Source organism: Phymastichus coffea, unplaced genomic scaffold (genome assembly GCF_024137745.1).
Source record: "Phymastichus coffea isolate CEN01 unplaced genomic scaffold, Cenicafe_Pcof_1.1 PCOF00006, whole genome shotgun sequence".
NCBI classification, from domain to species: Eukaryota; Metazoa; Arthropoda; class Insecta; order Hymenoptera; family Eulophidae; genus Phymastichus; species Phymastichus coffea.
The window spans coordinates 9,940,985-10,013,073 of NW_026706817.1; positions in this window are offsets into that span (position 1 = coordinate 9,940,985).

Consider the following 72,089-nt stretch of genomic DNA (forward strand, 5'->3'; position numbering starts at 1 on the left):
ATACCGGGTAAATTGCCCGGCACGTGGGCGCCTGGACAATTCACCGGTCGCAACTTACGTCACTGCAAATTAGTCTTAGCGCGAACCTTCAGATAGCCGGCACGTGAGTGCCAGGCTATCTCTTTCAACGCGCACCGGCCGTCGCGTCAACAGAGAGAGAGAGAGAGTGTAGAGAGAAAGAAGAAAAGGAAGGCTTGACCTTTTATCTCCTGTTCCTCGCAACGTCGAGAATCCTGAGCGAAGCGCTGCGGCAGGAAGTACCGGGCGTCGTCGCTGGTCAGATCGTCGCTGACCGCTGTCGCTGACCAGGTCTCCGTCGGCGACGTTGACTCTCCTAGCAGGTGGGCTGGCTGCAGTTGCTGGCAAAGCCGTTGCCGGTAGGGTTGATCTTCCTTCCTTCCGGCTATCCCAAACTGCTCTCTCTGCTGGGCTCGGACTTCCGCACTGTAGTAGGACTAGGCTTCTACTCCCTCACTCTAGAAAGGCTCGGCTGCGAGTGTCTCACGCACTAATTCTTGCACGCATCTTGCAGTCGCTCAGCGGCGCTTACCTTGACTACTTGGCTCTCCCTACCTTGACCTATTAGTTAGGCGGCACGCGACGCGTCGCTTATCGGTCACGCGTTGCGCGCCTGCCAATCCCTGCATAGACCTAATACTCTCTTTCTCTCTCTCTCTTTCTCTCACTCTCTCTCCGCGCTCTTCAACTTTTCTTGCGCTCAACTGCGCTGGCTCGTCCTTGCCGCTGAAACAAAAGACCAAGTGTTAGGCGCATACTTAAATGCGCCCAACGTTGGCCACCACGCTTAGCCGAGTGGGGGAGGGAGAAACGCGGACGAGAGACGGGCAAACGGCCTGCTGTCGTCACATAGTATTAAATGTATGCTCTCTCTCTCTAGCTCTGACTCAGCGTGGTCCACAGTGCGAGGAGGAGGGGAGCGCATGCTGTCTATAGTTCTGGCCTGACGGGGATGCGCTACTATAGTAGTAGTAAACGTGCGCTCTCTCTCTTTCTCTCTCTCTCTCTCTCCTACGCTCTAGCTAAGCGTGGACCATGGTGCGCGGAGGGAAGCGTATGCTGTCTATAGTCAACACGTGCTCTCTCCACGAAGGGAACTGTTTTCGTGAGAATGCTAGAGACTACGAATGCAGTCACTCGACTGACACCTCCTTGAGATGTTCCTCCTAAACATTTCTGCTAGGAGAGAACCTTATTCGCATCCATTCACCCTTTCTTACAATCGTTATGATTATTTTACTATTTAAATAAGCACACATTTATTATTTATTTAATATTTATTATTTTTAATTATACATTGAATAGAGTACACTTTGTCTATAATCTTGATGTTCAGTGTCTGACATAGCTATTTTTAAATATTCAGTTGAATTTTTATATGAATTATAGTCATCTGTAAATCTTTCGACAGTGTCAATCCCTTTTGATTTTGCTTGTTTTTGTCTTTCCACCATCCAATCGTGTATCTTTTGTGTATTTACTGCAGCACATACTATATTCTCGCGATTTTGACTATGATATATGCATGATGGTTTAAATTTAAGACTTAAATCTTCCAATCGCGGCCATCTTATTTCAGTTTCGATATCTAAAATATTTTGCAACGATTACCGAAAATCGTTAGACTCGCGCGAGGTGAACGAGCGGCTAAGCGAGAGGAGCCGCGTTCGGTTCGCGAGAGAGAGAGAGCGCGTAGGGGCAATGACCGGGAGGGCAGGCTCCGACCGGCAGTATGACTGTGCCACTCAGTCTGTCAGCGTCGCGCTAACCTCCATTTTCCCGAGTTTTTCGTTTTTGCCAGTGACATTGCGAACTTGAGTGTGTGGGTGGGTGAGCAGCAGCACTAGCAGCAGCAGCAGCGGTAGCAGCAGCTATATCAGCGGCAGCCCTAGCAGCAACAGCAATTTAGCGACAGCAGCAACAACAACAGCAGAAACAGCAATCGAGGCGGTGCAGCAAGTGGCGGAGCGGATTATTAACAGCGTGTTAATCGGATACGGTTGGCCACCGTATCCTCATCGTTCTTGCGGTAGGTGCACCTTTTCCCCCTTTTGTCATTATAATTTGTGTGCGATCCCGCGCAACGAGCGCGAAGAATTTGTTTGTTGCGCGCGAGCGGTTAGTTCGCGGCATCCGTGGTTTTTTCTCTCTCTCATTTTCAGCGTGTATTGTCATTCACGCGAGCGTGCGCAAGACTCTCGGCAGATTCCCCGTGTCATTGATTTAATTGAATAAATCAATCATTATTTTTATTTAAACGAGTTTCGGTTATTGTGTCTTTCCTTTGTCCGGAGGTCGCGTCAGTGTTTATTTACAGTGGATTCGAATTCGCCGGTTGCGTAGCACGAATCGTGCGAATACCGATAGACGCGAGTCGACAACTTAGGTTCCAGCGGCGGCCGCACGAGCGCTACTAGCAAGGGGCGACAGCGCCGCCAAGCGGTGAGTTGGGGGAACCCAACTCGGAATAGTAAGGAGACTCTGCACAGGCGCACTCCGAGACAAGGTAGGTTACTGCGCTTTGAGCACAGAGATAACAAGGCTTCGTCTAGTCGTAATAAAGGCACTTTCAAGAGATTATCGACTAAGCGACAGCCTGTTACAATTTCTGTAATTAAAAAAAAAACTAATTAAATTCGAATTTGGAATTTTGTACTATTGTATATTATTTGAACCTACTTTTCAGGAATAATTTTTTTAAGCCATTGCTTCTTTTGTAATCCTTTCACATAATTATTTCTACAATTATGTAAATGACTACGTATAGTACAATTTAAAAAATTATATGGTAAAATACCATTTCTCCGTAATATACCTATAAAATTGATTATATTAAATATTTCAAATAAAATCAATGTTAATTAACGATAATAAAAATAAATACCATGATGATGTAATTCCAACCACTTATTAACACTTTGATATTCAATAGACAGTTTGAGCCAATGATATGGAGGTTTAAAAAGTAGTACTGTAGGTGAAGTATTAGAATATACTGGTAAATAGGCAAACTCCTTACAAATAAAAGTATTATTAAGACTCTGAAAGCCTTGAATATCTAAAATATAGTCCATCTTAGAGTATAAATCCCATCATTCTCTATGATATGTGAGCTGAATCGTATCTCAAAGCAATAATGACTATATTTTTATTCTGAAGATCTATATATAAACCCTTTAATACTAAATTAATAAGTTAGATGGTGCTACAGTCGGTTCACCCCCACTCTTTCGTTTGAGCTAACCCTTCCATATACTGCCTACAGCGCCCACACTTTGTAGGCAGCGCCCTCAGTTTGCTGACAGCGCCCTCAATTAACCTTTAAAAGCAGCTTTGGCCTAGCAAAAGAGCGCAGTCTCTCGAGACAGCCTGCGAGCTAAGCTTGCCTTACCTTACGCCATTTGCAAGTAGTTCCTCAGTAGTTAGTTGAATCCTTATTGATTTGTTAAACAAATCAATATTCATTACCAACTGAGAACAAGTTCATTTTAGAGCTGTTCACTACCTTTTCCATCCTTTCATCATAATAATCCTTTATACAACTATAGACAAGTGACTGTACAAGACAATAAAACTAGATAACTAACAACATGACTTCTATCGCCTATTTTGAAGAAACAATTAAAAATTTATGGAAAGTTTATAACCATTCGAAAGATTTAGATATAGACGATTGTATTAGATGGAGAAATCTAACAGTTAATGCTATAATTTCAATTAATGAATTTATGAAACGATCTGATTTAAGTAGAGCAATTCGACAAAGGTGTCAAACTTGTGCTTGTAATTTGAATTCTATTGAAGCCAATTTAAGTAAAACTATAAAAGTTGGTGTAAGTATACAACCATTAACAGCTATTCAGGATGAAATTCTAGGAGATGGAGTTGTTTGGAGACCAATTCATTCAGCCTTTGAAAGTCGAATTAGTACAGCCTGTATAGTTAATCAACATCATTTAGATATAAAAACACTTCTAGTTGCCGCAAATCAACTATTACAAATTAAAATACCTCAATTTCTTGCTATCCATAATAACTTAAAAATAAATACAGAAATGGCATCACAATTTATCAGAAAGAAAAATCAAGAAGAAGATATTCAAATCAAGTATTTCAATACAGAAAATGTTTGCATTTATAAGACTACTGATCTTGATAGATGGTTTCAAAATAACGTTAAAGATATTATACTTAAACAAATCGAAGAATTTCAAGAAAGAGACTCAGGCTGGTCGTTAAAAACTATTGTCGGTCTCACTATTAATATAAATAAGTATAATCCATTTAAATCATGCTCGTATATACCATTACCGTCAAGCATAGATAATAAAAGAGCCTGTGTTCATGTAAAAAATGAAGACAATGAATGTTTTAAATGGGCTATACTTTCATGCCTTCATCCAGTTGCAAGAAATCCAAACAGAGTAATTAAATACAAGCCCTATGAGAATGAACTGAATTTTGATGGTATAAGCTTCCCTGTAAAAATAAAAAGTATTCCTAAATTTGAAAAGTTGAATAATATAAGTGTAAATTTATATATACTAAAAAAATATGGATCGAAATATGAAGTCTCACCGTGCTATATAACGAAATTAAAACAAACTAAACATGTGAACTTACTCTTAATACAAAACGAATATATTGATGAAAATGAGACTAATAGACCACGAATATCAATAGATGATGAAAAATTCAAATTAGAAACTCACTACGTATGCATTAAAACTTTATCTGCTCTCCTTCGTAGACAAGTTACTCAACATACTGAAAAAATTTATCTTTGCGAACGTTGCCTTCATTATTTTACTAACTAGGAAAATTTGAAATCTCATGAAGTTGACTGTTCCAAAATAAATAAGTGTCGGATTAATTTACCTGACGATGCTACTTTAGAATTTAAAAATTTTAAACATAAAGAGGAAGTTCCATTTATTATATACGCGGATTTTGAATGTCTGTTAAAACCTATAGAAGATCCGAATAGAAATCTCAATGTTAAGAGACATAGTTTCCAAGAACATGAAGCCTATAGCATTAGATTATATGTAAAATTCCGTTATGATGATAGTAAGTCGATATATAAGTCATATAGAAAAAAATTAAATGAAGACGAATCACCAGCATCATGGTTTATAAAGCAATTGAAGTCCCTAGTGATTGAGTTAGAAAAGATATATAATAATGCAATAAAAATGGATTTATCATTTATTAATGAACAGATATTCAAAACGGCAAGAAGATGTCATATTTGCAACCAATATTTTCAAGATAACCAAAAACGAGTTCGTGATCATTGTCATTTAACAGGAAAATTTAGAGGTGCAGCTCACAATCATTGCAATTTGAATTATAAAAATGCTGCTTTCATACCAGTCGTATTTCATAACTTTACAGGCTATGACTCACATTTTATTATAACAGAAATTGCTACTAACTCAGAATTTGTAGGAAAGATCTCTTTTCTCGCTGAAAACAAGGAGCGATACATATCCTTCACAAAAGAAGTTGCAAACAGTCGAATTAGCTTTCGTTTCATTGATTCCTTTCGATTTATGCCTACATCTCTAGATAAATTAGCATATTATTTACCTCAGCTAGATATTGTACAGAGAGAATTTCAGAAAGATAATTACACTTTAGAACAGATTAATTTACTCAAAAGAAAAGGAGTTTTCCCATATGAATACATACTAAATTTAAATAGACTAACTGAGACAGAGTTACCATCTATTGAAAAATTTCATAGTAAATTGACAGATAGTGATATTCCTACTGAAGAATATAAGCATGCTCAAAACGTATGGAATATTTTCGGTAGTATTTGGAAGAAAATAGATTTAGGAATGTATTCTGATCTCTATCTGAAAACTGATGTACTTTTACTAGCTGATATTTTTGAGAATTTTCGATCAACCTGTAAGAATGCATATGATCTCGATCCTGCTCATTATTACACTACTCCTGGATTAACATGGGACGCGATGTTAAAATATACAAATATGAAGCTTGAACTATTAACAGATATAGATAGCGCTACTGCTCAAAGATAAATTTGGTCCAATATACTTTTTGAATTTATTTACATGCTTATTACGATATTCTCCATTTGTTTCGTATCTCTTTCGATGAGCGTTAGTGATTTCGAGAATTTTTATATAATTTTCAATATCCAATGAACTGATTAATTTAAAATCAGGTTCTTTACGAAAGAGAAGTTCCATTAAACCAAGCGTCTTGCTGTATGCTTTATCATTCACAGTCACGTTATCGTTTTGGAAGGAAATTGAAGAATTGCCTATGACATATGTATTTTCATGTAAGTGAACACCAAATGTCTTGTCTAAATTACTTTTCTGCTGAGGTTCATGCAATAGTCGAACATAGTTTCCTATAATCGAATAGCTGTTGTCTCTGTTCTGTAGTTACATTTGAACTACTTTTGTTCAAATTTATAGCAGTTATATCAAGTGATGATTCATCATGATCATCATCATTATCATCAATAGAAATAGCAGACTCAAATGTAGTATCAAGCGGTTGTAATGTAGAATTTAATTCATTAGCAATACTATTGAAATATCTAGATTTGTAGGGAGTGTCAGTTGCTACTTCTGACTTGAAAACATTATCGAACTCGATTTTCTTTTTCTTTTTCGTTGGCTGTTCAGCAGTAGTAGCGTTACTTTTATCAGTAGTTGACTCTACGAGTTTCTTCAATGGATCAACCATAGGTTTAAAAGTTTCATGCAATGTCTTTTCTAAATAAGCTTTACCACGTTTTATTAGTTGATACTTGCGTCTTATGGCATCACGAGCCATGGATAATTGCTCGAGCACCTTCTTTTCTCTTTCAAAGTCAGCCATGTTTACGCTTCTAATTTCTGAAGTTAAATAATCTTCATCCACTCACTCATCTATATTTATAGCAAAAGAATCAAATCCCTTTCTATATCGTCCATGATTTATTGGTCTGTCTCTGTCGATAACCAACAATCCATGATTATCGTCTCTCCAACATTTTAAACAAATTGCTTTAAACTTCTCAAAAGACATATCTGAGTTAACATGATCATTGTAAATGTGCTTAATATTCACGCCATCTTGTCGAAACAAAACAAGTAAATTCACATTATCTCGAATGAGATGCTTCGGAATGCGAGCGTACGATTGACAGAGATAGAAACTATCTACTTTTTTATGTCTACCCATACAGAAGAATGCTCTTACGTTATCTTGCTTCTCAGTGGCTATATCGTCAAAAATCATGATAGAATTTGGTCGTGTTTTATCTTGTGAAACAACTGTCTCATGCTCGCTGAAAGCATGATACTCTATATCATTAATAGGCTCTAATAAATCTTTCAAAAATGTATATTTAGGCTGATTAAGGGATTTTGAGTAGACATATACGTTTTCAAATCTAAGACCATTAGGATGAGTGATTAATGTTAATAAACAATTAGTTTTTCCACAATTACTAGGTCCGCAGAAAACGGCACGGATACTATTAGGCAATAGTTCACCATGTCTTTTTTCTTGTTTTTCCGTCTCCACCACTCTATCGAAATTAATGACTTGAAGCTTAAGAGGTTGTTCTTGGAAATCCATGTTGTTTACTCATCATTGACACCTCAATAAATGAGTTGTTAGGTATAAAAAGGCTGCTTATATATCTTTTATTTCATTAACATGCTGTCTTTCGAAGAAGTATGATCACGTACTATAAAAGAAAGACTGGTGGTGATCTAGTGAATGAGATTATAAATAACTTGCCTATTGAAGCTCACTTACCTGGATATCAGTATTGTGGTCCTGGTACAAAATTGAACAAACGAGTGGCACGTGGAGATCCTGGTAAAAATCCACTAGACGTTGCTTGTAAAGAACACGATATTGCTTATGCGCAAAATCTGGAGGATATTGCGACAAGAAATAAAGCTGACGAAATTCTAGCTAACAAAGCTTGGGAAAGAGTACAAGCTAAAGATAGCAGTTTTGGTGAGAAAGCAGCTGCCTTCACTGTAGCCAACATTATGAAAGTTAAAAGTAAGCTTGGTATTGGTGTTGCTATGAAGAAAGGTAGTAAGAAACAAGGTAGAGGATTTAAAAAACGTCAAGCACGAAAGAAATGTAGAAAAATCAAAAAGCCGTCAGTTACATTGAATAAAATTATTAAGACGGTCTCGAAAAGTAGTTTGCCTAACAATAGAGCTCTTGTAGTTATTCATTCGGCTATAAAAGGAGCCAATGAAGCTGTGAAAAAGGCTGGCGGTAGAAGTAAAATAAATATACCCCGTATTTTACCTATTCCCAGTAAAGTTGGTGGAGCGATTCCTTTTTTAATTCCATTATTTGCTGCTTTCAGCGCCACTGGAGCTCTAGCTGGAGGAGCTGCTTCAATAGCAAAAGCCGTTAACAGTGCTAAGGCCGCTCAAAATCAATTGAACGAAGCTCATAGACATAATAAAACTATGGAAGCTATTGCTATTGGTAAAGGACTTTACTTGAAACCATATCGTAAAGGTTATGGTCTTCATTTGAAACCATATTCAAGTGGAAAAGGTTTAAAAAAAAAAAGCTCGAAATAACTTTACCTAATCGAGCACTGACAGATCATGATATAAGAAAATATGCTAAATTACTAAAAATTGCAAATTTTCGAGGTGTTTTCATGCGTAATGCTCTGCCAGCTGATGGACCACGATATAAAGAGGCAGCTATTGTAAATTTAGATGATAAACGTGGACCAGGTACTTATTGGGTAGCATACAAAAAGAAAGGTGATGAGGTTATGTATTTTGATAGTTTTGGTAATCTACAACCACCTATAGATCTATTGCTTTATCTCGAAGTTAATAGAATCATGTATAATTATATTAGATATCAAGATTTTAATACATGTAATTGCGGTCATCTTTGTCTCAAATTTCTTTTAAACAAACTATAGAAAAGACGACTAGTATATAAAATACTCATTCAAAGAATGACTATCATTTGACATGCATCTGTCATGGAGAATACACTGACATTGAGTCTCTCAGGAACATCATCCGTACTCGAAACATATTATTTTTCACCGATCGAATTGATACGAAACAAAAAATACGTTCTTGGTCTAGTTGAGCTATTAACATTTAATTCAATACCAAACATTGAAGTTGGTTATAATAAGTTTTACATTGAAGGTCAAGAATCTATCACTTTACCAACTGGTAGCTACGAAATAGAAGATATTGAAAGCTTTCTCCAAGAAGCATTAGCATCTAAAGGTATATCGTTTAGCCTGAAACCAAATAATAATACTTTACGTTGTGTCATTCAGTGCAGTTAACAAATACATTTTGAACCAGAAGATTCTATTGGAACAATTTTAGGCTTCACTAGATGTACGCTCATTGAAAACAAAACACATAGTTCTGACTTACCCGTCACTATTCTCAAAGTCAACGCTTTACGTGTAGAGTGTAATATTACTACAGGCTCTTACATAAACGATCGCAAAGTACATACTATACATGAATTTTTCCCTGCAGTTCCACCTGGATATAAGATTATAGAAGTTCCCTCTCAAGTCATTTACCTTCCAGTCGCTGTGAGGAGCATTGATCATTTTCAAATTCGTATAGTTGATCAAGACGGAAACCTAGTTAACTTTCGAGGAGAAGTCATCACAGTGCGAGTATATATAAAGACCATATCTTAGTAATGGGTATCATTTACAATATAAAGTCCGGTCGAGGCTATATTAAGAGACAAAAATGTCAATCAACAATCAGTCAACAGTGAGCTATCAGACCGCTCACACCTCAGAACTGTCAATTCCTGAAAAGCTTGACACTGATTTATCTCTGCTTCCATCACGCAGTATGATTCATATTTGTGGTCGGTTGACCAAGCCGGACGGTACTACGCCAGTGGAGAACACTTTATTAGTCAACAACGCCCTCTGTTATTTGTTCGAGGAAATACGATATGAAATAAATGCTATTGAAATTGATAAAGTGAAAAATGTAGGCTTAACGAGCCTCATGAAAAATTGGCTTTCACTCAATCCATGTCAAAACTCTATCGCTGGAAATGCCGGATGGAATGGTGATAACAATGAAGTTTTAATATGTAACGCTCAAGGTTTTTTTGATGTGACTATCCCTCTCAGTATGTTACTGGGCTTTGCTGAAGATTATCGGAAAATTGTAGGCAATGTCAAGCATGAACTTATTCTCACAAGATCAAAAGATGATTTGAATGCTATTTTAAGTATTCCAGTAAGGAATCCTGATGCTTCAGAAAAATCAAAAATTACTTTAACTAAGGTTGAATGGTTGATGCCATATGTGATGGTCGCAGACAAAGAAAAAATCAAATTACTCAATCAGATTGGACGAGATCGTGCAATTACTATGAGTTATCGTACTTGGGAAATGTATGAGTATCCAAAATTACCTCGTACATCAAAGCATGTCTGGAGTGTTAAGACTTCCAATCAATTGGAAAAGCCTCGCTTTGTTATTTTAGCTTTTTAAATTAAACGTAAAAGTTCAGCAAGTGTTAATTCTAGTAATTTTGATCATTGTAATATTAGTAATGTGAAGCTATTCCTCAATTCACAATGCTATCCGTATGGAAATCTCAATTTAAATATCAATCAAAATCAGTTTGCTGTTCTCTACGATATGTATACTAATTTTCAAAACGCTTACTATGGTAAAGAAAACGAGCCGTTACTCAATAAAGAGGATTTCATTAATAAAGTGCCGTTAATAGTTATAGACTGCTCCAAACAAAATGAAACATTAAAAAGCGCTCCAGTCGATGTTCGCCTAGAATTTGAAACTCGGACCGATTTTCCTGAAGATACTGCAGCCTACTGCTTAATATTACATGATCGTATTGTACAATATAATCCAATTAGTGGTGATGTTAAAAAATTAGTTTAAAATTAACAAGACATTATATGATCAATGTACACAATGCTTTTCAATAAAAAAAAATAAAATTATATATATATATCTATATACACTATATATTGTTAGAATTTAATACAAACTACCTATAATCATAGAGAGAGAGAGTGAGAGAGAGAACAGCATCCACACTAAACGGCGTACGCACCTAGCAAGCTAGAGACGCTACCCCCTCTCCGAGGGCCCAAACTTAGCCAGCATAAGCTTACTATGCTCCCTACTATAGAAGGAGAGAGACCATCATACAGCTTACTAAATACCCTACCAACTTCTACAGCATCCTACCTTACCAACCTATGTAGATGAATATTGGTGGGTGAGTGGGTCAGAGTAGGTAGGTGGGTGGAATAGGTGGAATGGGAGTGGGGGCACTGGTAGATCCTAATTAAATTAAAACATTATTAATTTTTTATTTTAGTTTAATTTATTACTTTTTTTATAAAATTAAAAATACAATTTTTTTTTTCTTTTTAATATTATTGTTTAATTTTTTTGGATCCGACGACCTTAGAGTGGCGAGTCGGCTTCCTGATGGTTGGTTGAGCCGGAATCAAAATTACTTTCCGTCGAACACACTCAACGTTTTTTACCAACGGAATTTTCATCTGTAAAAAAAATTTTTAATTATTATTTTTAATTTAAATTTATTAATTCTTTCTATAATGTAATTACTTACATTAGCGGTTAAATCGAGTGGTTTATCGATTTGGGTATCATCTCCTCTTTGACAGCCTGCGGATGTTGCTGTCGATGAGGTTGCTGTTGACGTCGCTGGTGATGTTGTCCTCGACGTTGCTGATGACGATGATAATGTCATCGACGCAGATGACGTTGACATCCTCGAAGATGACCCATTACCTTCATTCACCATGGCTGTTATTGATGGTGCAGCAATGTTGTTTATGCTGGAAAGCCTTCGCTTAACTTTCGCAGCAAGTTCGTCTTGCTGCGCTTTCCTTTTCCGCTCCAATCGAGCGGATTCTTGCTGCCTCCTCATAGCGTCCGCACGCTTATGTTGCTTTAACTTTGCATTGACGCGATCATTGACAATTTTGTCAATTTGATACGCGACTTGATGCGCCATCATTCTGGCCGCCATAGATTCCTTGATCCACTGAAAAGAGATAAGACAATTAAATATTAATAAAAAATATAAATTGTTATAATTTTATAATAATACTTACTTGTTGAACCGTAGCTTTCATTTCTATGATTTGCAGTCCTTGAGGAATGCTCTCCTCCACAAATCGTTGCAACTGAAAATAAATGATAATAAATAAATAAATAAATAAATAAATAAATAAATAAATAAATGAATATATGAGAAAAAAATACTTACAGTAATTAATATTAAAATTAAGAGCCGATATAACGGCTCTTTTGCCACATTCTGCATGGTCGGAAGCTGGTAAGTGGTAAGCTGAAATTGAATAATAATATTATTAAAAAATTATAAAAGTTATTTTAATTATTTTTAAATTATTTAAAATTATACTTACAGTTTCTAAAAACTCACACGCTTTAACAATATTTTCCATTGTTGTTTTATTTTTTATTTATAAACTTTATAAGAAATATAAAACTTACTAACGTTTAAATAATAATAATAAACAATTAGCACTGCACTGTGAACACCTCGAAGTTTCCTTTAAGACTGACCAACGAAAATCCTACTGAACACTCACACTATTATCAGGTACGAATTTTCTATAATATATGTAACGTTACACACAAACGTAGACATTCTTTGAGTGAGATAGGACGTTTAGTGTACCCTTTCCCACCCCATGTAGGCTAGAAAGTTTGTCACTTTCTAAAAACTATAAATCTTGATGTCCCGCTGACTTTATGGTCATCCGCAAAAAACACATTAAACGCAGGTCACGCGTCCGCGCTATGAGTTTTGTTTGACCATCCTTAAACCGTCTATGATCTACATTTGCGATAGTCATAGGTAACATAAGATAAGAGGGAACGTAGTAAGCATAGATGCTCTCTCTTTCTGAAAGTAGTGGGGAAGCTTGATCACCCTCAAACCAGCTGTGATCTACATTTATGATAGACATAATCAACTTAAGATAATAGGGTAGTTAGTAAGCATAGCTGATCATGCGCTCCCCTCCTCCTCGCACTGTGGACCACGCTGAGTCAGAGCTAGAGAGAGAGCATACATTTAATACTACTATAGTAGCGCATCCCCATCAGGCCAGAACTATAGACAGCATGCGCTCCCCTCCTCCTCCGCACGCTCGGGCCCTATACCAAATGTATGCGTGTGTAGCTAATATACACAATATGCATCCTCTAAGGTACATGTGGCATTGGCTCTAGTGGTAGAACGCTAGCCTGCCAACCCAGAGGACTCCGGTTCCATTCTCCGGTCTGTCTTTTCATTTTTTTCAAAAAAATCGTCGCTATTTTCTATATTCGTTTCATTCTCAATGTAGCAAGTAAATTGTTAATAATATATATATTTATAACTTTAAAAAAAAAACATTTAAATTTAATTAGACTGAAAACACTAGGTATAGGGTCCCTAGGGACTAGGAGCCCTAGGGACTAGGAGCCCTAGAAACCTTCCTCAAAAATTATAAACAATTATTAACATTAATAATAATAATTAACATGGAAGAGATAGAGGCCAGGGAATCAAAGGGTTAAACCAAGGGACCCCCCACGAATATTGTTAATAATAATTGTTAACAATAATAATTATTATTAACATAAAAGGGTTAAGCCAGGGGGGCCAAAGGGTTAAGCCCGGTGGGGTCAAAGGGTTACAGACCCCCCCGCAGGTGTGCTGTAACATACATTGCTATACTACTAATTTATACGAGATTATCAATCATTAGATAACGATAGTAGATCTAATAGTCAACTTATCGTTGACTATCCTGTTCCAGCTGCAATTTTCATTGAAAAAAAATTTAAAGCTCTGATGGCTTATTTTCATTCTGATGCAAAACCTATAGGAACAATTGATCACTATTATGTTTTTATTTATGTTCGTGAATATCAAAATCGCGGATTGCCTCATTTTCATTGTATTTTCTGGATTAAAGATGCTCCAGTATATGGTATATCTTCGAATGAAGATGTAAAAAAATTTATATTGCAATATATTACGTGTCGCATACCGAATAAATATACATCTCCTGATATACATCGTAAAGTTATAGAATATCAACAACATAAACATAATGACTATTGTATGCGTAAAAGAAAAACATGTAGTGGTTTTATAAGCGCTTGTCGTTTCGAATTTCGTCGAAACGTAACAAAAGATTTTATTTTACATACTGTTATTACGGCTATAACAAATCGCAGGAAGTTGAAAAATAATAGTAGGCTTTATGATTTACCTCGAGATTTTAATGAGCGGTATACAAATGATTACATTCCTGCCATAATAGTTTTATAGGAAGGAAACACCGATGCTCAATTTATTGGTGAATCTACATATCTTCTGACGCATTACGTTACATGTTATGGAACAAAAGGTGAAAAAAGTAATCTTGATCTTTCTGAAATAGCATTAAATAAGTCTCTTTGTAGTAGACTTTGGACCATTGGTATGCGTGGACTTACTCACAGAGAATGTGGAGCTATTGAAGCTGTCGATACTTTATTGGCTCACCCACTTCATGAAACTGATCCAAATACTACTTTTCTATAGGTCGATGTTGGTTTTCAGAAAAAGAGAAAATTAAAATCATCCAATGAAATGAAGCAATTACCTACAGATTCAACTGAAATCTTTTGTGATAATTTAGTGGATACATATTATCCAAAGCGCCCTAAAGAATTAGAAACTATGTGTTTATACGATTTTGCGAGGTTTTTCGATATATGGAAAAAAAAGCCAATTCATAAAGCTGAATATTACAAGATGGGTGAAAACTTATATTGCAAAAGAAGGAAACGAGCTCATTTAATTCTTCATATGAAGTACAATCCTCAAACGCAACCTGAAGCGTATTATTTTTCCATACTTATATTATTTAAATCGTGGAGAAAAACTGAGGAACTAAAAGCGAATCAAGATACATATTATAATACTTTTATTGAAATAAAAGATGATTTATCTGCAGCACTTCAATATCATGATAAATTGCAAATGATTCAAGATGCTATGGATGAGGCCAGTAAATTAATCGAGCAACAAGAATTGGCTAAGACCTTAACCCAACAATCAGAACATCTGAATAATGCTGATCCTCTTGATGCAATCCAAGTTATTAAAGATGTTCAAGATTTAATTGAAAAAGTTACGGAAAACAAAAACGAAATTGACATAGAACAATCTATTACAAATTTCAATATTGATCAATTACGAATATTCAATACAATTACTTGTACAATATCTAGCAATAAAGTATTAATGTTTGTAAGCGGATTTGGAGGTACGGGTAAAAGTTACGTGATTGAAAATTTGGTTTTATGGAACAAAGTAAAGAGAAATAAAAATACTGCTGTGGCTGCTCCGACTGGTATTGCAGCATATAATATTCAGGGACTTACAATCCATAGATTGTTGCAATTACCTGTAGAGCAAGGAGGCACGGCAAAATATAAACCTTTGTCAGATAATTCACTGAAAAGAATACGGCAAAGTTTAAAAGATATCCATGATATCAAATATAACGCTCATGTATATTCATTTACGACTTGCAGAAATATTTTGTACATCAGACAAAGAAGACGGATGGTTTGGTAAGATACATATTGTAGTATTTGGTGATTTACTTCAACTACCACCTGTACGGGAAGATTTTCCATTCGTTGCAATGACTAGATCACAAATTGATAAATATATTAAAGGCATAATGTCTTTTAATTTATGGACATTGTTCAATTACGACGAACTCACTATAAATATGAGACAAAAAAACGATATCATTTATTCAGACATTCTGACAGGAATAAGATTAGGTTATTTAACCAATTCTGATACAGAAGCTTTACAAAAAAGAAAGATTCATTTTTCAACTAATACTCTGTCAGTCTCTCTTCACGAATTATATGAATATTTCAATAATTTACCAAGCAATACAGTTTGTCTCATGCCAACTAAAGATATGTGTACAATACTTAATAATACCATGCTGAATAAACTTGAGTCGGAAGAGATAAAGCTGTTTGCTAATGATTGTTATAAATGCCTGAAGAGATTAGAAAAACGCGTTTTGAAAATCTTAAATGATGACGATGACAATGCATGTGGTATTTCTCGAGTTATTACAATCAAAATAGGCTGCAAAATTATGATACGAAGGAATATCGATGTGTCTATTGGATTAGTTAATGGCACTATAGCAACAGTCGTTGCAGTAAACAAAGGAAAAACCGGTATAGAGAGCGTTACCATTAAACTTCAGTCAAATCAACAAGAATATTGTATCAAACGATTAGAATACCAATTCCAAATAATGGAACAGATATATATTACAAGACAATAATTTCCTTTCTGCCTGAGTTATGCTATCACTATCCATAAAAGTCAAAGTTTAAGCTTGGACAATGCTGTTGTAGAAGCAGGAAACAACATTTTTACTTGTGGTCAAACTTATGTAGCATTATCTAGAATTACTAAATTAGAAGGTTTGCATTTAGTTAATTTTAATCCTTCTAGTATAAAAGCTGATGAATCAGCTATAAGAGAATATAATAGATCAAGAAAACAATATCGCTCAGATCTTGACATTTATAATAATATACCACATAACGATACATATAAAAATAACAAAATATTTGACAATATATGGTCTGTTTCACGTTATACACTGCAGATTCAAGCTGATAATAATAATAATATTCTTGAACGTCCATTGAATGATTTCATTCAACCGATACTTTGCAAAAATAGCTTATCTTACGCTAAATCGTACATAGTTTATTTCATTGTCATTTAATCGGAAAAAGTTTGCTTGAATGTAAGCATCAAGATATACTTTTACAAATATTCAACAAATATGTTAACAAAACTTCGATTGATTTAGTACCGCTTTCAAATTTTCTTGATACTGACAAATATACATTATTTATTCAAAAAGATGCTGCAGATTATTTGTTAGATATATGTACGAAGTTTGAAATAATAGGAAAACTTACAGAACATGAAATCACAATTAGGACAAGATGCCCAGGATGTGATTTTAGACCTGATCCTATTACAACACGTAATTATATTTTAACTTTGTCCTTAAATTTAGAAAGCAATGTAACATGTACATTGCAGCAAATTTTTGATGAAAATATTAATGTTTGGCGAGATATTCAAGAACATTGTCATAATAATTGTAAATATGAAAAACAAGAAAAAGTATCTCTACGTATTGATTCTGAAAAGATTTTGATAGTTAAATTATCACTGTTTTCAGATAAAAATAAATTAACTGGACTTAAGATTAAGGAAGTACCAAAGACGAAACTTTTTATCGATAAAAAATGTTTTAGAGTAATAAATGCCATTTTTCATTCAGGATGAAATTTTGAGTATGGAGAGTATTTCAATGTACTACGCGCACATACTAACTGGTTTCATGTTTCAAATTCTACTATCGTTAAAAAACCATGGCCTAAAGGCTCAAAAGATATTTATATAATATTTTTAGAACAAGTTAAAGTGTCTAAAAATAGACATTGACCTATAATATAGTTATTATTTATTCATTAATATATTTCTTTCTCTATGATCCAACAATCCACAATTACGATTGTTCTAAACGATAAATTTTGAAAAAGTAATATAATTTAATTTGAATTTCAGAAATATCTCGACGTATTTATAAAACATTAAATTCAATTAAGCGTATATAAAGGTTTCTTATTGTAGCATAAAACTAGCTTTTACTAACTTATTTTATCTTTTTTAAAATAACTATGGAGCTTACTTTGTCGTATGTACAAAATGCAATTAAAAAATGAAATTAGAATTTATTAAATTAGAAATATATATTAGTGGTGACTATTATCTAATGAAGTGTTGAAAGTAAAAAGTTGCATCAATACTTTTGCAATATTAAAATAACTATAGCTTACTATGAAATAAATGAAATATAAAAATCTCGTACAACAAAACACTTTTAACAAAGTAAAAAGTTGCATGAATGGTTTCATTTGAAATACATTATATTTTATTATTTTATTTCATTTATTATTAATCTTATTTCAATACCATAAAAATGTCTACCAAGTAATAAATTACTTTAATGATTTAGCTCTCTTAATTTTTTGTACTTTAACATTATTTTTTTCAGTTTTACTTCATGTTTTAATAACTGGTTATATAGAATTTGTTTCAATATTGTTTTTAAAATTTTGAAAGTAGTGAAATCTATTTAAAAACGGCCCGAATGCTGTAAATTACTTTTAGAGGCTTTACATAACTTATTAAATAGTAAGTTTACTTTATCTCATAGCAATTATTACATTAAAATAAATAATCTACTGTTCACAATCATTATACAAAATTGAATATAGTATTTTTCAGTTTGACGTTATGTTTTAATAACTGTTTGTATAGAATTTGTTTCAATATTGTTTTTAAAATTTTGAAAGTAGTGAAATCTATCTAAAAACGGCCCGAATGCTGTAAATTACTTTTAGAGGCTTTACATAACTTATTAAATAGTAAGTTTAACTTTATTATGAAAGAATGATAGCGACTTTTAATTTCGAAACTCAGAAATTGGTTAACAACAGGTATTATCAGAATCGAGCTAACTAAAAGAAAATCATAACACAGACGAGAGAGAGTTTGCTTAGCAACGTAAACGTTCTTTTGCTCTTCAGATGAGCCACACATAACATTATATATATATACCTGCTTTTATAGTATCAAACGTTAGTCGTGTGTTGGATTTGATACAGTGATGATCATATGCAAACAACAAAGAGCAAAGAAAGGACGACGATTCGTCAATGATCATCAGAAAACTTCCATTTGAACTCCATATTCCAGGCTATCCGTATTATAGAACAGGAACTAAGTTACAGATACGTTTAGTTCGCGGTGATTCAGGAATCAATACTCTCGACGCAGCTTGCAAGCAACACGATATAGCGCACTCGAAAAATTGAGAAAATATCCAGGCTAGAAATATCGCAGACAAAATTTTAGCTGAAAAAGCGATCAATAGAGTCTTCACTAAGAATTCTAGTTCTAGTGAGAAAGAAGCTGCTTACACTGTATCTAACACCATAAAATTAAAATTAAAGTTTAGTATGGGTCTTACGAAGACAAGAAATAAAGCCAAGTCGAAAGGACACGAGAAAACTGAAAAGTTAGTTAATTTGAAAAGCGTGATCAAAGCAGCCACTTTCAAATGGTTCAAGGGTAAATGTGCGCGCAAAGTTATCGGTTCGGCTTTGAAAAAAGCTCGTATAACCGTTAAAAAAGCTGGTGGAAAAGCAAACATCAACGTTCCATGAAATCTGCCAATATCAACTAAGATGGGTGGAGCTTACCCTTCCTCATAACACTTTTTACAGGCTTGAGTGCAACTTGCTCTTTAGCTGGTGGCACCGTGGGAATCGCAAAAGCTGTGATCGATGCAAAGTTTGCCAAACAGCAATTGGAAGAGAACAAGAGACACGACCAAACGATGGAGGCCATTACTCTGCGAAAAGGCTTGTAACTCAAACCTTATAAAAAGGCTATGGACTTTATCTCAAACCTTATCTGGGATCACGTTATATTACGTATTTATAAATTTTACGTCGCAAATTAAATTATCGACATACCTGTCGGGACCTACGAGATCGAAGACATTGATAAATTTCTTCGCAAAGCTGAGCAGCGTCTCCACACTGATGATAATAATAATATAGTATCAAGTTTGAAACCAAACAAGAACACCTTTCATTTTACAATCAAGTGTTCTGAACCTATCGATTTTCTTTCGCAGAATTCTATCTGACGATTGTTGGGTTTTTTAGAACGTACATTAAAGGCAAACGTTTCTTACAACTATGATCTGCGCGTCAGTATTCTCAAGGTGAACGCTGCGAGAGTCGAGTAACATAATAACATAGTAACATAATAAAATAACCGCTAGAGCTTACTTGAACGGAAACACCATTCACGATAATCACGAATTTTTTCAAGCAGTACCGCCTGGATATAGAATTATTGAAATTTCCTCTCAAAAGCGTATTATAGGAATTGTTTACGATTCAAAGAGTGGTAGAGGTTATATAAGCATAGAAAATGCAAACCCACCATCTGTGTTCGATTGAAATTGAAAACATCAACACTGCGATCTCCAGTTATCAAGCATCATCGGAAAGCGAATGCTTTAATACGTCAAAGCATAAACTTTCTAAAAAGTCTTGGGTTAAGAGTAGTTCCTGGTGGAAAATAAATTGCCTAATTTTTTTTTTGCTGCTTTAAACGAAACAATCGACAATATTCTAGAAATAAAGTCATCTGTCGTCTTCGATGAACCTTTAGCTCATTAAGAGATCCACGCTCATCAACCCTACACCAATTCATCGTTCAAAAATAATGACGAGATTCCTATATCAATTTAACATCAAGACTGGTACCTTTTATCATCTTGCAGCTAGTTGCGCATTTGTGGATGATTATGTAGCAATAATAAGATTTTGTTAACGAATACTGATTTTGTTTAATAATGCCAATTGCCACATGCTTGAAGAAATTAGGTATGAGCTGAACTCTATAGAAATAGATAAATGTAAGAACGTTGGTCTCACAACAGCTATGAGGAACTGGTTATCTCTCACTCCAAGTTAAATCTTGATTTTCGAAAAGGCTGAATGGATAAATATAGAAGAGGACCGTAAAATAACTAATGCGAAGAAACTATACATTGAGTGTGCTCGCCCCATTCGCAGGCATAAAATTCATGTACTTTACTCGCGCAGAACTACGCTCTTTACTCCGTCTCTTTGTCTTAATTATTCTCCTTTTTTAGACAATTTAATTGTATTAGTAAGGTGACACTAATGATTAAATTATTAGGGAGGATTTAGGGAATTATCTTTTTGATAACTCTCACGAGACATGCAATGGGCCCGAGCGCCGTGTCACAAAGTATTTAAAAGGGAAGATAAAGAAGGCTCTTTCGCTTCTCTGAAGCGGTGACGATGGGCCTCGTTACTAAGTTGGCGTTTTGGGTGTTGAATCGAGAGAAAAGTAATGACGGACGCACACAATAATCACTCCAGATATTCTTTAACTATATTTATTCTCAAACGTTTCACAATCGAAATAAGCGGTGACACGGATTCAGGCGTCGTCCTCTGCGGCCACGAGCCTTCTCTCGTAAGGACACACGCTCGGGGGTACAGTACAATAATTGAGGGGATTTCAAAGGAGGGACTCGCCTTTTTCGCCGTTTTCGCTGTGATCGCGGATGATTGCGAGCACCTCGCCGACGCGTTGTGCACTCACGAATAAAGAGAGAGAGAGAGAGAGAGAGAGAGACAGAGAGAGAGAGTGAGAGAGAGAGAGTGAGAAAGAGAGAGAGAGAGAGTGAGAAGAGAGAGAGAGAGAGAGAGAGAGAGAGAGAGAGAGAGAGAGAGAGAGAGAGAGAGAGAGAGAGAGAGAGAGAGAGAGAGACGACCTGACCTAACGAAGGCTGCTGGCAGAAAATGCTGCTGGTGCTGCAGGCAGGCTGACGGCATGTCCAGGTGAAGTCCACTCTACCTTAGGCGTCACTGGGAATTCTCTCCTGGCTGCAATCTGCTCGGCGTCATATCGCTTCTTTGACCCTGCTAAGCTATTCGGATTTATAGCGTGCGCACGCTCGGCCGTCACAATTGATCCTTCTCTCTCAAGATCTCTGCTCGAACTTTCTCACCAATTGTTCGTGCGTCGGCTTGAGCAATGCCGGCGGCTTTGTTCTCGCGAGCGGATCGCTGTGGGTCGCTCGACCTCGCTTATTTGCTACGCACGACGCGTCAATCTCTCTCTCTTCTTTTTGCCGCAGCCGCTCGCGCTCCTAATTGGCTCCCAATGACGATGCCCGGCACAGGTATTAGCCCAGAAAAAAAGCGGTGCGAGCATCGGTATCGGTTCGTAATTTCAACCACGCTTGCTAGGGCAAAAGTGGAGGATCGAGCTGCAAGAGAGAGAGAGAGAGCGAGCCAGATAGGACTGGGCATTCTAGCCAGGTTATTGTCACAGCCCCCCTCCCCTCCCGCAAGTCATCGATCTCTCCCTGAGGATCGACTGACGATCATCTCGCTTCTCTCCACGAGTGCCCAAAGCTAACGTTCGCCTGTGGAATGGAAATAAATAGGAAAGAAAGGATTCTCTATTTGGTCAGTACGCGTCGAAGTCACGCGTATTTCGGTCCACATTCAACCCTTACATGCATACAAACATGAAAATAATCAAACTAATAAAATAAAACAAAAAGTCTATCAAACAACACTCTACTCACAAACTACACCTGATTCTAGGAGGGCTCTGCTTTCGGTTACCAGAGCTCAGGGCCAACTCGGCGAAGGGCGGATCGACCACCATCACCTGTGACTCCGACACGGGAGGGGTACGGCGACGAGCCACATTCTCATCCTAGTCGTTAGAGCTAGAGGCCCAGTACTCTTCCCGAGCATCGCTCCTCATCTGCTCAACGAGAGGGTCGCCTCCAGCCTCATTTCCACGCCGAGCGGTTAACGCTCGAACGGCTTCTATCCGAGCCCGCTTCTTTCTTTCTCCCCGATGCACCTTCTTTCGCCTTTCAGACGCTGCGTCGGTTCCAGCCATCCCTTCAGTCGAGGGGATGGCTGGAAGTGACCTGCATTCGAGTCATAATATATGCTTGATATGCAATCGCACACCGCTCACAATTTCTCACGGACACATCATAGCGTCCACAATTGCGGCAGAATACTCGTGGGTTGGTTCCTTCTGGACACAGCGACCTCGGATGGGAGTCGGGTCTGCAATTAAAGCAGAGATATGGCACAACATCCAACGGTCAATCCACGCAAAAAGATGCCCGTCAGCCTGTATGCCTTTTGCATCTATCTATGGCTGCGGCCCCTGCGGTGCAACAGCACAAGCCGAGGATTGGGGCAGAGAAGCTCGCAAAATCCCGCTCGCCCGTCACGCACACGTGCATATAACATGTTTTCGATCTCTCGCAGGGACCTCCTCCATGGATTTTCCACGCTCCGGGATTCTGGCTGATGCTGGTACCGAAACAAGTTCACCCGATTGCCGGACAGGCGGTTTGGGTGGAGCGTTCGTGCATGACTGGTCCTATTCGAGCTGGGTGTGATATAAAAAGATACGTAGAGTAGGCATCGCCCGATCGATGGTTCGCACCGCCTCCTCCACGCAGCATAGATCCTCTGCCGTGCACGGCAGTCAGCTGCTCGTCCGCCCTTCGCTCGGCCACCTCCTCGTTCCGACCAGAGCTTTCGCCTGCGCTTGCCTGAACAAGCCTTTCCGGACGTCTTTCTCCGGCAATATTCTGCTCTTCTTGTAGTAACTGACGATTACGGCCGATTTTTGCCCGCCATCGCAGTCGGCTAGCTTTTGATGGCCGGTTTCTACGCTTAGCTCTCAGACTGCGGGCCAAACCGATATATTCTTCTCCCGAGGCCGATGAACTCGTCAGAGTGCTATACGAATTATTTTGCTCGCGAGCCTCTGACCTGGGGCCGAAACTAGTACTAGCTTGTTCTACAGCTCCAGTTGAGACGGCCACGGGACTTGGTCGGCTGTCCGTCCTTTCCACTACTCCGACCGAGCTAGGATGCGATAGAACACACTCTTGCTCTAAACCAGGAGTCGAGGAAGCGTCCGCCATCATTCCCTCTCTTGCTGCCGCTCTTCTTTCTTTAGCCATCTTCCCCTCGTTCAGCGAAGAGAACAAATTCTCTAACGAAAAATCCGTATATAGACGAAATTGGGGGTTCTAACTCTTCATCCTTCCCCTTCCGAGGCTCTCCTCGAGGAGCACCTTCTGTGGCATTAAACTCGATGGATGCCTCACTAGGACAATCTTCTAGGGTCGGAGGGAGCGAATTCTCAGGTTCAGTCTCGCTCATCTCCAGTCTGAGCTCGAGCGTGTCCACCTGACCGTAGGAGGCCAAACCGATAGGACTTGTAGCTCGGTCGCGACCTCGGGTGTCGGGGACATTGACTCTCGTTCGCTGTTCCATCTATAAAGGAAAACCAACACCGTTACTAACAATCACATCACATACGCATTAAAGAAAGAGAAGAAACCAAACAAACAATAAAATATGCATTAATAAATAACATAACTCGACATTTCACTCTAAACGACACTATAATCCCTGAATCTGTCCGACTACTCGCGGCTTTTCAAGTTTTTAGTGTGCGCCATCGGAACCAGTCGTTTATCCTTTACTTCCAACTCGTATAAGACGTTTGAAATCTTTTTAACTATCTTATAGGAACCTCCGAATTCAGGTTCTAGGCTGGCGTTTCGGCCCACCACCGCACTCTACAACGGATGGAGCTTGCGCCAAACTAAATCCCCTTCGCTAAACGTAGCATACCGGCGCTTCCTATCATATGCATATTTCTGTCGTTCTTGAGCGCTCGTAATATGCCTACGCACTCAATTGCGCGTAAAATAATGCTAAATAATGCGCATTTAATCGGTGCAAGTGATCTTGCCAAATCTTGGGACTCATTTTAATCACGGGTACCTTATTCTCTACTTCTCGCCTTAGGCTTTTTGCTGGTCGCAGATTACGCCCGAAGTTCAGAAATGCCGGGGAAACCTTCGTAAAGGATTGAGTCGCGCTATTTATCGCGTACCTAAACTCATGAAGATATTTATCTTAACCTCTGTGAAATAACTTAATAATTACCGAGGTAACTTCAGTGCAAAAGAAGTTCGACTTTTCTATGATCTTCGAAACTCGCACTCACTACGAATAAATCGTCTATATACCAGAATACGTTCGGCGAGTACTCCGGGCTAAACTAAGCATCCATAAATCGCATAAGCGTTGCGTGGGCATTCACTAGATCGAACGGCATTCTCTCGAATTCCCATAGTCCTGATCTCAATACCACAAACGCAGTATACTCTTTGCTACTTTTCTCTAATGGAATCTGCCAAAATGCTGACCGTAAGTTAATTTTTGAGAGAAAAACCGCGCCTCACAGCCGGTCTAAAATCGAATCAAGATTAGGCATCGGATATGCATCGATTTTAGTTACCTTATTCACCAGTCCAGGCAACGTTCCGTCTGCCTTCGTGACGATTACCGCCGCGCTACTCCACTGACTAACCAACGGTCTTATGATTCCCGGCGCCACATCCGCATCGTTTCCCCTGCTCAAAACTCAAGATCGAAGGCGACATTCGCCTCAGATGCGTTTTGATAGGCCGCGCGTTACCATCGTCTATGATATGCTTAATCAAATTCGGCACGGCTGGCGCCCATTGGGCTTTTCGGCACAATACTGTGCACGAGTGCCAAAACCTGCTCTTGTTGCGTTTCACGATATCTAGTCAATCCTGCGCATTACGCAAAAATGTGCGTCGACCTATTCTCGTTATTTGCAAATGAGACCCACGTTCTTGAGCTTTTCGGCCTCCATTCATGTCTCTCGATACTAAATTCCTCCATATACTCCTTCCAAAAGTCAACACCGAGTATCAGATCGTGAGTGCATCTCGATCGTGCGTGTCGATGTGCATGCAGTCAAGGCTCCGCAGTTTCCGCTGATCTCCAGGTGCAACTCCAGATCTCTGAGCGCATCTGGTTCATCGCCCGAGACTCCCTTCACTACTAGTCGAAGTTTAGTCGACTACCGCTATATGCGCTACATCCCTATGACTCGCTTTCTCTGCAGTAGAGCTTCCCGAGCTTGCCTCGGCCTTCCCATCCATTGAAACAAAAGGTTCTTCCGCCATCTTTTCCGGTACACTTACACCTTCGGCAACGACCCTACTGTACTTCGACGACTTATTCATTGTTAAATCGACCAGCGTGGGCGGTCTCATGGAGCATCGCAGCGGCTCAGTTGCTGCTGGCTCGACTTGTTCATCGCTCTGCTTTATGACCTTAAAACCCGCTGAAGGGCTCAAGGAGTGTAAGAACGGCGTTTCCGCGGACCGCTCGACTTGGCCCCTATTCAGTGCTTCTCTTCTCGCTTGGGTTTCCGCCCTTAACGGTGCGGCCGAACTCGCCGCGACCGGGGTATCGCGGTCCCCCTAAACCTACGCTTTCTTTCTCCGCTCGTTCAGGCTCTTCTGTCATCACCTTTTCCGATCCCATTAAGCCTCGCGGTTCTTCCTGTATCACGTCCCCTGACTGGACGAGGGTCAAGGACACCTCACTCAACGCACCGCTTCTGTGTGACCTCTGCCCCTCGAACGCTGGTACGAGCGCGGACAAACGTCAAACTCGCGATTTATTCGTCGCTCCTACCAATTCCAAAAACTCTTCACTGTCCAAGTCATCTACACTCAATCGCTCTTATCTATTCGACAGACTTTCCCAAAAGACCACTCTCAAGCCAGTCTGCTCACTACAATCGTCTCCGACTACGCGTACACGATCTGACTTTCGTGTCCTTTCCTTCATTGCCCCTTCGCCAATACTCCAGCCCGGCGGGTTGTTGACGGATACGACGCCGCCTCGCCTGTCTCAAGCCACTCTCTCCTAATTATGCTCGCCAAAGCATGCGCTTTATGCGCCATCCGTTCTCGATGTACCTTTAACGCCAACCATGCTCGCTCGAGCCCATTTGCGTAGGGGTCAGTGAGTGAATACCGGCCCCTGTCTGCGTGTTTTCAAATTACCTGCATACGTAGGACAATCCTTGAATACAAAACCCGGCATTTCAAAAACCTAACACGAAACCGAGGCCCTTCACCACTAGAGTGGAAGTTAATTTTTTTTCTTCGGGGACCCGCCCCCCGAGCAAATATCTCTTCTGTTACCTCTAAAAACTCTGCGGAAAAAAGTTTTAGAACCTAAAAATTGATTTAACGCGTGCCTCAAAGCCCCTTAAGATTTCTCATGTATCTTAAATGGAAAAAATGAGTAAGTTTATTCATCCTGACAAAGGCTTGTCTAAATTTTGGATTTTCATTTTTAAAACAATGTTTTCTTGTGTATTTTGTGTTACTAAATCGAATGACCGTATCATTTTTTGTCTAGATAGCGATCGAAAAAATTTATAGGCAAAAATATTCGAAAAATCTGAAAAATGAGTAAAAAAAAGGAGTTTTAACTGACCTTTAACGGTCGTAATCAATGAATTTCGTTATCAGCAGTATATTTTTTCATGTATTTTAAGCCGCATAATTGAATGGTGTTATTAGTTTTTGAGCAGCTGAGCGATAAACCAGAGTTATAAGCCTAATTCGTTTAAAAACTTGGAAAATCAGTCAAAAATGCAGATCATTTGCTGACAAGATTGAAAAAATCCATAATCCTTTTTCATTAATATGTATTTTTATATATTTTGAGCTGCAAAATTGAATGGTATTGGTAGATTTTCTCTAGGTAGCGATAAACAAAAGTTATGAGCGATATTTCTCGAACAATTCCAAAAATTTGCGAAAAAAAAGAGAAATTTCAAATTTATGACGGCAAAAAACGATCAATTTTTTTTTCAAAAATATATATTTTAGTGATCCATTATTTTGACCGATAGGGGCGCTGAATCTTACCATTCCAACAGTTCGTACTGTTTGTAGTTCAAGACCATCAATATTCGTTTATTCATTCCTAGACTCGAAAAGGTTTCTATCATCGAGTCATGTCACTTGTCTCTCTACAGTTAATGGTTTGAGAAAAATTGTAAACAATATTTAATCTCTAAAGTCTTATATTGAAAAATCTTTTACAAGAGAATTGTAACTGAATGGGTATTGATCAAAAGTTATAGTCATGACGTGGTCAGAAAATTACTGTACTTTGAAATAATGATGAAAGTCATAAGCTCATAAGTCTATGCATTTATATGTAATTCAAGTGATTCTTATTTCATAAATATTATAACGAGCGGCCAGACCCTCGTTATGTCTCTCTCTCCCCATACATAATTATAATTATTCTTATATATATAATTGTCTTATAATTATCACACATGTATGGCAGCCAAAGGTAAGTCAGAGAGAGCGCTAATAGAGGGCGAGCTAGAGAGAGAGAATTCGGGAGGCCGGCGCGACGCGCGCGAGTAGAAGAGTAGGGCAGAGGCGCGCGATAAGGACTCGCTCTTGTACCGGTGACTTCGAAGCACGTGGACGTGTGACGAGCGGCTATACTCGTGCTCACTATCTTTTGATATCCGACTTTTCGCGACTAACTTTTGTGACTGACATTTCGGTTGCCTGCGAATACGCGAGTGTCCACTTGGTGTGAAGTATCGGTGCCGAGGTTGCCCTTAGTGCCTTTGGTGGGCTAGTTCCTGCGATCGCGCGTGCGAGCCTTTAAGGCCGCCCGCTTCTTGATTACACCCGAGCTGCACACTGCGCGTCATCGCGAGCCACGTGCGAGGCTGAGGACATCGCCTTCAGGGCTAACGCCGAGATATTATTGTAAGTACCTTCTCGAATACATGTCTCTCTCGCTAGCTTTCGCCACTCTCTCTCCCGCTTACGCTGCGTATTAATTTTGTATTACTTTCCGTAGTAAACTCGATGCTATTTGTATATCTGTTTTCTTCTTTTACGCTTCCCCTTTACCTATCGTAAGCAATCCCTTTCTGTCCGGCTTTCGCGCCTGAATTTCGTGATCGCTCCAAAGCGCCCATAGGACTACACGACGCTCTCTACGGGCCAAGGTAACAGACGCTGCACCACGACGTTCCTGTTGCTGCTGGGCTAGGCTTTGCGCAGCCCATTACGAGGCCCACACCGAGCTGTTTTAATCCCCTCGTAATTTATATAACGAGTGACCCGCGCTGGGTCAAAACCCCGTTATAATATATTTTTAATGTTTGTGATGTTCGTATCACTTATAAATAAAAATAATTCGAACTCTTGTAATGTAGCTAATGAGTAAGAATTTGTTTCCGATGATTTTACTCTAATTTCAAGGTAATAAATAAATGAAACAAATATAATCATTAAGTAAATCAAATATATATAAGTAATTGCAAAATATTGAGGAAAGTTAGACAATGCCCTAGTTTCTTATGGTGCGAGTTGTCCCATAAGCAGAGCTAAAGTCTTTCTTGGATAGGATATAATTCGGCCCAAGTTTCTTATAGTGCGAGATGTTCTATAAGTCGAGCTCAATTTATAAGGAAAGGTTAGTCTTGCTTAGTAAATCACAATGAGAGAAAGAACTTAGGTGTTAATCCAAGTTTATTCAAACTCATGCGCTCACTTTGCAAGGCTAGAAGTGAATGAATCTAGCCTGTGCAAAGGTGGGCCTATTTATACACAGATTTTCCCGCTTATTATTGCAGGAGAGATTTCATCGAAAATTCGAGAGACATTCGCGAATTTTGAGAAATGATTTTTCTTAATTTACAAGTAAATAGCCATTAATATTAAGTTTTTAACACATGTAAATTTTACAGAATTAGTTATTTGTTGATTTTATACAATATACAATTATCGCCAATAGTGTCGTCAAAAGTTATTAACTAATAAAGTTAATTAATGTGATATTACATTATTTACAATAGAAAATTGTTAAAATTTCATATAACCTTAAAGTTGATTAATTTTGGAAGTATTTTCCAAAATTAATTATTTAAATTAATTAATAACATTTGAATTAGGACTAATTTTTCATATTTGTAACGGTTTTCTTCTAATCTTAATATGCGATTATTAGATTAATTATCTAAAATTTCTAAATCATAAAATTGTCATTATTAAGTATTAACTTAATATTTTCGTTCTATATATAGCTTATTGTTTAAATAAATTATTAATTGTTTATTTATTAATAACAGTTGTTATTTAGCTGTTATTAATGAAACCAATTCTTACTCATGTTCTATGCTTATTCATTTTACATATAAATTATTTAAATTTTTCTAATATTTCATATGTTAATAAATAAATTAACTTTACATATCGATATTCATTATAAATTTATAATTGAATGAGATATTGTGAATCTGTATGTTAAAATCTATATAATTGATACTTTGTTATATTCGAATTATCTATAATTAACATATTTTTCTCAATATTATGGTTCATTATATCTATGTCTATTATTTGTGACGTCACGCTATTTGTTTTGACTCGACTCTTATTTGTATACAGTCGCGTAAACAGTGAGGCTGCGCCGCTTAATGTATTGTTTTGACTAACAGATAAATACGTTAGACTAGTTGCAGTCATTTAATAAACAGCTCACAGATAGGACCGTTACATGTTTTTCAAAGTGTCTTTCAAAGATATTACTGTACTCTCACTCTTTAATTGTGTGTGTCAACACAATTGGTAAATTAATCTAAGTATGCAAATTATTAAGATTAGCAGATGCATTCTACGTTTCTCTCTGATTTTCAATTTGTATGAAATTCATGCAAGAATATTTTTTGGTATGTTTCATAATTTTAATATTCTTATCATCATTCATAATATTTTATTCAATGATCCATTGAAGGAACCAGTCAGTATCAATGATATAAACTGGAAAATGATAAGTTCTAGCGATTAAAGTTCTCCAATATAGAAGTATCCGGAAACTCTTTATCCCAGACTTTCAAAAATCTATTAACACTTTGGACGAGTATTTTCTACTCCATGTTTATTGTAGTCAATCCTTTTTAATACTTTGACGTCTAATCTTTTTTCTACATTCTATTTATCATCTATATTTATCATAGAATGTTGGATCAACATTTCAGCTCAATACATTAAAAGCTGATTTCAAAATCTTGTAGTAAATGTGTCAACTTTGATGAAAATCAATAGTGTCTGAAAATCAAGAGTTTCAGAGGAAACTTTTAAGCACTTCAATTCATTTTTCATCACTGAAACATAATCTAACTGATATACCTCACTAGCATGCCTTATTATCTAGTATTGTATTTCCATAAAAAAAATTAAAGAAAAAATATCTTGCTGACTACAAAGACTAAGTTGTTCTTTAATTATTCTGTGAAAGTTTTTAGTAACTTATACAAATGTCACTTTCCTTGAAAAAAATGAAACTTTACAGGTAGAACTTGCTATTTTAACCATGAAAAACTGTTAAACAGTAAATTTTGATCTCATTAAAATAGATATTATGGCTAAATACATAAGAGCGATTTAATGAATGAATAATTAATTAAAAATTTTCAAAAACTGTTTTATTTTCTTCATTGAAGTTTTGCTTTTACTTTCTGCAGGTGTAAGAATATTATCAATTGATAAATAGAAGCATGTAGTCTTTACTAAAAGTTTGATAACATTTTCAATCATGGCTTATAATTTACGTGAGAAGATCGACCTTATTGGATTTACTAGCAATCAGATAGTAGCGACTGATAATTTACCAACAATCAGATAAGTTTTAGCTGTTTTATTTTACAATCTTCGAAGAGTGTCGAGGACATTACACGAAGCCGCCAAGTTCGTTATGGAAGAGTGTATTATTATTTGGAAGAAAGCTTTAATACACATACAAAGTTTGGATAAGTGTATTGATAAGTTAGAAGCTGAGTATGAACGTCATAGACAAATACAAAAAAACTATGCACGTAAATCAGATCTTCAAGTACAGATAAACAAAGAATATCAAGAAAGCATTGATAAATTATTTGATATTACTAGTGCAAATGCCTTGGATACAATGAAAAATGAAAGCGACAAGCAGTGTCTACTTGATTAAAGAAGTAATTATGCTTTCGTTCTTGCAAAAGGCTTAAATAAGGTCTTTTTCTATGGGTTTGCCAATGGAAATAGAGGATCAAAATTCCAATGATAAAACAGATACTACTTCGACTAACGCTAGTAATGATAAGTTCATCGACTCTTCAGCAATATCGCCAAAAGAAAATATTCTTGGAATAACATCCAAAGATATATATTTTTCATTAGATGGTTAAACCAAATTATTATTAATAGAGGCTGTAATGGGGTGGGTATCGTTTAATTAATTTTATCCGCGTAATCGTATTGAAAATCGCACGTAATTGCCTATGTTCAATACGGAAGTCGGAGAGCAAGAGGGAATTGGTGTCAGTCAACCAACTATCTACTGGAGTGAAATCAATACGGAATAAACACGTCGAAAGTACTGGTTAATATCACAGACGAAAACTCTTTATTACTTCTGAATGTTACATTACATTCGGCCCGCGTGTTTATGTTTACATACCGCGCTCGCACGACAACAACATACAGTGTCGGAACGCTCGCCGCTCTTTGTTAGCCAGGATATTGCATGCACGCTTTTCATCGAGTCGAGGGATTATTGTTTAGCAATTATATCACGGTCGCGAAATTAAGCTGGCCAGCTTTTATTTCAGCTCTCGCACGGATTGTAAGGGGGGAAGGGGGATCTCGTACAGCACGCTGTGTCTTTATGCACTGTCCGATTGTCGGTTGCGGTGTCTCTCGCTCGCAGTTTCGCCCTCGATGGCGAAACTCACCACTCACACACACACTCGTACATACTCAATTCCGTCAACTATCTCCCCTCGATCCTTGTAAGATTCGGTTCAAAAATCTTTTTATCTTTCGTCGCAACACGAATTGCAGTAGCACAACGTTCAGTTTGATTGAATGATAGATTAAGGTTTGTTGATACCTTACTGAAATCCTCAGCTGAGATTTGGGGGCGAAACTTCTTACGACTAGATTTAGGTTCGTTCAGCGACACTCGCAGTCGTTTACCGTGTCTTTGCGATGAAAGTAATTCTTGGCTATTTTCTCCAGCGGCTGACTGAACTTTTTCTTCTGCTATGTCTTTAATTAATTTGCAAGCTAAGTGTTCCTTCTGTTTCAAATCCAAATTCTGTTCAACGTTCGCTTGTATCTCTTGATACGTCACCTTGTGTTTACAAAAATGCTCTTGACCAGCCCGGTAATAAGATTTACATTCTTTACATTTGATTTTCTTTTTACTTTTACGTGGAATCACTACACTTGTACTAGTCTTCCTGCCATTCAATCTTACGACATCACATAAATCATATTCACAAACTTTACTATTTTTATACCGTGTACTGCGAGGAATTGGTTTAAAATTGGTATAGTCTGGCAATTTAACTGTTACTAAGTCATTTCCTTCTTTTTGTTTTTCGAAAGCACGGTATATATTAATTTTACAAGTGCTACAAATAACATTTGGTAAACGAATCTCACTTGCATCATAATTTGTTACTTTTTCTATTTTTACCTTGAGTTCACCAACAATGAATTTCAGATTTTCTTTTTTTTTTAAACACACTAAACATATCTTCTCTCTATTTTCATCGTGAGTCCCACGTGATATTTTTTTTTCTTAAACATGATCACATAGTATTTACACTACCAAGCTTTTGCACGAGCCAAAAAAGAACTAATCGCGACATCACGCATTCACCTATCGACTAGACGCTTCGGCGTTGACTGATATACTTCAATAATAGCTAATCAAAACAAGTGTGTATTATGATTATGGCAAACGCGTCTGTCTCTTGGAAATATGATACCTACGCACAATAATGTCCAATGAAATTTAGTATTATAATAATAGCGATACATTATAAATACTATCATATCATTGTAAATGATCAGCAAGTAGAAAGATACAAAATTTATGTTTGCGATGAATAATTCAATTTCAATTTTTTTGATTTATTGACATTTTTTAGATTAAAATTGTGTTTTTCGAAAACGGCTCAAACTACGAACGTAAGAACGGTTTTTCTGGGTTATTTCGATACCAAGGAATCAATCCCCGGTGTTATTTCGGAGGTGGTTTTCCGAGCCATTTAAAGTTGGTTGAGCGCCACCATGCTCCTTTTTTTACTCATTTTTCAGATTTTTCGAATATTTATGCCTATAACTTTTTTCGATCGCTATCTAGACAAAAAATGATACGGTCATTCGATTAGTAACTAAAAATACACAAGAAAACATTGTTTTAAAAATGAAAATCCAAAATTTAGATTGTGAGGATGAATAAACTTACTCATTTTTTCCTTTTAAGATACATGAGAAATCTTAAGGGGCTTTGAGGCATGCGTTAAATCAATTTTTAGGTTCTAAAACTTTTGTCCGCAGAGTTTTTAGAGGTAATAGAAGAGATATTTGTTCGGAAAGCGGGTCCCCGAAGAAAAAAAAAATTAATTTCCAACCTATTAAATACGCGTTAGCCACATAATTAGCCACATAATACCCTAGTTGCTTGTACCTAAAACATTGCGGCGCGTTCTCACCGCCTCCGCGACTTCCACTAGTGCTTCGGCCCGGACACTGCGCGTTTCTTTGTCCATTCACCCTACACGTAAAACAAACTCCACTAAACAGGCGACTACTTGCAAGCCAGCGACTATTCCGATGCCGTTCCCTTCTCTGCTGTGAAACGAAATTCGGCGGCGTCGCGCCCTGCTGTGTCGTTTGTCCCGAATCGTTCGCCTTGACCGCCGATAGTGCGGCGTCTCCCGTACTAAAACCTCCGGTGACATTGCTTCGCCGCTCCATCGTGTCCCTGCCACGGCCGTGAAACATTCACCGCGACTTCTCCGTCCGTGGAGTCAGTTTTCCTCATTTTATTTCACGCGTGCGGCCGAGCATTCTCCGACCGCTCAACCGGGGCGACTTCAGCAGTCTTCTCTGCCTCCACCGCTGCCGCATTAACAGATCTCTTCCCGGATCTCAAGGCGCCTTTCGATGCCGCCCCTTTATTAGCCACAAGCATGTAATCGAGGGCTGGCGGTGGCAACTCGTTTTAATTCCCTGATCGACGAGAAATACTTCAGATACAGGACTCTCGCGAATGTCGCGTGCAGGCCTTCCTTACAGATGCTCACCTGCCTTTCTCCGACGGGGACGGTCAAAACGCCTGACTATACACTGGAACGCAGTGATGTTGTCACTCAAGGACTCCCTCTCGGCTTGCGTCCGTAAGCGCAGCTCCTGGTATAAATCCGATTGTCTTCAATGCTTTATGAATTCCTCGTTAAAGTCCTCTAAAAACTCGTCGAGGTTAGACCAGTTTAGCTCCTTATTTCGGTATCACAACGCCGCTTTCCCCGAGAGTACCACACCTACTGCCTCCAATATCTCGTCGTCATCTAAACCGTAAAAACATTGGCACCGCGTCAATTATCTTATGAATCCGTCTACGTCCGCGTTACCTTCCCCGCAAAACTTGAGCTACCAGGCAGGAACACGCTCACCGCGTCCGCCGACCTACTTCTTATGAACTGACGCAGCATGCGGATGTTCGCTCTCGCTCGCCGTCTCGTCTGGTCCACTCTGCGTCTGTTCGGCTTCGGTGCTCGCGGGTCATCGTCTTCTGAGCTTGACGAGTCATGGGCACTTTTCTCCTCGCTTTCGGCTCGTGTCCTCCGCCGCGCATGCCCTTTCCGATGGTCCCATGTCGGCTCTCTCGCAGTATTCGGCGTGCTCTACGTTCGTCCGACGTTAATCGGTACTTTTGTCGCTGCCTCACTCGTTTTCACGTCCGAGAAGAATTCCTGCTCATCTTATCCTTCCAACTCTACCTCGCTAACAGTAGAGGCGTTTTACCCGGTGGTCGCGCCTCCATCGGCTATTTGCGATAATTATAAATTATACTAATAACTTGTAAACTAACAAATAACGAATTCTGTAAAGTTCACATGTGTTGAAAGCTCATTATTAATGTTTATTCACTTGTAAATTAAGAAAACTCATTTCTCAAAATTCGCGAGTGTTTATCGCATATTCGAAAACTTCTCAAAGAAAACGCTCCTGCGAAAATAGGCGGGAAAATTTGTGTATAAATACGCCCACTGTTGCACAGGCTGGCATTCACTTCTAGCCTTGCAAAGTGAGAGCATGAGTCTGAATAAACTTGGCTGATACCTAAGTTCTTTCTCTCATTGTGATTAACTGAGCAAGACTTTTCCTTTCCTATAATTCGAGATCAACTTACAGAACATCTCGCGCTATAAGAAACTTGGGCCGAATTATATCCTATCCAAGGAAGACTTTAGCTCTGCTTATGGGACAATTCGCACCGTAAGAAACTAGGGCATAGTCTGACTTTCCTGGAAACCACATTCATATTCGCATATATTTGATTTTTGAATCTATTATTATTAGCCTATATTTGATTTATCTATTTATTTTATTGACAAGTAGAGTAGATTTATTAGAAACGAATTCTTACTCATTAGCGCAAATAGATATGAGAGTACGAAATATTTATAAGTGATACGAACATCATAAGTTAATATTTTTCAGTGAAACAAATTGGAGGTTATTTCTTAGAAAAGGAGCAAGTATTTCATACGGAATCCATAGACATCAAGTAGTTGTATTTTTCCTGTGGTTCCAGTTGGAATTTTCTTTATTTTAATAATTTTATTTTGTGGCATCGTTTCTTCTATAACTTTATCGAAATGATCACTCCAAGAATCAAGTTAAAATATTAAGTGATGGCCTACATGGGGTTAAAATATTTTTTCCAACCAGATTATGAAGTGATCTGCAATTAAACGACTTACTAATTAACTGATCAACGAAATTACAATGTAAAAATTGTTATTAGTTCGCTTACTTGTTGTTAATTTTCCATATTTGGATGCTTCCACGTACACGTTTTCTGGTCTAAATATGTTTTGTTCTACAATAGGACCAAACTTGCCACTTGGTTCCTTTCAAACTAGAAATAGCGGTGACAACAGTTGTCCAGTAGCTGATATTAGTGGCTGTATAGTATAATTATGCGTTGTTGCTGAAATTGACTGTACCTGACATTGCACTTCCTTTTCTCCTTCTACTGCTAATGTTCTTCCAGAATACATTTCTAGCTGAAATCCGCTCTGATCTAAATTATACAAATTTTCGAGTCCAATCCTTGGTATATACGATTTAACGTTATCGATAAATGCTTCAGCTTTAGCCGTAAGTTCTGCACTACTTTCTGGCGTATTTCTTGTTATGAACTTATTTATTTTTCTAGAAACTATTCTGTGTGCTTACTTAAATTTGAGTAACCAATGTTTAGAAGCTTCGAATCTATTATCATCAAAACCAATTTCTTTTTTAGCTTGTAAGGGCCATCGAATTATATCTTCATCATGGATAATTGAACCACTGTCAAGAGCTGCTTTAAAATTATCCAGGGTATACTGATAAATTTGTGCTACTTTTTCTCTATACGTGCTACCTTTATTAATTGAATAAACCCAACGACGTAGCTGACTAATAGATGATACTTTTTTGAATCTGTTTTGCGAGATCCTGACTCGAGCCAAGGCAGCCAGGAAGGCTCGCATCGAAGCCACCAAGCTGGAGCTAGAGGGGTACCAGGCTGTTCTCGACTTCGCCGGCCGTCCATGTCCTCAGGCAGCAGAGCTGGCAAAAGAATGGCTCCCCAAGGTGCAGGAGGCCATTGATCTAGCTGCCTATCTCGAGGAGACACGCTCGGCCTGGCTCACGGAGAGGAAGAGGAGACTGGAGGCAGAGCAGGAAAGAGAGCGTATCATAGCTGAGCAGGCTAAGAAGCTCCAAGAACTGCACGCCCTGCGGGCCCAGCTGGCGGCTTTGGAAGAGGAGAACGCCAGCCGTCTCCCCCTTGTTCCCAACCCGCACACGTCCAACAGGGTAAGGAACGAACCAGGTCACCATGCGAGGCAGGGAGCAGCTGCTACTCGCCCGTGCGGCAAGTGGGATGGCCCCCGTCTAGACCTTCGGTTGATCCGGAGCTGACCGCACTGTGGCCTGACAGGAGTGTCAAGGGGAAGGGACTGCCCCAACTACACTCAGCACTGGAAATGGGCCCAGGGACTCTTGGCCCCATACTCCTACGATGAGTAGAAGGGTCTACAATGCTTACCTGCGTCAACGCATCCTCATCGCGAGTAGATGGTTAGCTGAACCTCAATTTGTACGGAGAGAGAGAGGCGCCTACTTGATGTTTCTTTGTCTAAACCTTTTTTTTGTATCACGATATTTCCCTTTTCTTTGACGTTGATGATAATAAATTCTTATAATAAGTTTCGGCTTTTCCTTATCACAGAGAGAGAGAGAGTCATCCTTTCGAGCTGGTACCCCGTACTCAGCGTCTGGGCCGGGGGGATATAACGAGTGAGATTGCCAACCCGTTATATCTCTCTCTCCCTAGTAATGATATGTAAATATAACATATTTCTCCGAACCTATCCTATATATTTATGAATTTATTATGTTTATATTCATTTATTATTAATATCTGTATATGTAATTACCCTTCGGTTCGAATATAAGGTAAGAGAGAGAGATGCGAGTACGCAGGGATACTTCCGTGCGCGATCGCGAGGCGCGGAGAGAGAGAGAGACATAGTCGCGCCTTAGCGAGTGACCGCGGGCACTAATCGACTAGACACAGAGCAGAACGAAATCGAGAGCCGAGCAGGCAACACGCTAGAGAGTTGCTATCGTGCGGATTTGTCAGCGGGCGGGTAGATTCCTTTGTCTCGACGACTTTCCCTGCTCAGATCTTCGTTGTGACCTAGTGCTTCCCTCTTCTTCGATCTCGGAGCTGGGGCCTTCATCCAGAGAAGAATTGCGACGTCGCCTGGCCCAGTAGAGGATCTACGCTCGCGTGTTGTAGCTGGTAGAGCAGGATTTCGTCAGGAGGAAACGAGCCGCGGAGCGCGCGTGGTGCCCGATAATCTGTGCGTGTACGTCGACGTAAACCGTGCGACCTGTTTGCGTATCTAGAGGACGAGCACCGTCATTGTAAGTACCGGCTGGTTGGTTTACTCTCTCTCTATCCGCTCTCTCAGCGTACTCTCTCCCTCCTTCCGACCACTTTTGTTAACTTCTACTGATTAAAAATACTGTTTACCGTGAGTTTCTCTTATTTAATCGTATTCCGCCGCCTTATTCAAACGCTCCTCCCCCTTCCGCGCCTACACCCGCTTTCGAATCTTCGACTTTTGCGTTCTTCGGCCAACACTACGAATCTGCGCGGATCCGGCTGTCCTGTCACCGGCGTGACGAACACCGGACCTGAGAAGACGGACAGTCCAGGAGGCTCCAGACTTCACTCGGACATTCCTCATTTAACATTTGTTATCTCTTTTATTATATTTACGGGGCTAATCGGGCTAAATCCCCGTTATAACTTATAGTTATTTTGTGTTAAGGGTGGTTTACCCCCCTTAGGGGTAGTATCTATGAAAAAACCGAATATCTTTATTTGTTTACTATAGATGTTTACAAATTTTTTCAAATTTTTTTAATCACTTAAAACTTTTTTATTATATACATTTTTTTTCGATATCTCTGTCCGCCATATTGGTTCCGCCATTTTAAATTTCAAATATCTAATAACAGATTTGTAATCAGTCGAAAACTTCTATATACAAACTTTCTACTAAATATTATGTATTGAATTACATATTTACAGTTATTTTGTGTTAGGGGTGGTTTACCCCCCTTAAGGGTAATATTTATTAAAACACCGAAAGAGGTCAACGAAATTTTGTTATTCCATAATAACAAAACAAATAACATACATAATAACAAATAACAAATAAGATTACATAATAACAAATGATGCGCTTGTTAAGCGCATCTTGGTAGATCACATGATAAATTCAGATTCAGAGATGGAAAATGAACCTTTGGTCTGTTATTTCATTTCCAGAAAATTTAATTGAAATTAACTTTATATATTGTTTATAGATTGAATGATTATTATTATTACAATATTATTTATTTATCGTGTTTATTCTATATTCTTTCTCCTAACTTACATTTGTAACGTAATCATTTATCACAGAAGTTTAAAATTTGACGTAACTAAAATTTAATGTTCAAATCTGCTTCCATCTATCTGTTTGAGCCACGTATCAGTATAATCGAAGCCAACCAATATGGGCCAGATATTGGTATAATCCATGTAATTTATCATACATCAATTGGCACAATCTAAGTGTTCCGTACGAGCCGTACTGGCTATCAAAACTAATCTATTCAGCTATATATCGGCACAATTTTTGACCAATCACAAGCTATAGGAAGGAGCGATATAGCAATTTCTACTCTGTCATTGTCTAGAGGTCAAAAGGTCAATACCTACGTCTCTCATGGAAAAAAAATCTAAGAGAGATTTTCATCAGCACAGCTTGTCTAACGATACTTTTCGTGTTAATCGTTGATATGTAATTACATAAAATCCATAATCTTTTCCGTAATTACAGATATGTAAATCACATTCGATGGAAGTTCAATTAGTTTTCATACGGGTAGTAGTGCAGAAAAAAATTCGCAAATATCTATGTTTCTGTTTAGATATGCGACAGTGATAATATTAGACAGGACTCTTAAAGTGTTTACCTTAAGAATTCTAATAGGAAGATTAGGAATATGTGAAAAGGTTGCCTCTAATTCACGTTATGCAAAGTCCAGTTATCAGCTAATAAAATTCATTCTGAACACTTAATTATATTACGTAAGGTATTTTGATTTCAAGTTTAGCTATTATACGTTATAATAAGTGAAAACCACGTTCGTTATGTCTTTCTCTCTCAAAATATATATCTGTACTGTAACGGGGTATGACCGTTTAATGATTATATCGCGCGATTATCTTGAAAAGACCCGCGAACTTGTCAATGCTCACTACTATTCCGGGAGAGCACGAGAAAGCATACGCCGGTCAACCGATTATCGTTTATAACCTAAAGTTAAATTGAGTGGAAGCTATGTGAGATGAGAGAATTAACGAAAACACTTGTTAGTAAGGTAAATCGGATCTTTTATTATTCCTCTAAACTCACAAAAGGTCGGCCCGCGCGTTTGTTTACATGCACGCTCGCTCATCGACAACACGCTTTGCCGGTACGCTCGCCGCTCTTTGTTACGAGTGCCATTGCATGCACGCATTAAATGTTAGAATCAAGTTATTATTTGTGTAATCGCGAACGCGAAATTAAGCTGGCCAGCTTACCTTTTACTCGCAGGCGATCGAGGAGAAACAACGAATACTTCGCACAGCACAGCACAGTTTTATTGTTGTTTTTGGTATTCGCGAGTCGCGAACGCGCGCACGCACTGGTTTCGCCCTCGATGGCGAAACCTCCCACACTCTCTCTCCTTCTCGTTCCGGCCTCCGGCTGGTACTCGATGGCTCCTTGGCGGCTGTACTCCTGGATCACTGGTCGCTGTTATTATTAGAGCGTACGAACGTCAAGGGCACGTGAATCGAAGGGATGATATCGTAAGCGGACGGACACTTTGATGGTCGATGCTTCACTGGTTCAAATTCGTTCGCGCGCGTTCCGTCTGCTCGCGTGCCGAATTCCTTCGTTACGAATTTTTGTCCCCCCGGGAGGTGCTGCCCTCACGGACAGCAATAAGGTTAAATGGTTAGCGCTAACTTGACGATTACCGTCACAGTACATATTATAAGATAATTTAAAAAGTTATCTCAAAAAATTATACTGACAATACTTCCTTGTCACCAAATTTTTGAAATATATGGTAATAAATTGTTGTTAGTATAATTGTTTAACATAACTCATTAGACTGTTATAATTTTTGTTTATATTAATGCCTATACGAGTGCTATAATTTAATTTTTAATTTTTGAAAAATTGGCTTTCGTTGGTAAAAATTGCCGGTATGCTCACTTTATCCACAGATGAAATATGTCTTTTACTCTTATATATTTAGCTGCAGAACATTTAGCAGCTAGGCATCTAAGATATGCTATTAGATCCTCACCGAGGTATGCAACCCAACAGCCAGGACGAAACGTCTAATTTTTTTAAATGAGTGACAATAAATTATTGTCAGTGTAATTTTTTGGAATAACTTATAAGACTGATACAATATAATTATTGTTTATCTATTAATCTTAGTTATGTATTTTTCAGGTTCGGGTCTTTCCACACTGACGCATTTAGCATTACGTATTATCACTCAACTTGAAATAAATTCTTGGAAAAATATTTACCAGGATCTTATTACAGGTAATCGAATAAATTTGAATATTTGTGAAAAAAACGATTTATTTAAACTTTTCCCGGTCTCAGCTGCTACCAGCGGCGCAGTCAGCCAATAGTTGCAGCTATAATTATTTATTGCGCGCTAGCTACCGTTCTTGCGTTAGGAGGACAAGTAGCGCTGCTAGTTGGCTGGCTCTGGTTGCTGAGATTCGAGCGGCTTGCTGTTTCTCCACACGCTGGCCTCGCTGGCCATCTAAAGATGTAAAAGGGGAGCGCGAAGTCCTATCCAACGTGCGAAGAGAAATACGGGCAACGGCTAGTTAACATTTCGAGGGCAAGGGCTCTTCTCTCAGCAGTGGGTCGTCGGAGCGACGTCTCAAGGCGACAAGTCAGCGATCCAGGAGCAGTGACGAATTTGGACGAATCAATCGTACGAACAAAATGGCGTTGAAGCGTCGACGCGTTTGCCGACTACGCGCAGCCCGATCACGTTAGTTACGGAAAGAATACGATATTATTGGGCGTAGATCGAGTAAATAATAACGAGGATATATCGAGAAAATGTCTATTTATTGGAAACATCGCGGTCGGATTCCCAGGTCAGCCCAAGATCGGTTCTGTCATAGGTCACATGGCGCCTGGTCACCGCATCCCCAACGCGGCTCGGCTTCTCTTTGTTTGGCGTAGTGACTTTACTTGCGGCGATCTGCTTCGTTTAAATGTCTAATAAAGTTCACGGATGACGCGCCGCGACGCTATCGCGACCTATCTTTATAATGAGCGCGATCGCGCGGAGATCAAGCGGCGTTAGTGCTAATGTGCTGATAAGTTGGCGATCGCGAAAGTTAGGTGGCACTCCCGATAATTTGCGGGTCAGTCGATGGTATCGCGAAGGTCAAACGGCACTGGTCTGTTGAGTGGCGGTCTGGGTTACGGATGAACGCGAGACAAAGAGAGAAGAGGTACTCACATGGGAAAATACTATTTAACCAGGAAAAGAAAAGCCTCGCTGCTCCTACGGCTCTTACACCAGCTTGTTTTGCTGGCACTGACTCCCGGTCCTTGGTCTATCCCTCATGCACTAGCACCTTATCTTCTCTCTTTTCCTCGTAGCTACGCCCCCGCACTTCGACACTTACAGTCACTCCTTTATCTCTCGTTCGCGTCTGATTAACTCGTTATGTTGCGTCCGGTGGATTCGTTGGCTGCACAGCTACTACTGCCGCCGCTTTTCGTGGCATCGCGTCACATCTCCTCCATTACCTCTGGTGGGTTCTTATCTGATTGGTTGAGGTTGTTGCTAACCTGATCATTAGCACCGTCTATTTGAATGTTCTAGCCCGTGCAATTTTACTACTAATCGGTTTCTGGCGCCTAATTTTTGTCGATCAAGTAGCGTCGGTTTTACTCTATTTGCCAGTCTACCCGTATCTTAATACCGATTGGTTGGTTAAGTCGCACGCGTCAGTAAGTTTCGCGTCGTTATCACCTATTTCTTTCCCGCGCTCGTTAGGCCTACCGATTTTCCCTCGCTCGCGCCTGATTACTCTCCCATCGGTCATCTTACTCGCACTCATACGCTCGGTTGCCCCTCTCTCGGTTTAGTTCAAGCTTGCTAACAAGCGCGGCATAACATGGCCGCCGCTCAGCTCACGCGTTAACATCGCTTCCCATTGCCGCCGTTCCTGTCGATTTCCAGGGCGCATGAGGTCAATCGTGTATGTATGAGTGTGCATAAGTGTCCGGTTTAGTGTGTAGGAAACGGTGAGGTTCACGAGTGTGAGTGTATTCGGGGCTCCAGTAGTACCTGTTGCCGGCGTCTCAGATGAGCTGGTTCCGGCTGCGACCTTCTTTGTTGTCTGGCTTCCTGGGGGAGTGTCGGCCCGGACTATGGGTGGGCGAGTGGCTGTGCGCAGGCGTAAGGGTCGTGCGCCTCGATTTGGTAGACCTTGAGAAGTATATTTTTGCGAGGTCTCAGATATGCGCGCGTATGAGCTAAACGGCATCAGCTGATCGGTCCATCCTCTTGTCGGGAGAGGATTTCACGCGAGCTTAGTAGGTCAAGTTTTAAGGTGATCATCATAACATATTATAAATATTTTAATTATTTCTACTAAATGTTTCCAATTTGAAATTATAGTTCATTTCCATAAAAATCTATTTATTTTATCTATTAGAAAGAATTGGTTTATATATGAGGACTATCCGGAAAATATTGGGCCTATGTATATATCTTCGCGCCATAGTGTTCGAGCGACCTCTACCGGACAGAAACCTCAACAGTAAAGCCTCACGAATCTATTGGTTACTTACTGACACCTGCCGGACGTATAGTTCATGCGCAGCATGTCTTTGTTTACAGTGCCTTTTTCACGTTCGTCGGATTTTGATATTGTCAAAAATGACTGAAAAACAAGATCAACGAATTTGCAACAAATTTTGCTTTCAACTCGGAAAAACGAGTTCGGAAACTATTGCAAAACACGAATAAAAGAGTGGTATAAACGGTTCGAAGATGGTCGCACTTCTGTCGATAGTGATTCTCGTTCCGGCCGACCTTCGACGACAAAAACCGCAGATAATATTGAGCGGGTGCGACTTGCAATCGAACAAGATCGTCGTATGACCGTGCGAAAACTAGAAGAAGACCTTGGGATACCAAAAACTATCATTTCAGAAATTTTAACCGAAAATTTAGGAATGAAACGCGTGTGTGCGAAATTCATCCCAAAATTGCTCACAGCAGAGCAGAAGAACATTCGCTTAGAAATTGCTCTGGACAATCTGGAAATGGTCAATAATGATGATAATGTGCTTAGAAAAGTTATTACAGGCGATGAATCATGGGTTTATGGTTATGATCCTGAAACAAAAACAACAATCTTTACAGTGGAAGCATTCTGAATCGCCAAAACCAAAAAAAGCACGTCAAAGTCGGAGCAATGTTAAGTCAATGTTGATTGTTTTTTTCGATTGTGAAGGTGTTGTACATCACGAATATGCACCAACAGATCAGACAATCAATAAAGAATACTACGTTCAAATTTTAAAACGTTTGCGTTATGCAGTTAGAAGAAAACGGCCGCAATTTTGGGAAAGTAGTGACTAGCTTCTCCATCACGATAATGTGCCAGCGCATTCATCCAATCTTGTGCAGCAGTTTTTGAGCAAACACAATATCGCATTGCTTCGACAACCTCCATACAGTCCCGACATAGCTTCTTGTGACTTTTGGCTATTTCCAAAACTAAAAAAAACCACTCAAAGGACACCGATTCGATGACAAAACAACGGTTGAAAACAATGCGACGAGTGTACTTAAGGCTATCCCTAAAAGTGAGTTCCAGGACTGTTTTGAAAAGTGGAAACATCGATGGAACCGTGTTATTCAATGAAGTGGGGATTACTTTGAAGGATGCCACCGACCAGATGATAAACAATAACGCTAGCACGAAAATATAAAGGTAGGCCCGATACTTTCCGGACAGACCTCGTGTTAAATATTTGTACATCAATACAACACCTCCTCAATTGCATGCAATATACTTGGGGAATTCCAATTTCTAATAAGCTTCTTGAATAGCCTATGAAAAAAGATAAAAAATGATCTTCTTTTAATTTTTTTACGGCTCTTCCTTCTGGTACAGACAAGAGTGAAAGGTAAAAGAAATCGAATTTTTAACGATGAATTAACGTTAGAAACAATTAGAAAATGAACTAATCATATTTGTTATACATACTATATAAAAGATCTTGAAAAGACCTTTCAAACGCGTCCCAGCTAGTCTCTATACATCAATTTTTCACTAAGATATTAAACTTTAAAGTTTTAAGAAATCTATGTTTGGGTGGGTTATCTACCTGTACGATGATATTGAAATTTTCGACAGGAAGTTTTACAGTTTGCTCTTTAAAATCCATGCTCAAATAATGACAATGTTCAAACAGTAACTACCCAACGGCTATATATATATTCACTTTTATAGTTTTGAAAGATAGTCGTGTATTAGAAGTCATAGAGTGTTGATCATATATATATATATATATATATCAGAAGTGAAGAAAAGACGAGCAACTAGATCATCAATAAGCTTTCCTTTGAACTTTATGATACAGGCTATCAGTATTACGGTGTGAAAACTAAATTGCAGGTACGAATTGCTCAAGTTAATCCAAGCCTCAATCTTCTTCAAGCAGCTTGCAGAGAGTTTATTCAAAAAATCAAGAAAGTGTAAAGTATAGAAATATCGCAGACAGAATCTCAGCTGAGGAAGCTTGGAAGCTAGTATTTGATAAAAATTCTATCATCGGTGAAGAGTAACTGATTACGCTACAGCTAACATCATAAAATTGAAATCTAAATTCCATATGTGACTCGAGTAAAAAAAATACAAAAACTAAAATTAAAAAGTCACAAAAAAAATTAACAAAAGTTAATAGACTTAAAAAATATAATCATAACTACCAATTCTGAATGGTCAAAAAATAAATGTGCTGGAACGATCTCGTCGTTGCTCTAAAAAGAGCTCATGGAACCATTAAAAAGGTTAATGGAAAAGCTATTAAAACTTAGCGAATTCTGCTAATTTAAAAGAGGGGCGTGGAGCTTTACTCTTTCTCATTTCTCTTTTTGCTGGTTTAAGCGCAATAAATACTCTAGCTAGAGTGGAGCCGTGGAAATCGTAAAAGCTATAAATCAAGCAAAGTTTATAAAACGACAGTTAGAAAAAAGTAAAAGATACAACAAAACAAAGGAGATCATTGCACTAACAAGGAAACCCCCCCAACCCGACCTCACCGATTTCAATAATCTTTTGATATGTTATAGTTCATCAAAAAATAAGACATACGTATTTTTTTTATCGGCGGAAAAACACTTTGAGGGGGTGAAAACAACCCTCAAAGTTCACCCCCAAAAATAGATTTTCCAATGTATCTCAGCATCTAATTGATATTTTACGACCAAACAAATTTCATATCACTTCTCATGTGAAAAGCAAACTAGCACACGCAATTCCGACCACAAGGGATGCAACCCTTATTTTTTTTATTTAAAATACTATCTATTTCATGGCTATTTTTATGAAAAAAATTAAAATAACCCGAAAAAAATTGGAAAAAATATTACCCTACATAAAATACAAAAATTAAGTTAATCTAGTCAAGGTTTTTTTTGAAACTACCCCCTTAAAGTTGAAAAACCACCCCTAAAAAATTGTTTTCAATACATTACAGGTGGTGTTGATAATTTAGTGTAAAATACGTTAAGCATCATTTATACTGTACAAACACAACTATCTCGTGCAGTTTCGACCACAAGGTTTGCAACCCCTAATTTCTGTCATCGAAGTTTTTACCTTCTTTGTACCTATTTTTGAAAAAAAGTTCATAATGAGCTTGAAAAAATTAGTAAAAATATTACCGTGGATAGAATAAGAAAAAAAATTTACCTTTTATTTTTAAAACCACCCCTTATGTTGAAAAACCACCCCCAAAAAATTGTTTCCAATATATTACAGGTGGTGTTGATAATTTACTGTAAAATACGTTGCTCATCACTTATAATGTACAAACACATTTATCTCGTGCAGTTTCGACCACGAGGGTTGCAACCCCTAATTTATGTCATCGAAATTTTTACCTTCTCCATTCCTATTTTTGAAAAAAAGTTCATAATGAGCTTAAAAAATTGGAAAAATTATTATCGTGGATAGAATACGAAAAATATGTACCAATTCAAGATTATATCACCCAGCAAGACCCAGAACTGGGACAACGTTTTTCCAAAGTATTTTGTTGCGCCGATTCCGAATCTGTCCGGAAAAATGATCCATCACCCAGTAGCAATTTCTAAAACTCCCCTTATATCCCAATGGCAATTTCCCGCACTATCAGAATGCTTACAACCCCCCCTAATAACCCCCTAAAAACCACCAATGAAAATGCCGTTAGCCCCCCACTAATAGCCCGAAGACATAGCTGAGCCCCCTTGTAACCTTATGGCAATGCTTGCAACCCACCGAATAACATAATGGCAACGTTATCAACCCTGCTAACTACTGGGGTTATTAGGGGGTTATTAGGGGGAGGGTCTTATTGGGGGGGGAGTTATTAGGAGGTTAATGGGGGGTTGTAAGCAATGCCAATGGGGGATATTAGGAGGGTTATTAGGGGGAGGTTTATTACCATCGCCATTCGGTGATTAGGAGGGTTAATAGCATTGCCATTGTTTTTGTTGGTTGAGTTTTTCTCCTTTCTTGTGACTAAAATTGTAAACTGCCAAGTAATATATATTTAATTGATTTTTATATGCGTTACTATAATTCATTCAGTTACCAATTAAAAACAATCAAAAAAATTAGGACGGATTTATTGTTCATACTTCTTACAATAGTGATATTCTTCATAGAAGTGCTCGAAACATAATGATTTTTGCACCAACCGCAACGTATAATAGCCACATTTTTGCATCCTTCTATGTCACAATGTGTATTGCAGGAATCTCCAAAACTGTAAGCAACAGGATTGTCAAAATTTTCTGGTTTTTTAGTGAGGTAACCACTCTTGAACCAGGAATATTTAAAAAGATTAGTATATCTTGGTGAAGATAATTGATTGTGGACTAACGACTGAAGTTTAATAATGTTGTTTCTTTTATGTAAATCCAAATCATAATTCATCAAAATTACGGTATCTGAAAATTGTCGGACAAAGTTCTTCCATATGCGAAATCCAAAAACATCAAGTGGCTGAATTTTTCCCGTTGTGCCAGTCGGTATTTTTTTAAAATTTATAATTTTATCACGTGGAGTTCAGTTTCTATGGCACTGTCACAATGACCACTCCAGGAGTCAAGCAACAGCATCGTATTGGAACCTACATTAGGGAAATATACTTTTTGCAGCCATATTTTAAAGAGATCTAAAATCAAAAATCTTATTTGTAAAATCATTTATAATGACATTAATTGTAACTAGATGGGATTATGTATACCTGTAGTCAACTTTCCAGATTTAGATGCTTCTACGTAAACATTTTCGGGTCTAAATAAAGTGGTTTCAACAATGGGTCCAAACTCACCGCTAGATTCCTTCAAAACTAAAAAGAGTGGTGACAGTAATTCTCCTGTGGCTGATATGAGTGGCTGTATAGTATAACTGTGGGTTGTTGAAGAAACTGACTGTACTAAACACTGTACCTGCTTTTCTCCTTCAACCGCTAGCGTTCTTCCGGAGTGCATTTCCAGTTGGAATCCGCTCTGATCAGAATTAAACACATTATGAATTCCAATTATTCTTATGCCTGCTTTAACATCAGCAATAAAAGTATTTGCTTTAATCGTTAGTTCTGAATTACTTTCTAGTGTTTTCTTGGTTATAAATTTATTTATTTTCCGGGATACTATTCTATGAGCTTTCTTGAATTTACAAAGCCAGTTATCCGAAGCTTTGAATCTTACATCTTCTGATCCTATAATCTTTTGAGCTTGCAATGCCCATCGACGTATGTCACGATCATGAATGATGTAACCAGCGTCTACTGCTGCTTTAAAATTATCAAAAGTGTACTGACAAATTCTTGCAATTTTTTCTTTATAAGTACCACCTTTGTTGACTGTATGAGCCCAACGTTTCAACTGACTCGCAGATGAAACTTTCTTAAATTTTTGACGTACACTTTCAACACTTAAATTTTTTTTTTTGCCACTTCTCCAGTATTCTACGGCTCTTTGCTTATATTCAAAACTGACATCTTCATTGTCTTTGGTACAATGGTCGGTGGGTGCTTCGAAATCGTCAGGAAAATGGTGTTGAACTTCATCTTCTACTATTTTTGCAGCATGATCTTTGTAATCTTCTTGAAAATCTAATGTATCTTCAACGATCATATCTACTTCATTGAAATCATTCACGGAATCTATTAAAATGCTTTTAATTCTTTCCGACAATTGAATCTCTTTATAATTTGTCTCACTTTCAGGTATTTGTAGAGTTTGAAAGTAAGCTAATAATAAATTTAAAACGACCAGAGCGTTAATTTTCATTTTTTAATCTGAAATAAAAAAAAAAAATATATATATATATATATCTTATATATCTTCTATTATATTAAACAGAAGGCGCGAAATTCTCCGTGCGTCCGTCCATCCATCCGTCCCCTTTTTTTCCTTATTTTTCCTCTGTATAGGTCTCTCCTGATATCGCTGGGGAATAAGAAATAAACTGAATAACAAATAAACAAATTAGGATAAAAACAAATAAATAAACAAATTGATAAGTAAACAATAATGATAAACAAACTTATAGAAAACATTCATGAAAAAAATTAATTAATAAATTAAAAAGTAAACATATTAATTAATAAACAATAATAATAAACAAATCAATAAGTAAACAATAATTATAAACATCATTAATTAATAAATCCTGTAACGGGGGGGAATCTTGCAAAAATGGGAAATTTATTTATAAGCAAACTCCCACGATGCAGAGCAAACCGCCGCTCCGTTAATCACGTATGTAAGTACGTGTCTTCGCTTTAACGTCAGATGATTTCTCTTTGTTGTCTTCTATCAAACGGAGTTGAACTCACCTTAAGTCACATGTATCGTGACACTCGATGAGTTTGAAGAGTGAGCGACTTTACTCCTTCTCCGCTTAATCCCCTAGGCGTAATAGGATTAACACCTAAGCCTATTTCAATTTCTTAAACTATTAGGAAAATCATATGACGAAATCGGCGAATAAGTTAATAAAGTTTATTCATAAAAAATCTATACAGTCTTTGTCGGGCCGAAAGACTGACATACGCGAATAGGATTTACAATTAAATAATTTTCCGGTGAGAAAGAGAGAGAGAGAAGATTCGAATATTGGCGCGATCTAACGCTCGGCGCGAATACAGACTTATCAACGCTAACGCGGCTGAGCAAAATAATAAATATATTTTGACATGCGATAATAAAGGGAGGTGCACCTACCCTGCGGTGCAATTACGGTGATCAGCCGTAATTGTTGATGTCAGCAAAATATCAACTGCCTCCGGTCCTAGGTTATCAGCTGTGCTGCCTCGTACCACCTATCAGCTGCAAATCTGCTGCTACCAAAACGCTGCAATCTGTAGGTCTCGTTGTTGCACTCACGCGCGTAATTATTATGGACCAGTAATTATTAGTCGGCGAGAAAAAACAGTGCAAATAACTTCGGCGATATCTACTTGTCACAACAGCTGAGACGTAACTGCTAATTTGAAAGATCGCGCGCCTCTCAATACTTAGAACTAACGCGCGAAATTCAGAATCGCGAACGGTGCGATTAATTGAATCGACTACCGTTGCAGCCCCCTCCAAGTCCTGCTACCCGGGCAGGACGAATACCCGCGATTTGCCGCCATCAGGAACCTGAAAATAATAAAGAAGGAAAGGAATTAAATAAATACTCCCTTTTTTATTTCGGCTAATTTATTTGCCCTCCAGGGCCTACATCATTGTTTGGCTACACCTGGCGCGCGATGTTTCGGGTAGCGCCATTGTGTAGCCTTCTTCGGGCACCGCTGGGAGTTGGTCATCCCAGGCTCTCCACAGATGTAGCAGCCCCTTAGCTGCGACCGAGATTGAGCAGCCTCCCGTCCTCGTGATGGCTGCTCAGCAGCCAGAGGGGACTGCTGGGCACTGACTCCCTGTGACGCGACGATGGTTACGCCTCCCACCGTGGCGGTCGCACGTCCATCCTGCGACCTAACCACGATGGTGGTATCAGGAGCCATGCGCCCGTCCACATGGACCGTGAGCGTCGGTCCAGCGTCAGTAGCTCCCGGGGCTCTCTTCTCTTGAGCCGGCGCCGGGAGCGCTGCGGAGGACTCTTCTCCGTTATCCACCCGCAGCATGGCCTCTCCATAGGCCCTCTGACGCTGAGCCATCCCTGCCCACTCCCCGAGCAACTCTTCTGCGCCCTGGCGGCTCAAAAAGCGTCTCAGGTGCTCCTGCACCTGAGACTAGAGTTCTTGAGCGAACCGCCAGGCACTCCCCACCTCGTTGATCCCCAGACGCACGTGTCTGAAGTCGAGGAGGAGAGTAGGCTGCTCAGGGATCCGGGGATGATTGCAGACCCAGTGCGAGGCCCCACAGGTTTCCCTGGGTCCTGGGCATTGGCTCGCACTGTCCGACGTAAGGGTTACGCCGGACTTGAGGGTCTGCACCCCCTGGTCCATTGTAGACTTGGGACGTTCGACACTGTCCCGGTCCTCGGTCTGTGTCGAAGCGTCCCGAGAAGCCTTCTTCGGGGCGACCCACGACGAATCCCGGAGAACCTCTGCCACCGAGGCATTACGCCGATCCCTTCGGGTGGTCCCTTCCAACTGGACCCTGGCGAAGCTCCGCAGATCTTCAATTAGCCGCGTCGCATCAGAGCCCAGTTGCAGATCTAACAGCATCTGCGTGACCACCTCGAAGATCTCCTCTTCGACGACGATTCTCCGGTCCATCTGAAACATCCAAAAAACAACAAATTTCGGATGAATCTCCCTGCGCGAAGAAACAATCCTAATAATAGCCGCATCCCACCGAGTTATACGCTCCCTCGCGATTCTTTGTGGGAACGTCCTGGGCCTCGTCGGTTACCGCTCGGTTTTATCGGCCCAACCGTCCTTTGTACGACGGGCACGGTCCTTCGAGGCCTACCTCTCCCTCTATTCACCTTCACGGGAGAGTTGTTGCCCCTCGCTGGACCGGTGACCGTCTCTGGAACCTTTCGAGGTCGACCTCGACCTCTCTTAGTTGGGGCAGATACCGGTAACTCCGACGTCTCGGTGGGAACTTTATCTACGACCGTGGGGGCTGCTAACTGGACCCGCTCGCTATCTGATAAATCCCCTCCCGGATTTTCGCGCGTATTCGCGGAATCGTTCGCATCCTCCGACGGCAGTTCTTCTGGCGGCTCGCAAGGTTCGATGACCTCCTCGCTTTCCTCATCCTCACCCGGACGGTAATATGGTTTAAGGTCTTTGGCATGGAAGAGCTCAGACAGGATCTCCAGCTGATTGCCTAGCCTTTACGTGTTGGAACCACAAACCTCTTCAATCACGTACGGACCGGCATATTTCGGCGCTAATTTAGCTGAAATACCTTGAGCAGCTGAAGATAGAATCCTGTTCCTCTTCCAAACCCAATCTCCGACCTTAAACTCGGGTTGCCGTCTCTTCCGGTCATAATAAGCCGCCTGACGCGTAGCTTCCTCCTTTGACTTGGAGTTAGCCCTCTCCCATAAATTAGGAAGCTTCCCCATATGTTCGGCCCAATCTTCTACAGCTTGACCCTCCGAACATTCAAGGGCTTGCTGATCTTGGGCTCTTCTGAACGTCAAAGGGGGTACTGGCTGACGCCCAAACATGAGCATCGCAGGACTATATCCGTTGACGCTATGAGTTGCCGAGTTCAACGCGAAGTTGAACTCTGACAGGTGTTCATCCCAGCTCTTGTGATCACGGCTTACATAAGACGTGATCATGGTTTTGAGTGTCCTGTTTACTCGCTCTGTGGGATTCGCTTGGGGATGATACACGGGAGTTAAGGCGCGCTGGATGCCGTTCATCTGGAGGTATGAATCAACCTCCTGATTCTTAAACTCGGTTCCATTATCCGATAAGAATACTTCTGGCGCGCCAAACCTAGTGACAATCCTCTCGTGTAATTCCCTTGCGATTGTCTTCCCATTGGCTTTGCGTATTGCAATGCACTCTACCCAGCGAGTAAACAAGTCTACAAAGACTAGGATATACTCAAAACCTCGAGAGCTTTTGGGAAATGGACCAGTGATATCACCGGCCACCACCTGCCAGGGTCGTGACACTTGTCTACGACCCATCAGTCCGCAAGGTGCTCTTTGTTCCACCTTGCACTGCTGACATACCGGGCAACTCTTTACGTACTCCCTGACCTGATCATACATTTTAGGCCAGTAGTACAAGCGCCTAGCCCTGGAGAACGTACGCTCTCGTCCTTGATGTCCTGCTGTAGGAGCATCATGGACTTCCTGGAGCACCTGGTACCTTTTCTCCCTAGGTACCGCAAGCTTCCATGCTTCATCGTTGTCGATGGACCCTTCACCATCCTCATCAGGCTGATAATGATACAGTCTCCCTCCCACCACCTTCCAAGTGGGGTAAGAGTGTGGATCCTGGCATACTTCCTGGTATTGTTGCAAATACCAGGCGTCAGTGGTCTCCGGCCGACTATTTATAGCACTCACTTCAATCCCCTCCTCCTCATAGGCCCTAGATAAAGCGTCTGGCACCACATTGAGATCCCCCCTTCGATATTCGATATCGAAGACATTACCTTGCAATGCTAGCGCCCATCGCGCTAATCTTCCAGTGGGATTTCTCATATTGTGGAGCCATTTCAGGCAACTATGATCGGTGACGACCCTGAAGTGATGCCCTTCAATATACAGCCGGAACTTTCCAATGGCCCATACTACTGCCAAGCACTCTTTCTCGGAGACCGTATAATTTCTCTCAGCACTGTTGAGTGATCGGCTGGCGTATTCTATTACGCGCTCCACTCCATCGACATCCTGTGCGAGAACCGCCCCGATCCCACTATCACTGGCATCAGTTTGCAATACAAACTGACCGTTCGGATCGGGTGATTGCAGTATTGGGGCGGAAGTCATCGCCTCCTGCAATCTCGTGAAAGCTCGCTCTTGCTCCTCCTCCCAAGAGAAACGTACATTCTTCTTTGTCAGGCGGTTTATAGGTTCAGCGATCATGGCAAAGTCGGGTATAAAACGTCTATACCACGAGGTCATTCCCATGAATCGCTTCACCTGTTTGACAGTCCGGGGTGTTGGATATTCTAATATCGGGCGTATTTTCTCGGGATCTGGTCTTACTCCGTCCTGGTTCACAAGAACTCCCAAGTACCTGACTTCCGTCTTACAGAAGTGACTTTTGGCTTTGTTGATGGTTAGGCCCGCACCTAGAATTCTTTTCAATACCATTTCTAGGTGCCGCTTATGCTCCTCAAAGGACGACGAAACCACAATTACGTCGTCAAGGTAAGCAAAAGCGAATGGATCCATATCCGGGCCTATCACCTTGTCCATCAACCTCTGGAAGGTCGCTCCTGCGTATGACAGTCCGAAGGGCATTCTCTTAAATTGAAAGTGCCCTAATCCAGGAACTGTAAACGCTGATATTGGACGCGATCCTTCCTTTAAGGGAATTTGATGGTACGCACTGCTCAAGTCCAAAGTAGATATGAACTTTGCATCCCTTATCCGTCTTAGGATGTCGTTCATATATGGTAAAGGATAGGCATCAGGTTTGGTAATTGCATTTACCTTTTGATAATTCACGCAAAACCTATATTTTCCATCAGCCTTCCTTACCATTACTATCGGACTTGACCATCCGCTGGTCGCTGGTTCTATAACATCTTTTTCCAGCATATCTTTGACCAGCGTGTGCATTTCCTCTCGCACTCTATCTGAGACTGGGTAGTACTTCTGTTTGATGGATCGAGCATTTCCAACATCTATTTCATGCTCAACCCCCACGGCACAACCTAAAGTCTGACCTCCGTCAGGAATCAATCTTCCGACGAGGTCTTCAATTTCTTCAAGCTGTGACTCCGTGGCTTCCCATAGTCCTACCGGTGCGAGAAATGCCGTACCATCAATTCCAGCCACTTCCATTGGTACTTTCACTTGGGCGTCCTTAAGCCATAATTCATCCTCATCGGGATCCAAAACTGCGCGGAACTCTCTTATAAAATTCGCGCCTACATAGCAGTCATCTGTGAGCAGCGGCGTAATGGCGACTCTGATTGCCTTCGTGATTCCCCCTACTTTAAAAGGGAACATCACGTGACCAATTATAGGGCACGGGCGCCCATCAGCAAGCCTTGCATCGCCCGCCCTGAGTCACATTCAACCCGAGTCCCATCTCCGATGCTAATCTCAGCCCTAATTGACCCATGACCGTGGATGAGGCGCCGGTATCATAGAGTGCTCTAATTTTAAAGTCACCTATGTCTACCCGCAACCACCACCTGGTCTCATCCTCTGGGTCATATCCACGAGTTGCTGCGACGACGATAGACTTGCTTTTACTTGTGGATTTCTTCGGCAGAGGAGCTTTTTGTATGGAGAGGCCTTCCCTGGAATCTTCCCCCTCCTCCACAACCTGTATATGGCCATCTGGTCCTTCCAGAATGACCACTGCTCTATTCTGCCGAGGGCTGGCATCGGGTTCGATCGCCTTCTGCTCTAACGTACTGCTAGGTCCTGGACTCTCTTGATGCCCTTCCAGGACCTGTTTGGATTCCTGGGTCGCCGACAATTTGCTGTTTCCCATCGGCGACCCGCGGCGAGAGGTCGAATCTAGTGGAGGCGCGAAGATGACCTCTTCTCTTCGCTCTCCTTGCCGTTTCCCTTGTTGCAATCTGGGCAGAACTTGCGACTGAACCCCAGCTTGCCACAAGCGGAACACTGGAGAGGCTTGGTGAAGTCGATCTTCCGCCTCTGTCCATCTCGCCGCTCGCCAGGAGACCTGGGAGAAGGGGAATTTTTCCTTCCCCCACGCCATCGGCTCTTACGCTGTTCTGGAGGGCTGCCTTGCTTGTCAGTGGCCAGCTTGCGTAACATCCGCTCGATGCCCTCCAGACGTTCTTCCATCTTCTTATCAGAAGTGGGAGCTTGCGTAGCCGATACCGACGCTTGTTCGAAAGGCCTCCTGGCAGGGTTCTCCACTCCCTGTCCGCGCTGCGGATCTCCCTCCTTCTTCGCACGCTCTTTCCCTTCGCTGGCCATTGCAGCGGTTTGGGATTTACTACCAGCCGTTCTTTTGCTCGGCTGGTAGGCGTGCTGAGGGAAGATCGTCGAATTGGGGTCAGCGAATACACGTGGACGACGACCGTAAGATAAGGTGTTCTGTACTTCGGTCGCCCTCCTGTTGAATTCGCGTATCGACTTCATCTCGCTCCGACGCAGCTGAATTTGGATGTTTGGAAGGAGGTTTGAATGGAGTAAGTCTAATAACCTCTCCAAGGGCATGGGTGGTTCTAGTCTATTGACAAGAGCCACCAGGTTGGACACGTAGTCTCGCACTAGTTCGTCCTCGCCCTGGAACCGGTTCTGAGCTTCCTGCAATAGCCTTTGTTGCTGTTGCGTACTTGTGCCGAACCAGTCCCGGGCGTCCGCGACGAACTCTGTATAACTGAGCCACTGGTACTTGTTATTATCGTACCAGGTCCTCGCGTTACCTTCGAGGATCTCTGATACGGAACAAAGTACTTCGTCATCAGTTAGCCCTGCACCTACGCGCAGATCTTCCAACCTTGACAGAAACGTATCTACGCTCTGTGCCCTACTGCCCGGAAACCTCAATTTCCATCCGCGGACAATTTTCCCAACATCTCGGGTTGTGGAGAGCCCTGAGGATATTTGATGTCCGGTGCCAGCTGATCCGCTTCGACTCCTCTGTCGAACAGGTTCGGATCTCCCATAATCTTCCGGATCCTCTTCCTGTCCTCTTCTTTGGAGGACTTCCGGTGGGGTGACTTCCCTCCTTCTGGGTTGTGGTCTTGGAGGAGCCGGTGTGCTTCCCGGGATCCCAGAGTCGTAGTGACAGATGTATGTGTCCTGAAAGTCCACATTACGTGCGGAACGTGGTTGAACCGAGTCGCGCAGAGAAGAACGACTTGCATTGGCCATATCATGCATTGTCTCTTCCAGCTCTCGTATTCGCAGACGCATATCCTGCGCCTCGCGCTCCGCACACACCTGTATTCCCTGCAGAGTCTGTAGGGTTTCCAGGATTCGACTTACCAGTTTGTGGTTACGGTCGACTCCTTCCTTCAGGTACTCTATTTCTCGGAAGGCTTCTCTCAAGGACAATTCTTCCTGAGGCTCCTTCCGGATGCAGGTTTCCTGCGACCTGAGATCCGGATTGCTCCGCCTCCTTTCTCCCTCCTTCTGTTCTTGCGTGTGGAGGGCCTTTTGGACGAGTTCATCCTCTTCATGGCGGCTGGCTTCACCTTCAGAGTCCTCATCTGGGCAGGTGAATGTTCTTGACATATCAGTCAATGCTATTCCCTCCCTATTGATGATTCTGAGAGGATGGTCGCTGTTATCATCCGCGTTGGAGTTTTCCAACTCGTCACAGACTGTGTCGAGCCACGCTTGTCGGGATCCCCTCCTGCGTCCCGCCACCTCTTTGCTGTGCGTGGTCTCTTGAAAATCTGTGGCGGTGTACTCACCCAGCAACCATCTCCCAAGCCTAGCCGCCTGTTGGATGACACTTCCATCCTTGCGCAGTTCTAATTCCGCTAAATAGTGTTCGCGCTGTGCGGAGGTCAGCTCGAATGCCCAATTGTCAATTTGAGCTGACAACAGAGCCATCTTGCCTCCGCACGGGTGTAGGATGCGGTTGAGGTTTAAAATTTTCGGCCTAATCGACCACTACCGCTTCCTATCGCCCAAGGTATGAGCGGGGTATACACTATTTAGTGTAACTACCCTTATTGCCTCCTTTTATAAGGCTCAAATTCGCGAGATTATGAGCGCGTGCAGTTCCACAAACTTTCTATAAATATTATAAAAATATCCTACCTAAGGTCGGAGCCTGCTGTTTGCTTGCTCCGCCTGGCTAATAATTGAACTGCACCCTTGGGTCACGCTCTCTGCCTTTATCGTCGATCAGGTGCTACCAACCCCCCTTTATCCACCAAACTGTGGCTGAAATGGGTTAACACCTGATTATCCCGTACGACCTGAAATCACTTCGACCTATCAATAATTATCGCTTTCGGCCCTTATTACAATATTCTTAACATTTTTTAGCTAAAGGTTCGAAGTGGTTTCGTTTTTTTTTTCCAGCAGAGGGCGTACCGCTCACGATCTCGCTCTACCACCCGCTCAAACCTCCCTAAGCGCTCGCGCAATCGTCTCTCTCTCTCGTGCGTCGATTACCTTCGACGCACAATCCTATTCGCACGACACGGGTCTTAATACCAGTTGGGCGCCATGTAACGGGGGGGAATCTTGCAAAAATGGGAAATTTATTTATAAGCAAACTCCCACGATGCAGAGCAAACCGCCGCTTCGTTAATCACGTATGTAAGTACGTGTCTTCGCTTTAACGTCAGATGATTTCTCTTTGTTGTCTTCTATCAAACGGAGTTGAACTCACCTTAAGTCACATGTATCGTGACACTCGATGAATTTGAAGTGTGAGCGACTTTACTCCTTCTCCGCTTAATCCCCTAGGCGTAATAGGATTAACACCTAAGCCTATTTCAATTTCTTAAACTATTAGGAAAATCATATGACGAAATCGGCGAACAAGTTAATAAAGTTTATTCATAAAAAATCTATACAGTCTTTGTCGGGCCGAAAGACTGACGCACGCGAATAGGATTTACAATTAAATAATTTTCCGGTGAGAAAGAGAGAGAGAGAAGATTCGAATATTGGCGCGATCTAACGCTCGGCGCGAATACAGACTTATCAACGCTAACGCGGCTGAGCAAAATAATAAATATATTTTGACATGCGATAATAAAGGGAGGTGCACCTACCCTGCGGTGCAATTACGGTGATCAGCCGTAATTGTTGATGTCAGCAAAATATCAACTGCCTCCGGTCCTAGGTTATCAGCTGTGCTGCCTCGTACCATCTATCAGCTGCAAATCTGCTGCTACCAAAACGCTGCAATCTGTAGGTCTCGTTGTTGCACTCACGCGCGTAATTATTATGGACCAGTAATTATTAGTCGGCGAGAAAAAACAGTGCAAATAACTTCGGCGATATCTACTTGTCACAACAGCTGAGACGTAACTGCTAATTTGAAAGATCGCGCGCCCCCTCTCTCTCTCAATACTTAGAACTAACGCGCGAAATTCAGAATCGCGAACGGTGCGATTAATTGAATCGACTACCGTTGCAATCCTCATAATCAGTGTAATTTCAATTTTTTTAATAACAAATATTAAAAAGCCGTAAAATTATTTGCATATAAAAAATAATTTTATAGTTATACTTACGTAGCCGGTACTACGAAATACGAATTAACGGAATAGTATCTTATTATTATTTGTACTTATAATCTTATATTCTTATTACTATTTATTATACTGTTAGTTCAATAGTCGATACAATACGTCCAACAACAAGAAAGTTGTGTTGGCTACTGATGAAGAATTACTTACTCATATTTATCAATCATGAAAATAACAGACAATCGTTAGAGACGCTGATAGTAGGACGTAAATAAAATTGAAATAATATCATTCATATACCAAAATTTTTGAACATCCGAGAAACTATACTTATCTTCTAGGTAAACTTATAATATTATATTATTCTTGACTTGTTTATTTATATAATAAAAGTTATTTATTTTTTGATAGAATTAATAAACGATAGAACGTAAAAAATTTAAAAGAGAGCAACAAAATAGCTATGGAATCATAGCTTATTTGATTTAGAAGAGATTGCAACGATATGTCAGAAACTTTTTTTAGGATGGTTTTTCAACATTGAGGGTGGTTTTGAAAATAAGTTTGAACAGGTAAATTTTTTATTCTTATTCTATCCACGGTAATATTTTTTCCAATTTTTTTAAGCTCATTATGAACTTTTTTTCAAAAATAGGAATAAGGAAGGTACAAATTTCGATGACAGAAATTAGGGGTTGCAACCCTTGTGGTTGAAACTGCACGAGATAGTTGTTTTTTTACAGTATAAATGATACTTAACAAATTTTACACTAAATTATCAACACCACCTGTAATGTATTGAAAACAATTTTTTAGGGGTGGTTTTTCAACTTTAAGGGGGTAGTTTCAAAAAAAACCTTGACTAGATTAACTTTATTTTTGTATTTTATATAGGGTAATATTTTTTCCAATTTTTTTCGGGTTATTTTAATTTTTTTCATAAAAATAGCCATGAAATAGATAGTATTTTAAATAAAAAAAATAAGGGTTGCATCCCTTGTGGTCGGAATTGCGTGTGCTAGTTTGCTTTTCACATGAGAAGTGATATGAAATTTGTTTGGTCGTAAAATATCAATTAGATGCTGAGATACATTGGAAAATCTATTTTTGGGGGTGAACTTTGAGGGTTGTTTTCACCCCCTCAAAGTGTTTTTCCGCCGATAAAAAAAATACGTATGTCTTATTTTTTGATGAACTATAACATATCAAAAGATTATTGAAATCGGTGAGGTCGGGTTGGGGGGGTTTCCTTGTAAGCAAAGGGAAATATCTTAAATCATATAAAACAGGCTATGGACTACATTTCAAACTTTGGAATCAGTTTTGAAAAAGAACTGTAAAGTTCTTTAAACTATAAAGAACTAAACTTTAAACTGTAAAGAACTGTAAAGAGAAGAAACTGTAACGTTAATTTATCCGATAGAGCTCTTACAAATATCGACTTTAAAGTATTCGAAATTTGGAGTATACTAAATTTCGAGGAGTATTTTGTGAGAAATTACTTATCAAAGTCTGGACCACATTTTCGGAAATCAGTTATAATTAATCTCAATAACATTGAGGGAACAAACACCCACTGAAAAATCGGAAACAACGTCACTTATTTTGACAGTTTTGAAGATCTTAGACTTCTATTTGATCTAATGACATATTTTGGAGTAAAACAGGTGAAATACAATTCGAAAAGATATCAAAATTTTGATACCTATATTTGTGGTCATTTTTATTTGCAGTTTTTGTGTGGGGCTATAAGGGTTATTTTTGGCTATTTCGATTGAATTATAACCCTTAGGTAAAGGATTTTTTTTTATTTGGCACAATTGTCGTACACATGAAAGTGAGATTTTTCCCAAATATTGATGACGATACATTAATTATATCAAAAGTTATCAACAATAAAAAAAAAGTATTCAAACGGCTATATTTTAAAAACTAATAAAAATATCGAAATCGGATTTATTTCAAAATACTTATAATACCTTGAACTTTCGAAATAATTACAACAATAAACAATACAAATTTTCTTTAGAATGTTATTAACTTTTGTTTAAACAATTACTAATATGACAAAAAGTATATTTTTTTTTGAAAAATTCTTGCTCCTGCGTATTCCTGAGGATTTTTGCAAAGGATTCAGTGCAAAGTGAGTACATGCTGGGTTTAATAGACAAGAACATAAGAGATAATTTTAAAATAAAGTACGTATCCTTATTTTCTCAAGTCTAAATCACTTGATAAATTTTATTAGAATTAGCTATCTTTGAATTGCTAATCACTAATTTATCAATTTTAAGTATATTGCTTTCTTCAACTAAGAACATACGTATTTTAGCCTGTTTAATTGATTTCGTAACAACATCGATCATATCTTACGCGAAATTAACGTCCTTATCATAAGTCACTGCTCTATCGCACAATCCTTTAATAGTGCCTCTAGCACCGTCAGCACAGCTTTTATCATGACCAGAGAGAGAGAGAGAGAGAGAGAGAGAGAGAGAGAGAGAGAGAGAGAGAGAGAGAGCTGTTGTGAAATTCCAGGTCGAATGTTGTAGTTTCAGAAGTTGACAATGTAGTGTAACATGGGACAAGATCAGGCAGCGGTAGGCTAATTGACCGCTGCTGACTCTCTCATGCGCAATGAGCAATATTGACTCTCGCGACGTATTTGACAAAGTACAGGTCACACGATATTTTCATATTTTGTATTTATTTCATGTTTCCCTGAGTCAAGGCCATATGACGTCACACCACACTTACAACATACTCACCAAGTACACACAAACAATTACCAAGCCCACTCTCGGAAGCTAAGTACAACGAGATGAGGGGCAATGCTAGCAAAGACGGAGAAGAAAAGGAATCCGGCAGAGAGTTCTAGGCTGCGGTCAAAGCCGGACGTTCTAAACCCGCGCTTATCATACTGCGCCGAGATAACGCTTTCTCCGGCATTCGAAATTGCATTACGCATTCAGTCTTTGAGTAGCTAAAGCGTGCCTCATTCAATCATAAGTGATCACGATGCGTTGTTTGCCGTTATCTTGCCTAAATAATCAACTACCGTCAAAGGTCTTGTTCCGTGTTAATCAGCGAGCATGTATCAGTAAGTGGATTATCAGAGCTTTGTAAGCAATTAAGGTAACAGTCATTTCAAGCTTATTAAATTGTTTCAACCGTTCATGTGTGTGACTCCGGTCCTACTCTAAATGGAAACTTGACTTTCGGCGAATCAATTGTATCATTAGCGATTGTAAGTGACCTCGCGCTATTAGAATCTTTTGTTTTCCTCTATGCCTGGCTTGACTATCTTACGGAGCCGATGAGAGCCAAAGTCTCAAAATTACAATCTTGAAATATTTAATTTAATTAGTTGTCGAATTAGTCGAGTAAGTCGAAGCTCATTATCATGTTAGTACTCGTTCTAACACCATATTAATTGCCTAATTTAATTATCGAGTATTTGTTTGTTCAATCTATAATAAATCTCTTATTTATCATTTACTTTAATTTTTATTATAGACATTTAATTGTATGCAATCCCAAGTTCCTTATCCATTCTCTCTAGGTAAATTCACAGGAACCTGCTCCCGCTCTTCAATCTTAGAGCTAGCCATATCTAAAGGAGAGGCACTGCTCCCTCACTTCCCCTCAGTGCCTGGCGCCCGTGCGCTAATCGCGTGAATCATCGTACATTTCTTGCCATACCGTAACTACGCTGTTACAATTGGCAACCCATCGTGCGGCCCGCGTGAATAGCCTAATCAAAATTTTTTTTTTTCTTTTCTTTCCCTCCCCTCCCCCGCTTCGCGTGTGTAACTGCCTTGACGAAAATTTTTTTTTTACACATAGCTTTGCCTTGGCAGGATAAATTTTTTTTTTTTAAGTACATTGCGCCTCCCCTTTGCGCGCAAAGAAAAAAAAAAGGGAAATAAAACGCTAAATTAGAGTGAAAAGAAATTGGAAGAGATAAAGAGATTGAGAGAGAAAGAGAGAAAGAGAGAGAGACGCTGTTGACGCGACGTCACGGCTCGGTACGCTAACCGCGCAGCTAATCGTTCGGCCGCCTTCGCGAGTCGTCGGCTGCTCTCGGCGCCGCCATCTTGCCAGACGCCGACGCACGCAGGCAGCACATTACTGCGCACTAACAATCCAGTAACCGACTAGTTCACGTCTGCTAAAAAAAAAAAAAAAAAAGAAAAAGTGCAAAGATGCCAAACCTCGGCAACCGCAGTGCGATACCAGTGTCAGCGGAGGTCTCAAAGACGGCACATGCAAATACCTGCCTCCAGGAGTAAGTACCCTCGTTGGCTTAAACATCTAATTACGCTCTTGGCGCAGAGACACGCTGCATGCGCGACGCCGCTGACAGGCTTTGCTAGCTGCCTGCATGATTTTTTTTTCTCTCTCTCTGCACGCTCGCTCCGCTATCTCGCCACTGTACGCCGTGCTACACCCACTCGCGAAAAGTTTTTTTTTCTTTTCCTCTCTGGTCGTTATTGCCTTCTCTCTCCTCTCAGCAAACCTAGCCCAGCAGTTGACAGCTGAGGTTAGGTTGTTGGTGGCTGCTACAAGTGTGATATCACACTACAACATTCTATGTGCAAAGAATAGCACAACAGAGTCCTTGCACCAACTCACCTGCCACCTGAAGATTACACAAAAGTATCTCAAGTAGCTGTCCCGGTTAAAAGACTAACCGAGGCAGCTTGACAGGTGAGCGTAGCCAGCACACCAACACAATTTTGCCTTCACCAAGAAGAATAGTGGAGCACACAGGGGACCTACGCATGGGTCCAAAGCCCCATAGCACCTGTGATGCAAAATATTTATTTTTCTATTGCCTTGAGTGCTCGCTTAGCAATTTTGGTCAGTGGTGCTTGGAGTTAGCACACATGCAGCTGACAGCTACTAATCATTAGCTGCACAGCAACTGAGTGCCCTCCAATCTTTTTATTATAATCACCTGTAATTTTTGCTTTCTTTTCAATTAGCTTGCCTTTTCTTGCTTTTTCCTGCCTTCTCTTATTTTATGAGATGTTGTGGTATAGCTGGCTATCTTGCTAACTGCTATTTTCTCTGTGCTGCTTTGCGTTGCATTGATGTTGTGCTATGCTTGAGTGGCCACGCTTATGCCTCTTACTACAATCCAACTGCTGTTTGTTGCAAATAGCACCTGCCGCTATACAGTGAGTGACTGCCTGGAACCAAAGCATCACTGGACCGGGTACATAGGATAGGCAATCGAAGAAACAACTCAAGAGGTACAGGATTAGATAAGCAAGGGTAAATGAAGCTGCTGCTGAGTATATAGCGACAAGTGAGCTGTTGGAGAGCAATAAGTCTCTCTAGTGAGTGCCAGGTTAACGGCATCAACGATATTGCCTTCTAAGGACAAGGCAAAGGAAGACATAGCTACGCCTGGTCTTGTAACCTCACCCAAAGCCTATATAATTAGCGAGTGACTCCAAGAAGACTCCATGCCTTAGTATAAGGACTTGTTTTCTCTCTTTTTTTTTCAGATTTAATTGCCTTTTAGGTACAGCACTGACTGAATACCCTCATGCCCTTAGCAATTAAACAATAAATTAGAAATACCTATTAATAATTTAACTATCATTATTTCATTTATTACTTATGATATTTTTATATATATATACAATTAATTTTTTTTTATATATTACCATAGCATAGTGCCTTCTGCTTCCTTAACGGACAACAGCATATTAGTGCTCCCCTCTTTTGATTCTCTTTTGCTTTAGGTACCACCCGAGCAGCTGATGCCCCTCAAACATAAGAGGGTGAAATAAATAAGCAACCCTACCTGCAAACCACATTCTCTCTCTCCACTTGTAAACACTTTAGCTGAGGACAAACGATAGGATTAGCTAGGAAAACAAATACAAGAGGCAAACCTGACAATTTATAGGAAACCACAACAAGCCAGAAGATTTTTTTTTTAGTTATTTTACTTCTTTGCCTGCTTAGTGCACCTTGCACTTGTAGTCTCCAGGTCTTGCCTTCCAAGTGCTTGTCGCACTTCCAGTCCTTTGTGCCCCTTTAGCAAGCAAGGCTGCCCTGTGCTGCAGCCCCTGTTAGCACAGCCCAAGCCACACTAAGCCGAACAAAACGGAGGCTCTGTGGCCAGTGCATCAAAAGTATATCAGATTTTTGAAAGTAACAGAAGGACTGACAGCTATTATACTAGGAGAGATGGACCAAGCAGCGTTAATGGAGTGGGTCCACAGGTTGGAAACAAGAGAACTACCTATAGCATTGGAGAGCCTACGTCTAGATGCATCAGGGTCAGAAGCGGACCAAAGGTATAGGCTATTGAGAGTCTGCCTGCAACAGACTAATGCCAATGGAACCACATGGCATCCTAGTCTTAATACAACAGGTATAAGCACAGCTGCACCCAGCATTGGCATGTTGGTAACCACATGCACAGTGTCGGCCCCCATAACTACTCCAGTGTGTAGCCTGGTGAGCACCACGGCGTGGGCAAGGCATTTGGGAGCAGCGACGCAACCATTGCAGCATAGGTTCAATTTGCCAACAACATCCATGGCACGACCACTTGCTTCAATACCTGAATTTGTACCTCGTAACTGGTCCCTGCCTTTAAATAGTAATATTAGCGCTAGTAGAGATAGTGATATGAGCCTACCAAATCAACAGTATTTGAACTACTCAGCACAAGGTGCTACTTTGCCTTATGCGCCTGCCGGAATGGCAGACGCCAACAGCACCTTGACCTGTGGTAACGAGACATCACCCCCGCGTTCGGGGTATGCTCAATACTCACGGACTCCATTGCCTTACCTTCAAGAGCTCTCGGTCATTAGAGATGACCCAGCTCCTACACAGATTGGACCCAACGCACATAACTCCCAGACATTGATGAACCGATCACAACAGTCGGTATTTACAGACGACTCGTCATTAGCAGCCTACCAATCGATGTTGCGTCAAGGACCAACTCCAGTGGAAACTCAATCGGCTTCAGCAAATAAACCGAAGATCACGGAAGCTGCAATGCCCTATATGTCGTCTACGGGATGGAACCCAGCTGTGTCATCGGTCCAAATCACTTTGCCTAGCACTACATATCAACCGTCGTTGCCGATGTTCGGTTCGACGGACAATCAAGTGCCCCCCACGCTTAACTTTATCCCCAGTCGTAGCAGCACCACCACATACCTACGTCTCCAAAAATGCAGGAGACATGGTACGCAAGTGGCAACTGAAGTTCGATGGTAGAAGGGATCATAGTGTGGAAGAATTCCTGTATCGGGTTGAGGAATGCAGACGTGGCTCAGCATTATCCTCAGCAGATGTGCTGAATGCAATGCCTATAATGTTGCGAGGAGTTGCACTCCAGTGGTACCGTCTTCACCTCCAAGACTGGTCATCTTGGACCGATTTTGTCACGCAATTCCGCAGGAGATTTGCTGGTCCAAATTTCCAGTTGCGAGTGCGAGAAGAGGTGAGACGGAGGACGCAAGGCGCGTCAGAGCCAATTGCCAACTATTTGGTGAGCTTAACGCACATCATGAGATACGCAGTCCCAGCGTATACGGCAGCGGAGGAGCTCGACATTGCCTATGCGAATATGCATCCTAACTATAGGTGCCGCATAGACAAGATGAAGATCCGGTCGCTGGCAGATCTTGAGCGATACGGCGAGGAACACGAGCTAGCGCTCATCCTCAACAAAACGTGGCACCCACCACCATCTAAGGGTGAGTCTTTCTTCCCTGAACATGCGTTCGAGGAAGCAAAGGCAACCAAGTTGCCGATCGCCGCAGCGACCGAGGTCAAGATCGAGCCAGCCCCTCCCGCAGCTCCAACCACTACCCCGGACCACAACTCTCGTCGCGGTAAGGCCAAAAGGCCTACACCGCAGAAAAATGCAACGAAACCTACTGAGTCGGTAGCCGCAACCGCCCCTTCTACACCGGTAGCACAGACTCCGCCAACTACTCCTCCAGCCACAGCTGAACGGCACTGCTACTGGTGCAAAGCGAAAGACGTAACTGTCCGGACCTGCACCAACCCGTCCTGCGTAGAACGCAAACAGCAACGGGGAAACGCACGCCGGGGACGACGGTCAGGGTCGACATCGTCCCCTACCCCGACGACTCAATAGATTTACCCGAGATCGCGTGCGCGTGCTCTTTTTGTGCCTCTAGTAGCAGCCACGCTCGCGACTCTAGATTTTCTTTGCCGTTAAAAATAGGTGCTCACAAGTATCAAGCACTTGTGGACTCAGGCTCAATGCACACCTATTTTGGACAAAGGACTTTTAATGATCTTCCCGCAGAGCAACGAAATGCAGTCGTGTCTGTGGTACGACTAGCTGATGGATCGACAACAACCACTGGAGGCGAAATCTCTTTAGATATTGCCTTGGGTAAGATATGCCTACCCCTCAAAGCTCGCCTACTTCCATGCCTGGCCTATGACTGTGTGCTAGGAATCGACTTCCTGAAAGATTTTGAATTAAGGATCGATTTCGGCACCAAAGTATGGTCACTGCCTGGCTCTCAGCCCGGTGAATTTAATACCGAGCAGAACCCTGTGGAGCAAGATTCTGTATCCGCCTTAGCCGCTATTAAAGAGGTCTCTATAGTCGAGGAAACTCGAATATATGAGTTACTTGACCGGTTTAAGAAACCTCCAGCGGCTGGTTTTGGCGTGACAAATCTTGTAGAGCACTCCATTGATGTGCAGGGTCATGAGCCGATAAAGCAGCGATACCATCTAGTCTCCAAGCCAGTCGAGGAAGCGCTACACCAACAGCTAGACGAACTTGTTGCCTCAGGAAAGGTGGTAAAATCCAACAGCCCCTGGTCTAGTCCAGTAGTTATGGTGCGCAAGCCCAACGGCACTTGGCGATTCTGCATTAATTTTCGTAAAGTCAATGCAGTAACTAAAAAGGATGCCTATCCCTTGCCTTATATGGAGGATATTCTCCGTAAGCTTAGTACAGCAAAATACATAAGCACTATAGATCTGAAGAATGCCTATCACCAGATACCCTTAGCCAAAGAAAGTTAGGAAATCACTGCTTTCACAGTCCCTGGTAGAGGTCTACATCATTATGTAGTAATGCCTTATGGGTTGGTCAATGCTCCAGCAGCATTCCAACGGTTGATGGACACACTGGTAACTACAGACATAGACCAGTGCGTCTTTGCCTACCTAGATGACCTGGTGATAGTGACAAGCACATTCGAATAGCACTTAACAGTGCTAGAAAAAGTGCTTTTGCGAATACAAGATGCCAACTTGGAAATAAATTGGGACAAGTGTGAGTTTTGCCGACCATCGGTGAAGTACTTAGGATATAGACTAAGTACTGAAGGGTTAGCCCCAGACACCGATAAGATCGCACCAATTTTAAACTACCCAGCTCCTAAAAACTTAAAAGAACTTAGAAGGTTAATCGGTATGACGTCTTGGTACCGCAGATTTATCAGCAATTTCTCAGATATAGTTGAACCATGGTTACGTCTGATGAAGAACAACGTCCGATTTAAATGGGGAGAAGAACAAGAACGGTCTCTTAATATCATAAAACAAGTTCTAACGACCGCTCCCACCCTTGCCTTCCCTGACATGAAGCTCCCTTTTTGCCTACAAACGGACGCATCGAATGTCGGCCTAGGAGCAGTCCTAACCCAAACTCGAGAAGGGGTAGAACAAGTCTTGGCTTATGCGTCACGTGCCCTTACTCCAGCCGAACGCAACTACACAGTGACTGAACGAGAATGCCTAGCGATACTATGGGGAGTAGAAAAGTATCGCCACTACCTGGAAGGCACTCACTTTACTGTAATTACAGACCACAGTTCACTGCGTTGGTTGCAGTCGCTTAAGGACCCAAAAGGTAGATTGGCACGTTGGGCAATGCAGTTAGCGCAATACGATATGGAAATAATCCACCGTAAAGGCGTTCTACACCATGTCCCCGATGCCTTATCAAGAATGTTCCCGGATGAAGGGGAAATAGCTTCCATAGAGACGATAACAGACCCATGGTATACTAAGCGACTAGCGGAAATAGAAACAAACCCACAAAAGTTCCCCAACTGGCGAGTAGAAGATGACAAGATGTTCAAACATTTGCCTAACCCAATAATGGAGAATATGCTGGAAGACCTCCAACCATGGAAACTAGTATTGCCTGCAGAACTCAGGGAGAAAGCCCTGATAGATGCACATAACACCCCGACCGCAGGACACTTAGGAATTGAGAAAACGTTCCGTCGTATCAGTGCAACGTTCTATTGGCCAGGGTACTTCGAAGATACATCCAAGTATGTTAAAGCTTGCCTTACCTGCCAAGCCAATAAAGTTCTTCAGCAATCGCCAGCAGGATACATGGGCCACAGGTATGTGGAACAACCATGGCTGACGGTGGCAGTGGACACAATGGGCCCCTTGCCTCGCTCAAAGGCGGGAAATGTGTATCTCCTGGTATTCCAAGATTGGTTTACTAAGTGGGTGGAATTGGTGCCGGTTCGCAAGGCGAACGCACAGACTGTGTCGAAAGCCTTAATGGACAGTGTCATCTGCCGCTATGGAGCACCTCAAACTCTCCATACGGATAACGGCACAGAGTTTACGAACAAGGCGGTAAAAAGCTTGCTGGAAAAGTATGGGATAAAGCACTCCACCAACCCGGCGTACCACCCCCAAGCCAATATCGTAGAACGTGCCAATCGCGTGGTCAAAACCATGATCAGGTCGTTTATAGACGACAACCATCGCGATTGGGACGTTCACTTGCCTGAATTCCGATTGGCAGTCAACTCAGCGGTGCATAGCTCCCTCAAAGTGTCTCCTGCGTTCCTTAATTTCGGCCGAGAACCGAGATTGCCAGATGCCTCATTGCTCCACAACCCAGATGCGGAAATCTTGCCTTTAGATATTGCCTCGTGGAAAAAGCGGATGGAAGGCCTCGCGGCGGTACGGGATTCAGTTACGCGGAACTTGCAGGCAGCAGCAGAGCGTCAGAGGCCGTATTATGACGCCAGACGGAGGCACGCTTCGTATAGCGTCGGCGACAGGGTGTGGCGGAAACTACATACCTTATCTGCCGCTAATGCAGAGGTTAGTGCCGCCCTGGCGCCTAAGTTTGCCTCCGACTGGTACGTCTCTGCGGTACTGTCACCAACGGTCGTACTTCTAACTAATGCAGCGGGTCGTAAGACCACCAAAGTCCACATCAAGGATATCAAACCTTATGTTCGTCCACAGGTGGATACCTAGGGAATCACCCCGTTTACCTCAACCTCCTCAAGTGCCCCAGCAACAACAAGGCGAACCAGCCCCGAGAGCGGTAATAAACCTGCCAAGAGCGCCTATCGCTCTAAAAGATATAAAAATAATAAAAACAACAAAATGCTGGAATTGCCATGCATTGGGACATGGGTATCCTGAGTGTACCAAAGCCAGAAGAATATTCTGCTTCGGCTGTGGCAAACCTTACGCCACCCTTAAGACCTGCAATAATTGCCAGGAGCAGTATGGAGATGGTACAGGGGTGAGAGGTCCTTGCAACCCGTTGGGAGAGAAGGACCAATGGCGCATCACGCAACAAATTAGGAGACGCTAGGCGTGGAAAACGACCAATGATTTTTTTTTTGTTTCTTTTGTTTTTATAAAATGCCTTTATGTTCGCCACTACCTTTTTTTTTTTTCTTTTTCCTTTTTTTTTCTCTTTCTTGCCTTTTTCCTTCTTTTTTTTTCTTTTTTCTTCACGATTCGTCACAAATGTAATAATCAGAATAAACCAATCTTAAAACATACATTTGCACGTCCGTTTAATTAAATAAAAGCATTATCGCGGCTCGAGTCGTTAATTTCCCTCCTCCCCGCCACATATACATTTTTTTTTTTTTTTTTTTTTTGCCTTTTCCTTATTTAAAACGTGGCATGGTTTGCGTCCTCGCCAAATGCCTGCTACCGTTTACCCATCCTATACACTCCCTTCCTAATCCGGAAACCGGTTGCATACAGTCTGATGGGAATCTTGTTTTTTTAATATCACGATGTAATTCCGTTATATATTCGTTTTTTTTCTCTT